The sequence below is a fragment of the Carassius carassius genome, chromosome 2 (genome assembly GCF_963082965.1).
Source record: "Carassius carassius chromosome 2, fCarCar2.1, whole genome shotgun sequence".
NCBI lineage: Eukaryota > Metazoa > Chordata > Actinopteri > Cypriniformes > Cyprinidae > Carassius > Carassius carassius.
The window spans coordinates 14022216-14092635 of NC_081756.1; the positions used below are offsets into that span (position 1 = coordinate 14022216).

Below are 70420 nucleotides of genomic sequence, written 5' to 3' on the forward strand. Positions count from 1 at the left end.
CTTCGTCAATAAACAAGCTACAGGTAGTCCAAAATGCAGCAGCTAGAGTCCTTACCAGGTCAAGAAAATATGATCATATTACCCCAATTTTACAGTCTCTGCACTGGCTACCTATTAAGTTCCGTATCAGTTACAAATTATCATTACTTACCTATAAGGCCCTAAATGGTTTAGCTCCTGCGTACCTAACTAGCCTTCTACCACGCTACAACCCATCACGCACCCTAAGGTCACAAAACGCTGGAATTTTGGTAGTTCCTAGGATAGCAAAGTCCACTAAAGGAGGTAGAGCTTTTTCACATTTGGCTCCCGAACTCTGGAATAGCCTTCCTGATAATGTTCGGGGTTCAGACACACTCTCTCTGTTTAAATCTAGATTAAAAACGCATCTCTTTCACCAAGCATTCGAATAATGTATCTCTTAAATTGCGAGTGTAGTTGCATCTACATTTTTATTCTTTAGCTTGGGTTAAACTAATTTTACTTTGTTGGATCAGCAGCTATGCTAATGATGTCTCTATTTTGTTTCTATGTTTTGCCACGGGATTATCATCCCGTGGTAACTAGGATTTACACACGCTCCAGTCTGGATCCAGAACACCTGAGAAGAGATGATGCTGACCCTCAGAGGACCCCAGATGATGCTAACCTTGAATCAACAAACAGAACTAACAATTATTGCTACATGTGTGACTGCATCATATAATTACTATTAATTAATAATATTGATAGTTCATCATCTAGCTGACTACGTCTTGTATTATTATTATTATTTTTCTTTTTCTAAAATCCTGTCAAACGTGCACAAACTACTAGCTACTACTAAATATTGTAGAAACATAATTTTCTGTAAAGTTGCTTTGTATCGATTTGTATTGTAAAAAGCGCTATACAAATAAACTTGAATTGAATTGAATTGAATGATCCTTCCAAAATCATTCTAATATTTTGATTTGCTGCTCAGGAAACATTTCTTATTATTATCAGTGTTGAAAACAGTTGTTCTGACGAATATTTTTGTGGAAACAATATCGGTTCTTTCAGAATTCTTTTATGAATAGTGAGTTCAAAAGAACAGCATTTTAACATTATAAATGTCTTTCCTGTCACTTTTGATAAATTTAAAGTGTCCTTGCTAAATAATGTACTGTTAGTACAATTGTGTATATTTTATATGCTGAACATCTCTATATTCATGTCAAATCTTTATAACACTATACACCAAATTAAATTAAATGATCAAGGATCCAAATTAAACAAAATGTGTTCAGTTAGACCATAGGCAGACAGACAAACAGACAGAGAGATAGATAGATAGAATTCACAAAAACAAAACAAAAAAAATGCTTTAGCAAATGAATGATCCAGTCTATACCTCATTTATTGAAAGGAGCCAGTTCTGTATAGCTGCACTATGGGCAGGAAAAACGAATGGTAAATGTGGCATTCCATGTATCATCTGAGAGAGCAAGAGCTCTTGAGAGCCAATCCATGTTCTGAATGCTGCTGTTCAAATAAAACACAGGGTAAATTGAGGGGAAGGTGAACACGGCTTTATTTTTGAAGGTTAACTGCTGAATGACATGTATGCATTTTAATCTTCTGTCAGTGAGAATCGGGTGAAATTTGCTTGTTCAGTATGTGGATCCAGACAGAAAAACCATATCAAAATGGAAAAGGGTGCAAAAAATGCTCATGACATACATAAGCAAATTTATTTTTCCAAAATAATATTGCTGAATAATATTAATTTCAAAGCCCTGCCTGCTTAATAAGGCAAAGAAGTTATCAAATGTGAGCATGCGGCCATGCAAATAAAAAAATATCATATACCGTAAAAGGCGTGTTTCTTGAGTTTTATCAAATAGATTCATGCTCTGAAAAAATGCAAAGAGAAATAGAGAGAAAGAAGACTTGCTACATTACAAGAAAGCTCTAGGGAAGGGTGGGGGGTTAGTGAAGTCTGAAGGCTTGGACAGGAACATGAGGGCAGCTACTGTAGACTAAAAACTATATTCAGTAATGAATATACATTGCCACCTTCAGTTCACTATCAGAACTACAATCAAGAACCACTTAAATACATTTGTGTACACCAGCAAAAATTATTTTACAAAATACCAGTACATCATATAAGACATATAATACCTTCTTAATGCAATGAAATGTAATACAGTTTGAAACCTTTATTGCTGCACATTACTTACAGGTTCACATAAAATAGGCAACACGGCCCATGCAATACAGAGTTAGCAGTATGCTAGTATTTCAGTCTGAACACAACCATGGTAAGGAAGTCAAAATACCTGAAGAGAGCTATCCGGTAGCATTCCTATTCATATTAATCTCAATGGCAGTTGCTCAGACAGCACATGCAGTCATGGAGAATGTGATGCTGTCATAGTCACTCACTGGCCACTCTGTTTCAGAGACAAACTAGTTTTAGCCGATCACCAGAGCCATGGATTTTGCTAGCATAATAGTGCAGTAGACCATAGCTCTACCAGCAGGGGTTAACTGCTGAAGCTAACCAGACAAACCTTAGTCCCCCTTCCTAAATGCCTGATCGGAAATTTAGTGTGTAATCACTTACATGTTTTGTTGATCATGATACTCTTCTCAAATGAGCACATCTTTTATGAATTTGAGGTCTAAATACAATCACAAGAAGTAAAAACTTAAACATAGGCTATAAACAAACTACACCATGGTCCCAGGGCTTCAAGATCACCACCATTAACTCTTTCGGTCTTTATTTTAAAACAATCCCTGAAAGATTGAGTAGGAATAGTTAGCAAAAGTGTAATTATAAAAGTCCAAGGCAACCTCTGTAGTCCCATTTAGACATTTGTTAGCAAAGTCTTTTTTTAGGGATATAAAAGCTTAAAAATGGTATAACTGATGTATTTTATGTCACAGAACATATGAAAAATAAATTCAGACCTTTTTTTCAGGCATTTAGCCAAAAACCCATTAAAAAAAAAAAGTACAATGAAGCAGGAAGTGCTAAAAGGCGAACTTGTTTCTGGGTTTGGGCTACAAAAATAACCAGATAGCACACGTACGTCAACAAGATCTGTTTAAGATCACTTAATCTGAAGATGGTCTACTATTTCAGGTCGATTTTGAAGTGTGGATCCATGCACACTCTGATGGCTAAAATTACCCACAATACATTGCGCTTTGACAAATGACTTGGTTCAGAACTACAAACTCGAAAAAAAAGATAAAAAAAAAAAATTAAAAAATAAAAAATTTTCGAACAACAATATAAAATGTGTGAAACTATTAATTGGTTACTCTACAATTAATTGTACTATGAATTATACACTACGATTGGAAAATACTGTAAATTGGTAAGCTGTTCGGCGTGATGGCATATAATGTATTTACTGTAGTCCCATTTAGCAACTTGTTAGCAACCGTCTTTTTTAAGAGACTTAACAGTTAAAAATATCATGAGTGGGGTGTAACTGGTGTGTTTTATGTTGTAGAATACAATGTGAAAGTATCTTGAGCTTGTATGAATCTGTTGAAAAAAAACAACATATACTGGTTAGGTATGTTTTGGAGCTGGGATGCTGGTTTATGCTGGTCCTTTGCTGGTTTATGCTGGTCCTTAGCTGGTCGGACCAGTTTAGGACCAGCACATGACCAGTTAAGGACCAACTTAAACCAGCATCCCAAACATACCATACCATAACATACCTAACCAGGATATGCAGTTCTTTTTACAACAGGGCACAAACATTATTTTAGGGGATTTAACCAAACTCCCATTCAAAAAACCCTGAGCACATCTCTTATTTATTGCAAGCAGTGAGTAATGCACAGACACAGGTCTTTTGTAGGGTTATTTTTTCTCTCTGCAGCCTTGCTTTCAGCTTACACAGACATCGCCTTGAGCAACCTGCTAGGAGTTATGAGTAGACACACACACTATATCTCTCTCGCTGTCTAGCACACCCTCTGGGTTTCATCTCTGTATTCGGACAGTTTTTGTTTGTTTCCCTCTCATCTGTGCAGGAGCGTCTCCCAGCAAGCAGTTGGGCTGCAACAGGCACTCTGATGCAGTTGCTCAGAGTGGAAAATCCTGAAAGAATACAGAATCCCTACTGAAAAAGTAACCTCACCAGAGCAGAAATTGTGCTCATACAAGCAATGGTCTGTGGGCAGTACGAATGCAACTGATGTATAGAGGTCTCATAAATTGTGTATATCAGAAATTACTAAAGCAGTGAAATTAATTTAATGTAAATGCTTACGGAACATAAACAAAAAGGAGACCAAGAATGAGAAAGGAAACTTTTATTGATGCTGTAAACACATTTTATTCCCTTATTACAAAAACTGCAGTTGTACTGTACCATAATCATTAAAAACATTAAATACAATCTATTTAACATTAAATATTAAAAAGCTGAGATCTTTCGATGTACATATTACTATTCCAACATGAAAACCTGCAAAAATAGTGAAAGTGCTCTAAAATGTATGAAAAGTAAAGCATTCAAAATCAAATGTCTTTTACCATAAACATACAAAAACTATAGCAAACAATCTCAAATTAATGAAATAGTCTCAAACAATAGCAAAGCAGATTTCATTTATTATGTTTCTTTTATGATTGCCATGGCAATTTAAAAAGGCTACTGGTTAAATATCAGAAGGCATATTGTTTAAATGTGTGGACAGACCTGCATACAATTGTGTGTGTGTGTGTGTGTGTGTGTGTGTGTAAGCTAGAGCTAACAGTAATTTAGCCTCTCAGAAGATTTGTCAGTATGTTTGAGAAAAAGAGAGTTCATTCCAAGAAAGAGCTATAAAAAGGCTTGCGAGATGCACCATGATTCATTAATCATATAGGAGGCCTAGTGAAGGTCCGGGCCCCTTCAGCCCACTGGAGGAGCTATTACATGACAATATTCAGGATTCTGATTTGTGAGTCTGTCCATAGCGTGAGTGTGTGTATTGAATACAAAAGAGAAATATTGTGCTTTTTGCTCCAGAAGTAGCTGCAACACAGACACTCTCAATAAAAAGAGCAAGTTTTATTATCCCCAAGAGCAGAGCCAAAGGTTTATGTGAACCAATAAAAGCTCCACATGCATGGTGCAGTAAGAAAGCAAACTGAATACTGATTAAATTCTCATTTTGTCCCTAATGTTTTGTCACAACTTCAGCTTTAGCCAGGAAGCCAAAAGACCAGTTTATACCAAGTCCAATGTGACTAAATGTCAGGAAATGATAAAATAATCACAGAAAATGCCTACAGACAATCTCTGATAGTCTACTCTCAGGGTAAACACATAGAGTATACCTACATTTCACTGAAGCCCCATCCTGTTGTCCAACGTCATCGTTTGTTTTGTAATATGTATTTTTAAAATTTTTACTGTGGCTTGTGCTATATAAATAAAATATTTATAAACAAAATATTTTAACACTAAAACAAATCAGTCCAAAGGCAATTTTATGTTATTCTCCTAAATGAAAATGCTTAAAGAGCCTTCTAAAATTGCAGATCATCATAGTAAAATATTTTTTTTATCTGATCTTGGATTTGATTTTGGCATGCAAATGCATTTCATTTTAAATTGTATTTTTACGAATAGAACTCTTCACCAGAGCCCGTCTATGGAGAGCCTTCCCACTCCCTATTAAGTCCTATTGTACCGAATTTTGGTTGCAGTTCCACCAGAGTTCCACTGGGGGCGATCGCCATGAGTGCAAAATGAATGGGAGTCTATGGGGCTAGACGGCTAAATTTGTCCCTTTCACCCGATTGCCGTTGAGAAATCTCAGATCTGATTGTAGGTTTTGCAAGTTCAACATGGGTTATAGGTCGAAAGTTGAATGAACGAGTACTTATGTCCTTTCGATTTCTGACAGGTTGAGTTGTTGTTGCCCATAACACGCTAGCATTCTGCTAATGAACGCTGATTGGTCAGTGAAGGACTGATTACGACCAGAGATACCGCTTGATGGCATCCGAATCAGAATCAGCGGGATCAGAATGTTAAGGCGGACTTTTTCGCCAAAGTTTTTCTTTTCAATGCAGCAACTTTTTTTTGGTTGCTGGCACTTTTATCTGCCTATTGTTATGTATGTACTGTGAAATTTAAACGGAAAATAAATTGAATTTGAGTACTTGTTGTGTTATTCTTGTGTTAAGAAATACCGGACACATATGGTATTGCCACCTTAAAAAAAAACACAAACAAATGTCACGCTCAATAGTGCTAAATATCAATAAAAATTGAAAAAGGAAAAAAATGCCTCGCAGGTGTGCAATGATAAATTGTTCTAATAGTGGGCAAGGGTTGTCCTATTTCTCATTTCCCAAGGATGCAAAAAGGTAACCCATGTGGACTGTGTTAATTGTCAAAGCCTACCTGTATTTATGGTGGTTCATGTGGGATGGAAAGTTGGCCAAATGCCAAGTTGGCTAATGTCCAAAATCGGCCAGGTTGCGCGGGCTACCACAGATCGTAACGATACGTGTTGTTGGGAGGGGGACTCTTCCCTTACTCGATTGCTACATACAAATTGTATGTATAATTAATTTTTCAACTGCTCTTGAAAGCACCATAGACATTCTCTGAAAGCACCAAAGTGACTGAAGGATTGCCATAAAGCAGTATCTCAGGTCGTACGATGTGTATGACATCATTGACATTTTAAAATACTTTTTAAAGCAAATAAGTGACTCTAAAAAATCTAACACCCAGCAATGTGTAATTTCTTTGCATCTCCTTTTGAATACAACATTCAAATTACTAGACAAAAAATTATATCCTGAGAAAAGTGGATTTTGAGGGGTATACCGTCATTGACCTCCATTCATTCTGCACTCGTCCTGTGAGCGCCCTCATATGGAACTGCAACCAGTTCAGAAGCCGGAAGTGTAGTGAGAGTGAAACTTCTCGCCATATTAGACATTCTCTGACTTCACCAAATCTGAGATGAGCTGAGATGGGAAATGATACAGCAAGGAGTATGGATAGTCCTATTCTTCATGAAAATACAGCAGCGCCCCCTTGGTGTTTGGAGGAGAATGTGCAATTCAAGCAATGTCAGGATTAGATGTTACTATTGCACCATTTTAAAAGTACTGTGGAATTGAATTGAATTGAATTAAATCTTTATTTCGAACAATTCATAAAATGATAATAAAAATAAAAATGACAGCAATTCGTAAGAAATATCGATATAAATAAACAAAAATAAATAACATAATAATCAACCTGTTCGAAAAGGGATAGGTAGAAGCCCTAGGCTTATCAAGACCTACCCCCAGTAACTACCCAAACCAATTCACAATCGAACAAGAAAAATCAACATAACATTTTAAATAATACAACAACAAAAAAATACTAAATTAAAATAATGCGTTATCTTAATATTAAGATGAAGAAAAAAGCATGTACAAAAACCATTATCAAGCATTCTTTCCCACCATAATTAATTATCATTCACCCTCTCCATTTCTATACTTATCAAGCATAAAACTTTTGGACCTTGTTTTAAATTGCAACATATTAACACTGTTTGATTGAACAGCTCAGACCATTCCACAGAAGCACCCCACAAAAAAAAAAAACACACATACTTTTGAGTTTTGTCTGAGTCCTATGTTGACTCAAATTTAAATCCCCTCTCAAGTTATAACCCCCAACCCTATCTGTAAATAACTGTTGTATGTTTCCAGGCAACTGTTTATTTATTGCTTTATAGATAAATTGAGCGGTCTTAAGTTTAACGAGATCTTTAAACTTTAAAGTGTGCAATTTTAAATATAGTAAATTAGTATGCTCATGATATCCTACCTTGTTTACTATTCTAATTGCTCTTTTTTGTAATGTGCTTTATGTTTGTGAGGTGGTTTTGTAGGTGTTACCCCATACTTCAACACAATAATTTAAATAAGGCAACACAAGTGAACAATACAAAATAAAAAGTGCTTTTTTACTCAATACATGCCTTGCTTTCCCCATTACTCCAATACTCTGCACTACTTTTGTTCTAACGTATTTGATATGTGGTTTCCAACAAATTTTATGATCAAGAATCACACCCAAAAATTTGTTTTCATAGACTCTTTCTATTTTAATATTATTAATCATAACTTTTACTTGTGTGTCGGTTTTACGATTACCAAACAGCATAAATTTGGTTTTATCTAGATTTAACGATAATTTATTTAAGTCAAACCATATTTTTAATTTATTAATTTCTGATGTGACCCCCTCCAAAAGCTGCCTCATATTTTCCCCTGAACAGAAAATATTAGTATCATCAGCAAAAATCACAAATTTTAAGCGGTTAGTCACCCTACATATGTCATTTATGTACATAATAAATAATTTTGGACCCAATATTGACCCCTGTGGTACTCCACAGGTGATACCCAAGCAATCCGATCTGTACTCCCCCATTTGAACAAATTGTAGTCTGTTACTTATGTAACTTTTCATCCAATCTAATGCAATTCCTCTGATACCATACTTTTCCAATTTATTGATTAACAAACTAAGATTTTTTTAAATCAATAAATACTCCCACTGCATATTGTTTGTTATCTATAGCACTGGTAATGTCTTCAATTAACTCCATATTTGCCATTGATGTAGATCTGTTTGACCTGAATCCATACTGCCTATCAACCAATAATTCATCAATAAAATTATCCAATCTAATTACATACAATTTTTCTAATATTTTGGAGAACTGAGAGAGTAAAGACAATGGCCTATAATTTGTGAATTTATTTCTCTCTCCAGATTTATATAGTGGAATGATTTTAGCAATTTTCATTTTGCTTGGGAATACACCTGTTTTGAAAGACAAATTATAAATATGAGTTAACAGTTTAACAATTGCACCAATGATATCCTTAATTAAAACCATATCAATATCGTTCACGTCTGTTGACTTTTTATTCTTACAATTATTAACAATTTCAATAATCTTAATTATTACACATATAATGTGTGTCTAAAGTGTGGCTGTGGTTTTAGCTTTAACGCTTCCCTTTGTTGCACTATGTCCACTTGCTCCATGGGGTGGGAAGGATATTTGTCCTTCATAGCAGGTCGCCGGTTGGCCTGACATTGTTTGGCAAAGGAGCAAACATCCAGAATACCCTCAGCTCACCCACATACACCCAGTTCATCCTCCAGAACCAAGCTGTACTCTGGGCACAAGCCAAGAAACACACCCAGACACCTGGAACACAAACATACACCAGAAAGAGGATGATATTTCTCATATACCTCAATGATTTTTCAGGACTGAGAAACATTAAGGCATTATGTTTTAATACAACCTCCTGTTTTTCTTGTATTTTCTTACAGAATGTGTTTTCCCTTTATATACAGGACCATTCAAAAGTTTGGGGTTGATACAATTTTTTAATGTTTTAGAAAGAAGTCTCTTATACTTTTATTTATTTATTTACACAAAAATATAGTTAAGCTGTAATATTGTGAATCTTTTTATATAAAAAAATTAATGTTATTTTAATATATTTTGAAATAAAATTTATTCCTGCTGAATGTTCAGCAGCCATTATTCCAGTCTTCAGTGTCACATAATTTTTTTTGTAATATTATGAATGTCTTTATTGTCACGTTATCTCACGTTACCTCCCTCCATAGTAACCTGTGCTTCAGATCATCTTTAGGACCATACAGATATGTGTGATATGAATTTCAATTTATTTATAAATAAAAGCAGTAGAACTGCATGCAATGCAATATTAAATTTTTGTTTAAATATTAAATAAAGATTATGAATACTGCACAAAATGTGCACTATTACCAATAAAAACTTTTAACTTGAACTTTCATGTCCCATGGGATGATTTTTTGTGTGATGATTTTGTGATATAAAGTTCACATTAAAACTGTCTTGAGAACTTCTTACCATGCTTTTATATTTTATTTCTGTGATTTTTTTAAAATGGTTTTAATGTTTTATTTTTGCCCTAGATAAAAATCAGTTTGCAATTTTCCCTTTAAAAATACAAAAAGTTATCATAATTGGCAACCAACATGTCAATGTGGAGTAAATTCCATAGTGTAAAACAGCAAATAAAAAGTTAAATGACAAAGAAGAAAATCTAAAATATTGATATTTTAAATATGCATATTTAGAATCAAGTTATACATTTTTCATACATACATATGTATACACACACACGTATATATATATATATATATATATATATATATATATATATATATATATATATATATATATATATATATATATATATACGTGTCTGTGTATACTTATGTATGTATGTATATATATATATATATATATATATATATATATATATATATATATATATATATATATATATGTGTGTGTGTGTGTGTGTGTGTGTGTGTGTGTGTGCATATGTATGATAATGTACAGTATAATGTAGATATAACCTGTTCTTTATTATTTATATTTAAAATTAATTTAATTAATTATTATTATTATTATTTATTCGTCTCTGTATGTGTGCAAATGTGTATGTTTATATACAGTTACTAGTGTTTGGTTAATGCAAAGCTATTTTACCATCGCAAAAACAGAAAAGAGAGCGGCTGTCAATGAACTTTTATTTTGAAGCCTCTCTGGCTTCACGCTGGGAGGATGCGACAAACCAAACCTCAAGGCTACTTTCTGGGCTACCGTGGTGCGACCCGAAGGCGAGTGCGATCAGCAGGGAATGACGCTTCTTTTAATTTCCTTATTTCTTAAGTAACTACATTAGAAAAACAATAAATAAACCGGTTTGCATTTGAGCTGCCTAATTATTATTTTTGTTTTATAGTTTTTATGCATCTGTGAAGGCAGCACCAAAGCTCCTGTGCTAGCTCGCTGGCTAGCCAGCCTTTGTTCCATATTCAGACCAGTGTGGCCATAAACTAGGATTCAGCCTTCAACTCTTGCATGTTGAGTCCGTGTACGATTGTTTTATTCAAAATAAAACAAGTTGCATCCTTGGGGGTATTGCACACCGACTTTGTTGCGGGAGGATTTTAGCTGTCTAGTGTGTGTTCGCTTGTATGAATTGCGTCTTGGCTCGCTCGTGCATAGGTTGCCATGGAGCATTGTGCAGCTCCGCAGCTCGAGAGCACAAGTACGCTATCTTCACCTCCAGACTCAGCGGAAAAGCCTGGAGGAGATGCCGGGGAGAAGACGGTTAAGGATGCATACGAGTGCCGGATTTGTAGTTATAAAGCGCGAGACGTGAAATGTCTCAGTCAGCACCTGCACGCAGCTCATCCGGTCACCAGTCTCTCTGACTCGGCGAGGAGCGCGTGCGGTGATGCGCCAGAGGATGATTTGGAATGCTTGAATGGTGACCTGGAAAAGAGCACTGTTAAGGATAAAGTAAGTAAAATGTTGTTTTCTTGTCAGTATTTAACGATGTGCATGAGTTTGGGTCGCCATGATTTTGCCATGTAAGACATGTTCCTGGATCAACATTACTGTCCAAAAATATAGACCTGACCCAGTTCCTTTTTTTTAAATGGAATGTTAGTGTTTATTATAAATTATTTATACTTGGTAAATGCAATAGCCCCATCTCTCCTATGGGTTTTAAGTTTACATATTAAAGTGCTAATGTGTATCGGATATTTAGGTAACCTTAACTATTGTACTGTGATTGATTATTGTTTCTGGCAAAAGAAAGGCATTTTTGAGCTGTTCAATTTATAGCTGTAAAACCTGGAACAGAATTAGCAGTTTATATATACATACAGTGGAGATGTTAGAACAAGATTTTTTATTTAAATCTTCGTCGCTCAAAATATGAAGGAATATTAGTGAAAGTGACCCATACTCAGAATTTGTGCTCTGCATTTAACCCATCCAAAGTGCACACACCCGGAGCAGTGGGCAGCCATTTATGCTGCGGTGCCGGGGGAGCAGTTGGGGTTCGGTGCCTTGCTCAAGGGCCCCAAACTCGCCCGATACCCGAACCCACAACCTTAGGGATAGGAGTCAAACTCTCCAACCACTTGGCCACGACTCCCCCGTAGCTGTAGGTATACCTCTGTTCCACTAACATGTTTGACATAACCAAGGCTGATCAGGAAAAAACTTTATTTTGTGGAAATTACAGAGATCAAAATTAGAAATCAGTAACCACTGATGTTTTGGAGGGTTACAGCTGTCAGAAAGTAGTAGGAAGTGTAGAGGCCCCTGCTTTGAGTGACCAAAACACATCTCAGGCAGCAGGACATCACTAGTTTCTCACACTACAGCTTTACCCATTTAGCAATGTGCCGGGTCATTGTCTTGCATGGAAATTTCAGGCTGATTGGGAGATGCTTACAGGGAAATAAATACATGTGGCTGAAGGACGTTCTGCTAAACATTTGCATTCACCCTGCCATGTAGCTTTATAAGAGGCCCAACTCCTGCTGCAGAAAACTTCCCCCAAACCATGACACTTTCTTCTGCCATAGTGAATAAATCTGAAAATAACTCCCTTGCATTTTCATGTGTACACCCAGGCCGTATATTATGTGAAACGATGATGTCATCACCCTACCTCTTGGTCTGCGGACTACATGCTTGTGTTCATGCTACAGAAACAACTGAGCCTATTCGCTTTACTTTAGCAAAAATGTTTGTATACAACGTGCAAGGTTTATGTGCATGCTCCAAATCTTCTTACCGTTTTAAGTGTATCTCTGTTGCATAATTATAGCGCCGCTCTGGCATGTATACTACATAGTTTTAAGTTGGTTTCATATGTACGGAAACATTTTTTGAGACGAGAACAAGGAAAAAAAAGATTGGATAGGGAAAGCTCTGGCTTCGTGTGGATGTGGCGTATGAGGTATCTGTAAGTGCACTCTAATTTTGATCATAGTTATTTTTCAAATATCTAATAAAAAAAAAATTATACTATGCTTTAGAAATGTGCTTAAAAAAACTGCCCTTCTACTCGTGTTAGGATAACTTCAACTAGGAATAAGCAGTGACCTTGAATTTTAGGAAATTTTATATATATATATATATTATATATATATATATATATATATATATATATATATATATATAATATAAACACACACACACAAATATATATATATATATATAATGTTCAATTTTAGCAGCTTACACACAACAGCATTTAAATTTTGACTGTTTGTGACTTTAACATGTTTTCAGTAACAGTAACATACCTTATTTGACTCAAATTGAAATGATTAAAACTCATAGGAAATTACCACACAAACTGCACATTGCCTGCTCTTTAGATGTCAATATTTATAATATAGCACACTCTCACATATCTTTGTCTAGTTTTAAAGTAGGCAGAAATCGCAATCGTCTTTCTCCCCTGTTATGCATATGTGATTAGGTCATTAATTGCTCACAAATAACCAGTTAACTTTTTGTACATTTGGAGGTTCTCCAAAAGTAACATTTGTATTCATATTTCTTGATCTCATTCCTTTCAGCCAGTCACCATTGAGGGAACAGAATCTGCTTCTCTTCAGACTCCCGAGGACTCAAATGAGACCTCATCCTCCATGGATCCCAAAGAACAGGAAGAGAAGATGGACGACTCACCTGCTCCTGAAGAATCACAGATCTCATCCCCCGAGTTACCCCAGGAGAAGTCACCCTGCTCTTCAGGGTCTAAGGAGTCCTGCCAAAAGAGGCAAACGGTCTCCTCTGGCACAGCGACCCACAACCAGACTAACCTGGTTTGTCTTCCATTGGTATCCGATGGGTTAAAGCTTATCTGGGTGCGCGCGGAGCAGGTCCACGAGCTGGATGCCATGTCAGATCTTGTAGAAGCATTTAATGCATTCCCTTACCCCACATCGCAGGAGGCAAGCGCTCTAGCTCGAAAGTGTGCATTACCGCCGGAGCGTGTTAAAGCCTGGTTCATGATGCAGCGGGTACGTTATGGGATCAGCTGGGCTGACGACGACATCCAAGAGACGCGGCGCAAGCTGTGGCACATTCAGAAAGGAGCGGTTGCCGAGGAGTGTGTGGAAATAAACGACGAGGAGGATTGTGTAAGACGTGATGAATCTAAACAGGTTTTTATACCACCGTCTGCGGCAAATGCCCATGTAGGTCAGAGAGACCAGATGCCTAAACCCAGCCGAACTGTTCCTCAGCACATAACCAATGACCAAAACCGCTTGCATTTTAGCCAGAATAATACTTCGCAATCCAATAACTTTGAGCAGCAGTTGCACAGTGCTAATGTTGTGTACAAAAACGGTCATGGACCTGCATCCCAAGTTCCTCAAGTTAATCTTCAATTCCAAAATGATAGTAGAAACCTAACGCCTCACAATACTGGAGTCCAACTGCGCGATTCCTATGGCCGTCCAACATCGAACGTCCAACACACTGCAATGTCGTACCCCGAGTTTCCTGAGCTTTCACAGTCTATACCCTGCTTACCAGGGAAAAAAACGAAAGCACAGCTGATGGCCCTGCGCCGCAGTTTTGTACAGAAGTCTTGGCCCTCTGACGGCGAAGTTCAGCGGCTCCAGAAAATGACTGGACTAAATCGGCGAGAAATTCGCAAATGGTTCGCAGACAGCCGTTACCAGCTTCGCAAGAACGGAAGGGCATGGCTAGTCAAGCTTGCAAGCCAAAATCGGTCTTCCCAGCTGGTGCAACAGAACTCTCACACTGAGCAGGAGAACGATGTTCTACCTAGTGCTGATTTTTACAACAACGACGAGGCTGACGACACAGGGGCAGGGTTTGAGGTTGATGTAGATTTGGCTGACGATGAGGGACCAGTAGGCCAATCAATTGAAACCAAGGAGGAAGTAAGTGATGAAGGTGAGTTTGATAACGGCAGTGCTTCCGTTCAACAATATTCTGCAGACGTCTCTCCCTCTCCTTCGCCTTCTCCATCATTCCTCCGTGGCCGGGTAGAACCGAACGTGCGACTTCGTAAGAAGACGAGGGAACAGTTGGAAATGTTGCGGCAGAACTTCCTACGCTGCCAGTGGCCCACAAGCGACGATTACCTGATACTCCAGAAGAAGACTGGTTTGACGCGGACAGAGATTATCCAGTGGTACGGAGACACGCGTTATCATATTAAACACAATCAGATGCGCTGGATGACCTCAGAGGAGAGGGAACGTATCATTGAAGTTATAATGGAACAGCAGAAAAGGGGTGGGAATTATTCAAGGGGGAAAGTCTCATTTGAGAAGGTAGGCTCTGGGTTGAGTTTGGGTGATTCTACATTAATTAACCAAGGTGGAGGGGGCAAAGCCGCAACATGGAATGAACTTTTTAGGGAAAGTACCCCAGTTTTGCCTGAGGGTGAACTCTGACCTCAGAAGCAAAGTCAGTTTGAGATGGCATTTGTAGCTGTGCAGATAAATGGAAACTGAATTCCACATCACTGCCAAAGATGTTACACAAAACCTTTTTTTCCCTCCTTTAACCTGTCTGGATATTTCCATTTCAGATTAATGCTATGATCCAGGGTCTTGTAGAACCTCTCACAACATTGTTATGCAATATGTAACTCCAAAACTAAGCATCTTACTTGAATCTAAAATATTTAGTATTAGAATATCTACCTTTTAAAGTAACTGAAACTAAATTGTATATGACAAGGCACTGAATGACTGTACAATGCATTTTGTTATGTCGCTTGTTTTATCAGAGGTCTGTTCAGTGTGACTCAACAGAGTGAATGCATGCGTGTTGCCATTTTCATGTTTAAGTTGCACTTCGAGCTTAGATATGTAGATTTTTGCTTTTACAAAAGTCAATTGTATTTAAGGTTATAAACATAACTGCAAACTTTTAGATCCAGTGTGCTACAGAAATGTTTCTTTGACAGAAACATAGTGCTGACATAATACTACATAATTTATGTGCTTTATTTCCTCCAACACAACCCCCATCAATTTCATTACTTGTGATTTTATTATTAATAATATAATTTGTAGACTAATTAAAATCTTGAGTAGTCACTATATGGAGTTTGTTAGTCTATGCATTGAGTAAGCTGGCTAGAGAGACTTACCTTTTTTGTGCTGAAGCTTTTTGTACCAGTTTGGTTTTACTTAATAAATTGATCTTAAAACATTTTAATATTTAATCTTTCCTTTTTCTAAACATTCACTATAATGACAATTTTGTATTTACATAATATTTACATTTAATCATTTAGCTTATGCTTTTATCCAAAGCGACTTACAAAATGAGGAAGATGAAATTATACAGTCTATAACATAAAAATATTGAATGGTAAAGTTGAAATAAACATTTATAAACAAGGTCAAACACAGAAGTAACACTGGGTGGTCCTAGACTAAGAATAAAAAAAAAATCACTCCTAAAGAGCAGTTTTCATAGAAACAAGCATTTTCCTGGAGCAATTTATCATTAAACCAACAAAGTACAATTTACAATAAAAATCATTAACAATTTAATGCATTAGGTATCAACTAACAAATAAATGCTGCTCTTCTGAACCTCCATTCGTGATTCCCATTAATAAGAAATATTGGGATCACTTGTGTCATATTGCAGACTGAATTCATGGCTGCTAAAAATTCAGCTTACCATCAGAGGAATAAATTACCACCAAGTGTGGTGTATAAATTAACATTTACCTAGATTAATTAATATTGCAAAATTGTTGTTCATTCATTATACCTAATGCATTAATGTTAAAATAAACCGTAGAGTTATCATATAAAATGATCTAGGAAATATTTTAGAAAAAACCCTCCAGAAAAAAATCATCCCTCAGTTACATTCGTGATCTCAGATTCATGTCCTATAAATTCCAAGTTTCTCCAGTTATTCCCAATACTTGATAGGTTTGTCATGCTGGGCTTGAAGAAGATCCGCCCCTTGGATGATACGGCGAATCACAGCAGCAGATGAGATCAGTAAGTGTCCAGCAGCATGGAGGAGAGTGGACATGACTCTGAGGGCCTCCCTGTGATACAACAGTAATGTAGGATACAATTCAGTATTTTTTTTTTTACAAATAAATGGTAAAACAAACCATTAAAGTGCTTACGAGTTTCCACCTTTAGTCTGTTTACCTCAGGACTTTCTTTGGCCCCATACATTGGAAATCTGCACTGACAGAGTAGAGCCCTTTGAATGTGGCTTTCACATTCAGCGAGCCGAATACATCTTTGGGGTGCGTACGGTAAAGATCAAAGGTGATCTGAGCAATGTCTTTTCCTGTCCTTGGTTTACTATCACCTGGATTGTTTCCACCCCTTTGACGTAACTAGGAGGGTTAGAAGAAATAAAGATAATGATGCAAATGAAACAACATTCATAAGTGACTGAAACCTTAAGAAAGTCTTTGATTTAGTAAAATTTTTGCCTCATAATAAGATGTGTGATAAGTATACATGTGATGCATACTACCACCTTTCTAATGTTAAAGAAGTCAGTCAGATAAGCGGTATAATCAAGATGGAAAAAAACATTCTGCATGAAAAAAAACAAATACACATACAGGGTGAGGTTTCCAGATTTCTCCAGTTGTCAAGGCCATGAAAACGATGTTGTCTGGCAGGGCTAAGAGGAACTCTTCTGAGTCAACCTCTGTCCCATCCTCTTCACACACCAAAGTCAGCTCAGTAGATATCAAGAGAGCCTGGGCTGCCTGTGGTAAGAATCACAGTACAAAATGCCCCACAATGTTTAAATGCACCAAAAATGTTTATGATCAATGTCTGTAAAAGTTCTCAGATATCCTGGACATTGTAGGATGTCTAGAAAACTGGTTGAGTTTCTGTTTAACATAGGGCAGGGGGCGCTACACACAGAAAAAACCACTGCAAAGCCCTAGAGGTGAGCTTAACCAATGTGTCTACATTAAAAAGCCCTTTTAGGTAAGCGACAAAACTTCCAGTTGAATGATGTTTATTTCCTACCTTCTCTTTGAGCTCCTCTAGAGTTCCAGCAGTGACTCCTTTTTTGACCTCTCTGTTCCAGGAACAGACTCTGAATGGACGCTGAGGGGGCGACCATACCCGCCGGGACACTGACCTGAGAGAAAGAGCCGAGGGCAATGAGGGGGGAGGCAAAACGTCAAAGACAAAATAGAGTACAAAAAATGGTGGTTTTGTCAAGAGTCAATGTAGAAAAGTCCACTTAAAGGAAAAGTTAGCACGATAATGCTTAATTATTTACTTACCCTCATGTTGTATGACTTTCTTCCTTGGAAGGATTTTGAAGAATTGTATTGTTGGTCTTGGTTCATATGGCTTACTGTATATACTAAATGTCAAGTCTTATGAAGCCATGTGAAAGCTTTGTATAGAAAAAAATCTAAATTTGATATTTACTGACATCCCTGTAAATCTTAATGTCCCCCTTAGCTCTTCTTGCCATTTTCAAGGGGAAAATAATTATGCCTAAATTGGTAAACAATTGGAAGCATCGCATAAAGTGACAAATCAGACTGATCTGATCACTGTTCACTAAAAGGAAAGATTACCACTAAAATATCACTTGAATAATGATATAAAATACATATTTGGCGTTTTTGTGTCTTTTTTGAAGTTTGAAAACAACAGTACCTGATATAAGTGACCAAGATGATTCTTCAAAATCTTTTTTTTTTTTTTTTTTTGTGAGTGTGTGTATTCCATGATAGAAAGAAACCCATGGAGGTTTGGAACAACATGAGGATGTGTAAATAATGATTTTCCTAGAATAATCAATGACTGCTTTAAAAGTGGGACAAGCACAGACAGCACATGGCTGTTATCAGACTCTGTCTTATCTAAAGAGCTGTTATTGAAATTAAACAAATGTCCTGAGAGAGACCAACAGTTAAAGTCCAATGTTAAAGCTAAGGACAAAGACTGATAAAACTAATTAAACTAAATATGTTTGTATTTTTGTATATTTACTAAGAACTTCGATCAAATGTAAATCTGACTGTCTTACTCAAAGCATACTTCAGAAGATAAATAGGCATATTGTAAATAACAGTATTGAATAAACAAAATAATATTTTCTAAACTCACTTGAACAGGGAGGCTGTTGTTTCCATGATCTGTGGTTGAGGTCTTCTGCCTGTCACCTCTGTTTGAGTTGTGTACAGTCCTTTTTGCCTCTGTTTGACCGTTTGAGGTAAACTAGTGATACTGAGTAACAGCTGTTGGAGAATATCTTTTTGACAATAATGTGTTGTGTGATGCTAGCCAAGTGGACTTTGACTTTGCTGGATGATTTATCCTGATTGCCTTTGTCATTGGGCAAGGTCTCTTCTCAGATTGCACTTGTGTGTTTAGGAGCCAAAGTTTGAATTATGTAGAATGATGTAGGTAGGGAGGCTGGTTAACGTTGTAAAAGTTATTTTTCCTTGGGATTCTACAGTACTTAAAATCGTCAAAACAAAAGCCAAAACATTTTTTTTGTCTACACCTCATAATAAAATGCAAAAGAAACCAGGCATTGTTTAAAAAAAAAAAGAAAGAAATTTGTCCCTAATGAGTTAAAAAAAAAGAAAGAAAAAAAGAAGAAAAAAAGCTCTCCTCTTTACATACTTCAGACCGGAAACAGCATTTCGTCATTTTGGCGCGAGAAATGTATTCCTACCGCGACCATTATTACGTTCTTATGAATCATCAGTTGTTTTTATAAACGTGGCGTATTGGATGTAAATATAGATCAAAGGACAGAAAGCTACACACCGTGTTGTTAAAATACATTTTGCGGATGACTTCTAGTTCGAGTTGTATCAAATAACGTTAAGCGATTCCCAGAACACCAGAGTTGTTTATTTTCTGGACGGAGAGGCAATGAAAACAGCGACTAACGCTATGAATGAAGGTGGGTCTGTGCAGTGTAACTTAGTTGGTAAAAATCTATTAAAAGAAGAATTATCGTATGTTATGCATTTCTCTGTAGTGCGTTTGTTTTTAGATGTGAGGGATTTTCTATGCAGATTTAGTCCAGCTAACATGTTAACTGAGAAGCGTACATCTAACGTTAGTTAAAGAAGTGAATATCAGAGCAGTTAATATCTAGAATTAATGTCTATATGGGTAGTTGACTTGACATTTTGAGCACTGACATGCTGAAATATAAAATAATTCTCTCTCTTTCTCTCTCTCTCTTTATATATATATATATATATATATATATATATATATATATATATATATATATATATATATATATATATATATACGATAACATGATGATAATAAATCAATGAGTTGCAGTACAGATTTCTTATTCTAATTGTTTCAGATTATTGGATCTTCAGATTATTACTTATTTTCTACAGACCCCCCTCTACCCCTGTCAGCACTGCGGCTCATCGCTCCATCTTTACGCCTGATGTCCGCAGCCATGTGGAAAGTGATGCTGCAGAGAGACACAGTGCATTATGGGAAACTGGAGGAGACCATAACATCACTTTGTGAGACTGTCCCGGGCCTGCTCTATTACAGACATCAGGCCAGGCTGACAATTGGTTTGCGGGCACTGGTGAGATTACTGAAAAGTACTGCCTGCATCACATATGAAAAAACACCAGTAGCATGTACTTTTTTTTACGCTGCCATCTTTGTTATTCTCAGTTATGTACACATGCACTGTACATTGTCCATTACTGTTTAAGCTACATGTGGTTCAGTGAAGTAGTCTCCGTCATATATTGAAACTTTGTTGTTTTCTAAGGTTTTTAGTCTGTGAATAGTAAAGATATTTCTTTGCTTTTTATCCTGCTAACCTAAGATGATCTTGGAAGAGCTTCGTCAGTCAGATCCTCCTGATGCTCAGCGTGTCCTCCAGGAGCTGCACAAGCTGCTAGAATCCTCCATTCCCATCGGAAAGGTGAGTTTGGCCCTGTCACTGGTGCAGTGTCTTGTTTGTCTCATCATGTTTTCCAGTTTTATTCTCATCTAGCTTCTTTAGAAGTTAAATAGTGTTCTTGGATATAATTTCACAAGAGTTACATGCGACAACAAGTACTGCACCTTTCTTTATCCTCAGGTGAAGGATCAAAAGGTGGAAGAAGCTAAACGCAATTTTCAGACCCTGGTGTACTCTCTCTTGAAGAATGCAGCAGCCAGAAAACTGTTTTTCAAGGTAAAACAAACACACACAAAAACTCTGAGAACTGCTCCACAAATACTCATTGACATCTTTCACCTGATATGTTTTCATGAGAGTGCTTTAAACTTTTTTTTTTCATTTATATCATTTTTTATAATTTGTCTGTCAGTGACAGAAGGCGTTTCTAAATTATCTGTCACTGGTTGGTAAAAGCCTAGAAATCTTCAATTAATGCAAACTTTTATTCATGTACACAAACATAGTTTTGTCTTTAACTCCAGGAGGAATTCCATCTTCACTATGGAGGAAACTATGTGGCCAATCTAGAGAAATTATTGTTGGAGTTTCTAATTCGACTGGATAAACTATTACCAATTCCAGATCTTGCTCAGGTATAATTCATTATAAGGTTCAGAACAAAACCCTTTTTTTTTGGTTTTATGTATATCAGAATTTTTTTTCTTCCATTGCTGTTAGAGTATGTTGTAGTTGTTGTTGTTTGTGTTTGTAATTTAAGATACTCTGTTCATGCCATGAAATTAACCTTTGGTGCTGTCATGGCATAATAGTAAGGGGGGGGGGGGGGTCACATGCGAATATTGTTTACTTTTTTCTTTTTTTTCTTTTTTAATTATACGTTTTATTGTTGGTAAAATTGTCTAAAATATTTAGAAAGTTTGAAACACTTTCTGGCACACTGCCTTAAAGGCAGGGTAGGTAAAAAATGTATAAAACTTTTTTTCCAAATTTGTTTAAACTTTATTTATATATCAATACATAATTAAAATGTAGGTACTCTGAAAAAGAAAGTATAAAAATCGAGTGTCTGTAGACCTCTCACGACTGTTTTAAAGACAGCTCATTATTTCCAATCACTCCACCCCCTCCTTTCTGGGCTGGATTATTTATCGTCTCTACTAAGGCTCGCTAAGTAATGTTATATTACGCAGCTACGTGTGCTAATGACACATGCTTCATGAAAAAATAAACAAAAAAATATGTATGATCAAAATACAAAAAGAAAGACTTACCTGTCCAGCAGAAATAAAGCCATCAAGGAGTCACTTTTCAGCCCCTTGAGTTCCCTCAGTTCTCGCCATCGCTGGAAAGCCACGCCGATATTAACTCACGTTTTATTTCTTTGTTTATCCAAAGACTTTTTGTTCATTGCCTTTTCTTGTACTGTTACTGTCTTCCTTTTTTTGCCTGGTTTGCCTTCACTAACTGCATAGGCCGGTATTGTGAATTTTGCTTGATGTTTCTCTGCCATTGTTTTGGTATTCCTAGGATCCGTGCCTCTTGAATTCCTCAAATCAAACGTGCGTGCGCAAGTGGGCAGGTCATGTGTGGCAAAAGGGTGGTTGCCATGGTTGCGAGAGAGTGACAGTCACCTAAGCCAATCCTATGTTTCGTCCCGAATGGAAATAATGAGCTGTGTTTAATACAGATTAAACGGTCTAGAGTCACTCGATTTTTATACTCTTTTTATCAGAGTACTTACATTTTAATTATGCATTGATATATATAGAAAGTTTAAACAAATTTGGAAGAAAGTTGTTTATACATTTTTTACCTACCCTGCCTTTAATATAATTTTTTTTTACTTGTGAACTTTTTATAAATTTTGTAATGCTTTATATATCATGTAATTAATGTTCAATAATAAAAAAGAGAGATTTTCGAGCGTGAGTTCCAAGTATGGTCCTTTACACATATTTGATTATAATTTTCTAAATTAAAGAAGTGAATTGCCTGATTAAAGTATTCAAGTGTGCACTTGCTGACTAGTGCCCCGCTTTGTCAAATGCTGATTGCGAGTGCTAATGCTGCTGCCACGGTTTTCTTTGTTCAATGCTCACCATTTTGTATTGTGATGTCTTATTCAGACAGTCTCGTGGCTCAGTAGTGCCCCTGCTGTTCTGGAGGAGTGTGCGCGCTCTGCATCGCAGCCCCAGCTCCTCAGGACGCTGCTGCAGCATGAAAGATGCCTTGGACACCTCGGCTCAGGTCTGTCTGGGAGATCATCAAGTCATTGCTTGTCTGGAAGCAAAAGCTTGAATTCTTTCCTTTTATGCCCGTAAGCATCTGTCTTGTCATCCTCTGTTTTTCTTTCCTTCTCTATGTTTCAGCATCTCTTCTGTCATCTACTGGGGATGTGATCCTGTCTTCCCTTTCCCTCCGTCTTTCTGGTAGAGTGTTGCAGACCATCCAATCGGAATCCACTTCCTTATGCAACAGGGTCACAAATCCTGCCCCGTCAACACCCAGAACCTCTCACAGAGCAGAGAAGAACGCCCAGTCACAGGTCGCACCAGTTATTGGGTCCATTTCCAATGACACTCTCCCCAAAAAAAGTGAGAGGGTAGCAAGTTTAGGACAAGAAGTTGAAACAGCTTCTTAAATGTCCAGAAATACAAGAAGCAAACAAAGATCATGTTCTAAAAAACAGGTTTTGAGAAGGATCCTGAAGAGGAGTATTTTGTCAGGAATATGCTGGTCACAAGTGATCAGTCATTCATCCGGAAGTGAAGTAGAAGAAGAAGAGGAGGAGGAGGGCAGCTAAGAATAAATAAACAGTAAGAAGGGGAATAGTGAGAGCCAACAAATTTCCCAAAAAAGACTGATGTGAGAAATGAAAAAAGAGGGAAAGATTTTACAAGGAAATATTTCACTAGGAGAAACTCTGAGGCCATTGAGTCACAGCAAGAAGCAGAAATGAGTGCTCTCCTCATTTCCTGCATGAAGCACCAACTGAGAGTCATCAATCCCAGATTAAACGACAACAATCTTCCTGTCTGTCCAAATCATCTGTCAGATGAAAAGTAAAATACAAAGTCTTCATCCCAGCTTGCTTCAAAAGACAAGAGTAAATGTATTGATTTGAGTTCAATGCCGGAGAACCACCTTACTTTATCAGTAAATAATCCATAAGAACATGACTTTATTTTAATTTTGAAGTTTATTTGAAATCATTATTATAATTAATTATTATTTTACAAATTTTTGTTGTTTGCGCAGTATTTTCTAATTCATTCTTATCCAAATTTCTTGTTCCCTAAGAACTTCTATTTGCTCTCCATATATTCCCCTCATTCTGCATCTTCCAGTCGGTAGTCCAGGTAACTAGTTTTATTTTCTTTCTTTTCTTTTTTTTTACCTTTTATATGGCAGAGGTGTAGGTTTTGGTTTTTAATCTATGTTAGAAACACCATCTCCCTCAGTTAAGTCATCAGATGACATCATTGGTGATTCTGATGATGAGAGCACAGATAATGTCGAGATCAAAATCTGTCTCTACACCTTCGTTGCTTCCACCAGCCCTGTGGTAGATTACAGGTAGATTTTTGTGTGATAAATGCCTCTAGTCACTAATATAACTTAATAACCAAACTAATATCACAGCTACAGCAAGTTCACAAACATTTTGTTCACACACACAAAATATAAATCATTTGTGGCCCTATATTATGTTAAAAACAAATTTGCATAGTCTATATTGCATTGAAAAATGCTATTTATATGCACTAGGTTATTAAATTAATTAACTCCTAAACAACATGAAAGTGATCATTTACAAAAAGGCTTTTTAAGATTAATCTTTTTGTGTTTGGATCTGACTACTTTTATTCAATCAGCAGTATTACAAAACAAAGAATGGTATATATGTGCCCACGCTGCTGGAGTTCTGGAATCCTGTGTTTTGTTCAACATTGCAGTTGTATTGGAACATCATTCTTGCTTAGACTTTGATGCAGTTTGCTTTTATAGATAATACTTGTATTAGTCATAAGTCTTAGATTTTATTTACAAATCTGAAGTTACTTGTCATGAAGTACAATTGTAACCAATGAAACCTACCTGCTTTTAGGAAGTGTGCATTAATAATCATTTGTTTTATTTTAATTCTATCTGTATCATGTAGAATGATGTTGTTGTTGTTATTGTTGTTGTTATATGTAATATATTTAAATAAAGAATTTAGTTTACTGCTAGATGTTTGTTAATTTTGAGGGAAATTAATAATTCTGAACAAGGTGCCCTCCATTAGAGAAAATTTGAAAATATCATCAGTCATGCTAGTTTCTATTTCTAATTCCTTTTTAAGCTAAGCTAAAAATTATTCTTAAAATAATAATGGCAGTAAACCCAAACGACCAGAAAATTCAATTTACTGGTTGAAAAATGTTGGAAACTATACATCAGAAAACTAAATGAATGTGACAAAATTAGCACAAAAAAACAAATCATTTTATTACATTTAAAAGTAAACATGAATTTCTGCATCAGCTGTTACAAATGTGGTGGGTCACTGAATTATAAGGTTTCATTCAGATGTACAAGTACATGATTATTGTTAATGCCTCTGTGCCACTCCTCTTAAAGTCTGCAGTTCATGCCTCCGGTTACAGTGATAGTCTCTCCGGTGATGAATGAGGCTTCGTCTGAGCACAGGAACGCAATCACACCACCTATATCTTCTGGCTGCCCAAGTCTAAGAGACAAACATTACAGAAGAATCAGGTTTCCTGCACCAGAAAGCAACAAACAAATGAAAGCTTATGAAAATGAAGGAATAGCTTGTAGACAATTACTTGAATGCTACCTTACAGATAATGGCATTGTTTTTTAAGACATTATTAATCATGCAGTCATACACTTTAGCTGTATAAAAAAACTACAATGGTGAATAATATTAAATATATAATATTTTTGTGGTACATAATGCTAGTGGCAAAATTCAGTTTCCTACTCTTGATAATGCAATTCTCAGACATAACATTCTAGCTGTGATTATGCCACGGTACTATTAGTTTTAAAGCAATTTCATTCATTGTCTTGACCGCAAACTGACAAACCTTCTTATGCTTGTCTGTTTAAAGACATCTTTAAGCACACTCTCATTTTCCCACAGCTACAGAAGAACAGAAGCAAAGGGTTATATAGATTAATATTGTAAAGACTAATTGATGTTATAAATTATAATTAGACAAAGACAAGTTTCGGTAGCACTTTGTTTTAAGGTGTCCTTGTTGCATGTGTTTACTATTAAAATAAGAATTATGCATAATTACATGCAAGTAACCCTAAGCCAAACCCTATCCATATAGTAAGTACATATTGTTAATTGTTTTATTAATCAGTACTTATATGTATAATTACACTGTAACAAGGACACCTTAAAATAAAGTGTAACCTGAGTTTCCAAAAAGCTTTGAAAGCGAAAGGTGCAGGAAATCCTTACAGCGGCACTAAAACGCATCTTGATGATGCCAGGGGCAACACAGTTGATCCGGATGTTACTGTGGGCGAGATCAGGAGCAAGTGCTTTGGTTAAACCGAGCAGGGCGGTCTTACTCACACTATAGGGGCCCAGACCCTAAGAGTCAAAGAGTGACAGCAAGGTGAGCTCACAACTAGTGCTGAATGGAAAAACAGCTGATAAAGTTTACAAACCCAATTAATGAAAACCACTTTAGTGCTATTAACTTTAGAGCAAGTAAACATCATACTTGCATTGGCTGGTACCCTGCGACTGAAGACACGATCACAACCGACCCACCCCTGAAAATGAAAAGGTCCTAAGTTAGACTCCGATTTAAAGTTTATTTTGAAATACTTATGTTTTCTATTCCCCCCTCACATTTTTCACTTGTCTCACCCTCTTTTCTCCATGTGAGGCACAACCTGTTTGGTCAGAAGGAAAGAAGCTTTCACATTTACTCCAAGTATCTGTGGACATAAAGCAAATGTCAATACTGACATTTATATTTATGTACATCCATGATGTGAATCTCCCGTTCCACCACTTCCCAAATCTGCTCTATTGGATTGAGATCTGGTGACTCTGGGGGCCATTTAAGTAAAGTGAACTCATTGTCATGTTCAAGAAACCAGACTGAGATGATTTGAGCTTTGTAACATGGTTCATTATCCTGCTGGAAGTAGCCATCAGAAGATGTAGTCATAAAGGGAAGGACATGGTCGGCAACAATACTCAGCTCGGTTGTGGTATTTAAACGATGCTCAATTGGTACTAAGGGTCCCAAAGTGTGCCAAGAAAATATCCCCCACACCATTACACCACCACCACAAGCCTGAACCACTGAGACAAGGCAGGATGGATCCATGCTTTCATGTTCTTTACACCAAATTCTGACCCTACCATCTGAATGTTGCAGCAGAAATCAAGACTCATCAGACCAGGCTACGTTTTTCCAATCTTCTATTGTCCAATTTTGGTGAGCCTGTGTGAATTGTAGCCTCTGTTTCCTATTCTTAGCTGACCGGTGCGGCACCCAATGTGGTCATCTGCTGCTGTAGCCCATCTGCTTCAGGGTTCAACGTGTTGTGTGTTCAGAGATGGTATTCTGCATACCTTTTGTTCTAACGAGTTATTATTTGAGTTACTGTTGCCTTTCTATCATCTCTAACCAGTCTGCCCATTCTTCTCTGACCTCTGACATCAACAAGGCATTTTCATCCACACAACTGCCGCTCAATTGATATTTTTTATTTTTTGGACCATTCTGTGTAAACCCTAGAAAGGGTTGTGCGTGTTAATCCCAGTAGATCAGCAGTTTTTAAAAAAAAACTCAGACCAGCCCGTCTGGCACCAACAGTTGCTGACATGTGATTGGCTGATTAGCAATTTGTGTTACCAAGTTATTGAACAGATGTACCTAATAAAGTGGCCGGTGAGTGTGTGTGTGTGTATATACATATTTTAGAAAAAAATTAATCAAGGATAATAACTTACTTTGTCCCAGACTTCTTCTGTGGATTCTAATATGTTCCCAAAAAATGGGTTCACAGCTGCATTAGACACCAGTATGTCCACACCACCACACTGTTCAACTGTCTGCAATAAAAAGTAACAGCATTTAAATAAAATTTATTCACAATATATGTGACCCTGGACCACAAAACCCACAAACCCAAAACTCAAAATTGAAATGTATACATCACATGAAAGCTGAATAAATAAGCTTTCCATTCATGTATGATTTGTTGGAATATGACAATATTTGGTCAAGATACAGCTATTTGAAAATCTGAGGGTGCAAAAAAAAAAAAAAATTATACAGTCGTGGCCAAAAGTTTTGAGAATTACATAAATATTGGAAATTGGAAAAGTTGCTGCTTAAGTTTTTATAATAGCAATTTGCATATACTCCAGAATGTTATGAAAAGTGATCAGATGAATTGCATAGTCCTTCTTTGCCATGAAAATTAACTTAATCCCAAAAAAACCTTTCCACTGCATTTCATTGCTGTCATTAAAGGACCTGCTGAGATCATTTCAGTAATCGTCTTGTTAACTCAGGTGAGAATGTTGACGAGCACAAGGCTGGAGATCATTATGTCAGGCTGATTGGGTTAGAATGGCAGACTTGACATGTTAAAAGGAGGGTGATGCTTGAAATCATTGTTCTTCCATTGTTAACCATGGTGACCTGCAAAGAAACGCATGCAGCCATCATTGCGTTGCATAAAAATGGCTTCACAGGCAAGGATATTGTGGCTACTAAGATTGCAACTAAATTGCAACTAAACTACTTAATTTATAGGATCATCAAGAACTTCAAGAAAAGAGGTTCAATTCTTGTAAAGAAGCCTTCAGGGCGTCCAAGAAAGTCCAGCAAGTGCCAGGATCGTCTCCTAAAGAGGATTCAGCTGCGGGATCGGAGTGCCACCAGTGCAGAGCTTGCTCAGGAATGGCAGCAGGCAGGTGTGAGCACATCTGCACGCACAGTGAGGTGAAGACTTTTGGAAGATGGCCTGGTGTCAAGAAGGGCAGCAAAGAAGCCACTTCTCTCCAAAAAAAAACATCAGGGACAGATTGATCCTTTGCAGAAAGTATAGTGAATGGACTGCTGAGGACTGGGGCAAAGTCATATTCTCCGATGAAGCCCCTTTCCGATTGTTTGGGGCATCTGGAAAAAGGCTTGTCCGGAGAAGAAAAGGTGAGCGCTACCATCAGTCCTGTGTCATGCCAACAGTAAAGCATCCTGACACCATTCATGTGTGTGGGGTTGCTTCTCATCCAAGGGAGTGGGCTCACTCACAATTCTGCCCAAAAACACAGCCATGAATAAAGAATGGTACCAAAACACCCTCCAACAGCAACTTCTTCCAACAATCCAACAACAGTTTGGTGAAGAACAATGCATTTTCCAGCACGATGGAGCACCGTGCCATAAGGCAAAAGTGATAACTAAGTGGCTCGGGGACCAGAATGTTGAAATTTTGGGTCCATGGCCTTGAAACTCCCCAGATCTTAATCCCATTGAGAACTTGTGGTCAATCCTCAAGAGGCGGGTGGACAAACAAAAACCCACTAATTCTGACAAACTCCAAGACGTGATTATAAAAGAATGGGTTGCTATCTGTCAGGATTTGGCCCAGAAGTTGATTGAGAGCATGCCCAGTCGAATTGCAGAGGTCCTGAAAAAGAAGGGCCAACACTGCAAATACTGACTTTTTGCATAAATGTCATGTAATTGTCGATAAAAGCCTTTGAAACGTATGAAGTGCTTGTAATTATATTTCAGTACATCACAGAAACAACTGAAACAAAGATCTAAAAGCAGTTTAGCAGCAAACTTTTTGAAAACTAATATTTATGTAATTCTCAAAACTTTTGGCCACGACTGTGTGTATATATATATATATATATATATATATATATATATACAGAAAATCGCCTTTAAAGTTATCCAAATGAAGTTCTTAGCAATGCATATTACTAATCATGTATATATTTTACATTTGCAAGTTTCCACAGTCTTTTGGGTTCATTATAACATTGGCAGATATTCCTATGTATGAAGTTTTAACTAAATATTTGCTAAAAAGAGCGATAAAGAAACTCCTCACCAAATTAATGAGCTTGTCTCTATCTTCTGCTTTGCCCACATTACATGTGGTTCCTATAACTTTTATATTTTTGCTGCGCAGGAGTAAAACAGCCTTGTCAACGTTGGCCTGACGTCGACTGCTCACGACCACATGTGCTCCCCTCTGACCCAAAGCCTCTGCAGCTGCGAGCCCAATCCTGACACGATCAGTGGGTACAAGGGTCTGTCAGCATGTTGTGTAAGTATTTAGGATGCATAATTTATATTTACATATGTTTTAGTAGTTGCATTGTCAGTTATTACCAGTTATTACTTTGCTGTGACAGCTACACACCCTTTTGTTTAAAGGATCTGAAACTCAAGAACAGTTGAATTAAGAATGGAAATAAAGCATCATACCCATCTGTGGATGCAGTTACTATAGCAACTCTTCCTGACAAATTAGGTGATATGTGATGGGACATCATTCTTCTGCCAGCAACAGGATTTGACCAAAGGCACCTGGTTACAGAATTCAACATTGCCTTGAGACAGACAGACAGAGAGAGTCTGAATAATAATTGCTACAGCACTACGAACGAAAGTGGGTTTAAAGGTCTATAAGGTCATCCTGTGAAAAAGCTATAGATGCACAGAACAGTTTTCCCGATAACATTAATTACGTTCAGTGACAGGCAGTTGAGGTGAGAAAGTGCTTAAGTGAAGTACTTCAGAAACCAGTTAAGTTATGCTGCTTAACGTTAACAGTACTTAAACAGAGCTGACTGCACAACATGGTTGGAGCGAATCAAGTTGTTTTAAATCTTCCTAAATTATGAATAATAATTGTGACATATAGGTTAGTAAGAAGAAATAGAGCTTTACCTGCGAGCTGAGAAGGTCTGTTGTACCGGCGACACTTCGCAAGTAATAAAAATTAACGCCTCTCTTACGTCAGTACCATAAAAATATTACAAACTGGTAGAATGGGCATTGTGACTCTGAGAAAGGGCGGTGATAAACAGTCCGGAAGTTGTCTCTTATTGGTCTGGAAAGATGCTTCTGAATAGTGATTATCCTATTTCATTCTTCAGCGTATGTGCAATTCGATGGCTATGGAAGCATATGGGTAGCGATATTCAATTTGGAATGTAATATGCAAAATGACAATGCAATATGTAAAATGGCAATGCATTTCTGTATTTACATTTACATTTTCCAATACATTGGGAAGTCGTGGCCTAATGGTTAGAGAGTCGGACTCCCAATCGAAAGGTTGTGAGTTCGAGTCCCGGGCTGGCAGGAATTGTGGGTGGGGGGAGTGCATGTACAGTGCTCTCTCCACCATCAATACCACGACTTAGGTGCCCTTGAGCAAGGCATCGAACCCCCAACTGCTCCCCGGGCGCCGCAGCATAAATGGCTGCCCACTGCTCTGGGTGTGTGCTCACAGTGTGTGTGTGTGTTCACTGCTCTGTGTGTGTGTGTCCATTTCGGATGGGTTAAATGCAGAGCACAAATTCTGAGTGTGGGTCACCATACTTGGCTGAATGTCACTTCACTCACACTTCACTTCACTTTGTGCAACGTTTGGTGCAAAATGAAAATGAAAATTAAATAACATAATTTCCATTTGCCATTTCATACACCAGTTTTAATGTGTAAAATGAAAGCTAATTTTAATGCTTTATAAGTTGCAAAATTAAAATGAAAATGTATTACAGTAATGATTAGATATGTATAACATGTTCAAGCAAAAACTGTGGCAAAATTATCATTTAAATGCTATTTTTCTTAAATGCATTAACACTCACAGTCAAGACACTTACAATTGCATTTTCATTCAATGTCCCGCAATGAATGTAGCAAAATTCAATGTGCACATTGAAAATGCATTCCGAGCCGATCACGTCTCCGCCCCCTCGCGCCATGTCAATCACTGCGTGAACAAGGCGGGGCTTGCAGAAGGTCTGTGACTCAAATCTCAAGAAGAGGATTCAAGTGAGAGAACATGGACAAGACCTATGGAAGGCATTTTCTGCCAAATTTAAATAAATAAATGAAATGATTAAAATTAAAATTAAAACCAGATTAACTATTTCATTACAGAAAACTGTACGCAAAATATGTGACAAAATTGAGAATGAAATTAAATGATTTTATTTTCACGGTGACATACCTGTCAAATTGAAAAATAAAATTCAATTGGTGATTTCACATTTCATTTTCAATACAGTCTCGAGGCAAGACTGCCAATATTAAAATGAAAAGCCAAACGTGAAAAAGAAACTACACATACAGTTTTTACAAAGCTCTTTATTAACGCTCACGCAATAATAGTGACACAATTCAAATTTAAATGTAAATTTTACTTTTCATTTTAATTCCTCTTTTATTTCTCTGTTTTCATTTTCGTTTTCATTTTCAAAGACAACCTGCATGCAAATTATATGTTAATGAGTGGGTGTGGCTTATTCTAGTAACGGCGCTAGAGACAGTCGTCGAAGTCTCGTGTGCACGAGTTGAATGGTGGTTGAAACAATGTGTGAAACGACATTAAAATGTGAATATATTGTAATCGAGACATAGCGAATCTGTTAGTGAGCTTTTGCGGGAAGCTGCTGCAGCATTAGAACGTGGAAGACACAACCGGCCTGACCAGCATGCGTCAAACCCTCGACCCACTGCAGTTCCTTGGCCTGAGCCTCCACGAGACTCCCCGGAAAATCTGCTGTCTGCTGAGTTTGTGACGGCTGCAAAATGTCCAAGTGTATCCAAGATTGATTCAACTCGTAGTAAAATGAAGTCATTATCATCTGAAATGTTTGCTAGCTGGTTTAATTCTGCTGCTATACTGGCCATAACCGCCATTATAGCTCCTCCACGTAACAACGTAATTGAGCCACACCCACTCATTAACATATAATTTGCATGCAGGTTGTCTTTGAAAATGAAAACGAAAATGAAAATAGTGAAATAAAAGAGGATTTAAAATGACAAGTAAAATTTACATTTCAATTTGAATTGTGTCACTATTATTGCGTGAGCGTTAATAAAGAGCTTTGTAAAAACTGTATGTGTAGTTTCTTTTTCACGTTTGGCTTTTCATTTTAATATTGGCAGTCTTGCCTCGAGACTGTATTGAAAATGAAATGTGAAATCCCCAATTGCATTTTATTTTTCAATTTGACAGGTATGTCACCGTGAAAATGAAATCATTTAATTTCATTCTCAATTTTGTCACATATTTTGCGTACAGTTTTCTGTAATGAAATCGTTAATCTGGTTTTAATTTTAATTTTAATCATTTCATTTATTTATTTAAATTTGGCAGAAAATGCCTTCCATAAAGACCGTTGGTCCGTGTACGTTTTAATCATTTCAGTTTATGGCTTTAATATTTCATTCGCACTGGTGGGCGGAGTTGAAACGCTGCTTTCATCTGATTGGTCGAATCGCTCCACCTTCAGCACAGTCTTTTCATTCTTTCAGGCAGAATAAGAGTCAGTGCGAGTGAAGCACTGTAATGTCTGAAACCACCGCTCACTGTTAATTAGCATAATATTTGAATCAGATGTAGCTGGGCACATAATTCGTGCTGCTGAGGCCTGCAAATTATTTCTAGGTTGTAGTATTGTATGAATATTGTCCCACTGATAAATACAGTGCAAATAGTTCTGTCTCTTTGGAAAAAAGTGAAGTGGAAATAAAAATCAATAATAGACTGAACAGTTCCATGTCTGTAACATTTATCACTCTCATCTTTTAAGTCATAAGGCACTAGGTATGTGTGTCTGTCATTTATAAATAATTGTAAAAATTAACATTGTTACATTTCTGAAATAAAAATAGTAAAATTAGCTCTACCCCAGAGCGCCCTCTCGCGGCTGTAGACGGTAACATTATTATTATTATTTATTATGAGAGTAATTGACACAGACTAGAACTTTAATGTTTCACCAAATTCAGCTCAGATCTTCAGACTCGTCTGACTCGTGTTGCTGAATAACTGGCCAGACTTAACTTCCCAAAAAATCCTATTTAATTTTATTTCATAAATTTAACTATATTTATTTCCACTTCACTGTTATCCAAGGAGACAGAACTATTTGCACTGTTTTTATCAGTGGGACAATATTTATACAATACTATAATCTAGAAATAATTTAACGGGGTCTCTTGCAAGTCGCAGCAGCACGAATTATGTGGCCAGCATCATCTGATTCAAATATTATGCTAATTAACAGTGAGCTGTGGTTTCAGACATTACAGTGCTTCACTCGCACTGACTCTTATTCTGCCTGAAAGAATGAAAAGACTGTGCTGAAGGTGGAGCGATTCGACCAATCAGATGAAAGGAGCGTTTCAGCGCCGCCCACAAGTGCGAATGTAATATTGAAGCCATAAACCGAAATGATCAAAACGTACACGGACCAGCTGTCTTGTCCATGTTCTCTCACTTGAATCCTCTTCTTGAGATTTGAGTCTCTGATCTTCTGCAAGCCCCGCCTTGTTCACGCAGTGATTGACATGGCGGGAGGGGGCGGACACTTGATCGGCTCGGAATGCATTTTCAATGTGCACATTGAATTTTGCTACATTCATTGCGGGACATTGAATGAAAATGCAATCGTAAGTGTCTTGACTGTGAGTGTTAATGCATTTAAGAAAAATAGCATTTAAATGATAATTTTGCCACAGTTTTTGCTTGAACATGTTATAGATATCTAATCATTTCTGTAATACATTTTCATTTTAATTTTGCAACTTATAAAGCGTTAAAATTACTATTCATTTTACATATTAAAACTGGTGTATGAAATGCCAAATTAAAATTATGTAATTTAATTTTCATTTTCATTTTGCACCAAACGTTGCACACATGTATTGGAAAATGTAAATGTAAATACAGAAATGCATTGCCATTTTACATATTGCATTGTCATTTTGCATATTACATTGCAAATTGAATATCGCTACCCATATGCTTCCATAGATGGCTACTAATGTTTCTCTGGTGTCATTAATCTGGTGTTATGTTACTATTGCACAGACCGCTGAAGGAGCTGCGTGTAGATCATAGACTGTATGTAGAGTCAATGCTTGCGTGGTGCCTGTAACTTTTTACACCGCTGGTCACAGATTAGTGTGATTACTGGATGGTTGACTGGATAATATATATATATTTGTATGTATATGTATGTATATATTTCAATTCAAGTAAACTTAAAATATCTGACTAAATGTAGATTGTAGATTACACTAGATTTATATGATCACAGTGTTTACTTCTAAAATTGTATGCACATATGCTGGTTTTGCACCTGCACCTGTCCTGTACAGTTTTTAAATTTATCACTGCAGTGGTCCTTTTAGTAAAAAATAAGATATGGTTGAAGCTGAACATAAATGTGCCTTCTTTCTTAATCAGTTGCACTTCATGAGGTCAACAAATATTTAAACAGCACTAAATACCTTGGCAACGACCCTGCCCATTTGTTCTGTAACAAAGCTTTGTGTTTGTTCAACATGCAGTTCCTGTTGTTAAATCCTGTTGGTCAAGGTATTTTAGACTTGTTTTATTATAAATTGTAAATCTAAGTAAGCAGCATAAAGAAATGTGGTTACAGCCCACGGGAACCCATCTCAGATTATGACATTTATTATGCTGAACATGTTCAGATTAGATCATCTAAATGGCTTTCTGGGTTTTGCGGTCATTTTTTTCTTTAGACACTAAAAACTTAAGTTCTTATTTAAATTCCTCTGATGTCCTCTTTGTTTTCTATCTAATGTTTTTGAACAGTTGCCCAGCACATTGAATCAGAGCATGTATACCACACAGCCAGTGAAAGTCAATTCACATAACATAATACATCTTTTAGAAATGTGAAAAAAAAGCTAGTGCAATTTTCACAAAGGCTTTCTTCATCATGGTTAGTAGGCCTATACAATTTCATATTCGCTTTATAATACATTTTCTGTTTTTATTTTATATGCAGGTAATTGAATACCAGCTTATGCACAACACGTCTTTACATTGCATTTTATTTTTTATTTTTTTTTACCTTATTATGGTGTGACAGAAGCATCATAAGGAGCCATCCTACAAGAGGACATTCCTAGGACATCCTAGTTAGAAAAATATTTATACTTGTTTGATGTAATTCTGGACAGAAGTTTACATTAGAGGCAGCTGTAACCTTCAGAAGCAGCACTTGGCGATGTTGGTAAAAACAAATAAAATTTACATTATGACAACTACCATAAGTGGACAAAAATAATAGATAGATAGATAGATAGATAGATAGATAGATAGATAGATAGATAGATAGATAGATAGATAGATAGATAGATAGATAGATAGATAGATAGATAGATAGATAGATAGATAGATATTCCTCCACTAGAGGGCGTGAAGCACCGCAGGAATCGTGCTGTGTTGCGCTCAACTGTAATTCAAAACCAAGAAGGCCAGGGTAGGGCGAAGCGAGACGCCAATCCCCAAAGAAAGAAAAGAACAACAACAGCCGTGCATTACAGTCTTTTGAGAAGATATGATTTGCTACGTTTGAATCTACTTTTGTATTTCCAGATGATATTTTCTAGACATGTGAACGGTAAGACGATCATTGTTTATTTAGTAAACATTTTACACTGGCTGTATGATCGCCGCTTGTTTGCGTCCTAGCGAATGAATTAAAATCCATGTCGTTTTTAGAAAGAACGTTTATTTATATGTCTAATGCATTTGGCACTGGTTAAGCCGGAGAATGGGGGCTTTTCTTGTTTTCTTTATCTTAGTCCTCTGTTTGTCTCATTGGGGTTGTCCTGCATAAAAGAAACATTGAGACGTCTTGAATGGAAAACGAAACGTGGCTCAGGACTTTGATTTATGTTTTTCTGTTGCAGCCTAGTGCAGCTTAATCTATTAAAATTACAAGTCCTCTTTTAAATAAAAAATATGTTTTTAAAACCAGCTGCTGAAGTGATTTTATTTAGGTTTCATTACTTAGATATATATATATATATATATATAAACAAACATTAATGACCAAATATGGTACACTATTTCCACTTATATTAACTAATAATTACTAAGTTATGATATCATATAGCCCCTTAATGCTCTGTCCAATCAGGGTGGGTACATTTAAATACCACATTACAGCTGTACTTAAAAGTTAACAGACAAATTCCCATGAAATAAGTTATTTTTTTCTGAACTCCATTGGTGGAGCCCCACAGCTGGTCTGACTAGTTTAGCTGCTTTAGCTGACTGTTTCTTAAAGTGAACTCTGTATTACTAACACACTACTGTGCTATTAAGATTGATCTAAAATGCATTTATTCTGATCCTCCAGGTTGAATGTGTGCGGCATCAATTGTCATATGTGATGAAAGTCACAAACTGCAAAGGACAACAGTCATGGTTTTGAGAAATTGATCTTCCTGGATAAAAAAGACCTATTTACCACCACTGCACGGTTCAGGTTAATGGAAAACCAGATCTACAAAACATGCAGATGAGTCACACAGTGCACATGTAAACGGGACACAGCCTCTGTGGAGAGCACATGTGGAGTTAACGCATCCTAAAACGGTGGAGAGCCAGCTTCAGTCATGTCTCTATCAGTAAGTTTGTTTTAAGTCACCACTGTAAAATGTTCAGTCCTTAAAGGGATAGTTCACCCAAAAAATAGGTCATTAATTACTCACCCTCATGTCGTTCCAAACCCATAAGACCTCCGTTCATCTTCAGAAAACAGTTTAAGATATTTTAGATTTAGTCCGGGAGCCCTAAGTCCCTCCATTGAAACTGTGTGTACGGTATACTGTCCATGTCCAGAAAGGTAAGAAAACATCATCAAAGTAGTCCATGTGACATCAGAGGGTCAGTTAGAATTTCTTGAAGCATCGAAAATACATTTTGCCCCAAAAATAACAAAAACTTCGACTTTATTCAGCATTGTCTTCTCTTCCGGGTATGTTGTGAGCGCGTTTACTGCAGTGTAGTGATATCAGGTTCGCAAACGAATCATTCGATGTAACCGGATCTTTTTGAACCAGTTCACCAAATCGAACTGAATCGTTTGAAACGGTTCGCGTCTCCAATAAGCATTAATCCACAAATGACTTAAGCTGTTAACTTTTTCTAATGTGGCTGACATTCCCTCTGAGGTAAAACAAACCAATACTCGTGAACGAGTCAGTCTATTGTTCGTTATCTGGCTCGGCTCTGTGTTCATCTTCAATTCTCTCTTCACAGCAGTTCAGTCAGTGTACTGTTTGAGTACATGAATTACTCTGGGATATTGGTTTGTTTTAACAAGAGGGAATGTCAGCCACATTAAAAAAGTTAACAGCTTAAGTCATTTGTCATTGATTTGGTTACACATGTTGATGAACCTGGTTGAAGTGGCCAGGTTAGATCCTCTACGTCAGAGGTCTTCAACCCTTATTCCCAATCTGCTTCAGCACACCTGAATGAGTATTTTCATGCAATCTTGAGGAGCTTGATTTGCTGCTCCTCGTGTGGTTAATGAGGGTCTTAGCTAAACTCTGCAGGACAGTGGGTCTACTGCTCTACGTTGTTTCCTGTTTTTGTCTTCCCTTATTAACACAATGCAGCTCAAATACTGTGGAAGTAGAGTCAGCTAAGGGCTCAGATATATTCAACCGAGTACATTGAATAAAACAATAATTGAATTATATTGTTTGCAGTCTAGTGAAATTAGCATTTCTCCTTCTGCTGTCCTTTCCCATTCCCATTGAAGGACTTGTTTAAAGCCTTTCTTCTGTCCGTCTCACTTTTTTATTTATGCAGGATTTTATTATGTTTTGCTGCCATGGTTTTATGTTTAAATTCATGCATTTAACAGACGCTTTAATCCAGAGCAATTTACAATAGAGGAACATGAGCAATTTGTCACAGAGCCAGCAATATTCATAGAGTACAATGCTATGATCATTAGAAACCTAGACTAAGAAGCTAGTCCAGAGGTGATTTATGTCTTGGTAGGATTTATTTAAAGTTTTGTCTTGGTTTCTTATTCTTATTCCTCCTCCTCCTTTTTTTTTTTTTTTTTTTTTGGTCTTGTAGACAGTGCTTGCAAAGGCACTTTTTGACAATGCCGCTGAAAGCCCAGAGGAGTTAGCGTTCCGCAAAGGTGATATCCTGATGGTTCTAGACCAGGAGCAGGATGGTGGACCAGGGTGGTGGCTTTGCTCCCTACATGGCCGTCAAGGAATTGCCCCTGCCAACCGATTATGCCTCCTCCGAACTGTACAGACTCCAGCATCAAGCACAGGTACAGATACCCGGCGAGCTCCTAGTGTGGACTCGGTCCATCTATCGACTAGCCAGCAGGGCAGGGAAAATGGACTGAGCACTGAAGATTCAGATGGGGTGTATCTCACACCACCCAGTTTAGCTGAAGGGGTGTACCAGAGCCCTGGGGCTGCTCCTGCCCCTGCCAGGTCTGGGGAGCTATGTCACCTTGATGGAGGAAGCCCACGATCACATTCTAGTTCCGGAACCAGGCCTTGTCCAGATTGGAGCGATGTGGGTGTTGCCGGACGACCCCATTCACCCTCACTTAGAGAACAGGGTGGCGAGTCAGGGACCCTCTACCAGACTCCTACCTCACCTGCGCCAGTGGCAGCACAACACAGATCACAAGGTGCACTGACATCCGATTCAGTGTACCTGACTCCAAGTGCTGTTCCCAGGTCTGCAGCTGAAACAGCAGTGGAGGCTAAGTATTTAAGTCCACGAGATGCAGGGGCCAGTACCTCTGATGGATGCTACTTGGTGCCTACAGCAGCTGTTGCTGCATTGGCTAGTGAGAATTTATATCAGAGTCCTACAAGTGGTGCCCCAGTGGCAGGACAGTGTGTGCCAAGAATGACTTCAAAACTTACGAATGGGATTGTACCCAAAAGCAGCCCATCTTATTCTACTAGTCCTTCTCAGAATAAGACTGGCCTGGATGCCCCAGGGATGTACCAAACCCCAACCCCACCTGGGGATGCTATATCAAGGACCCCTCAATCTGACCGCAAACATCCCACTGGAACTGTAGGAGTGTCTGGAGCTTCGACACCAGGCCAGTATCTTAAGCAGACACCTCCCTCTGCCCGAAGATCCCAAAAGGGTACTACTTCATCTCCTCCTGTTGGTCAAGGAAAACTGGCCCAGGGTGGCCTGAGAGAATCCCCTTTACTTACTGGGGCGGGAAAGTCTGGAGTATCAGGGTCCCCAAACTTTGGCCGCAAACCTCCTCCGCCAGCACCTCCTGTTAGAAGTGTGACCAGGAAGGATTTACCTCAGTCTAACTCGGTTCCAACTACCAAACCTGTTCTCCAGGCCAACCCTGCGCCCCCACAGACAAACGTACTGGAGGAAGAGAGACAGGGAAGTATAAATGGACACGTGCAAGTGGAGGAGATGAAGAAGAACAGTGAAATAGTGACCAAGAGGGAGAGTGCAAGTTCTCAGGATGAGAAACTCTGTGAGGAGGTGAGCTAAATTAGAACTTGATTGGAAAGAGGTTGTAGTTCTGTAGAATATGGAGTTTTCTTTAAAGAGATAGTAGAGATGATGAAATAGATGGTGAGATAAGATTTTAATGCTTATTTTTGTGTTCTTCAGGTATATGATACACCTCCAACAAATAAGTGGCAGCAATCAGTTCCTAAAGTGCCTTCTGAGGAGGATGATGGGATCTATAACACCCCTCGCGCTGTACCCCTACACACTGACCAAGCCTCAGAGGTTAGAAATCAAACACTGAAGGGAAAAATCTAGGAAGAATGTTGATCTTGCTCTGGTCTGCTCTGCATTTATTTGATAAAAATATACAATCAAAACATTAATATTGTGAAATTGTATTACAATTTAAATGCTTTTTAAAAAATATTTTAGGTTATATCAGGGTTTCCGCGGGTCTTAAAAAAGTCTTAAATTTAGTTGTATCAACGTTATGATTTTATGAAATAAACATGAGTGTTGCACGTTTGAAGTTCGGTGCTGTGCTACTTTGTGTTTGCTGTTACCAGGGAAACAGTTATATTCTACCAAATGCTCCACCTGCTGGCAGAATGATTGAGCATTTTCAATAAAACTTGTTTTGTTCAGAGTTCAGACCAATGCGACAATCGACCCATGTTTTCAAACTGCAAACACGCAGAGTTTCAACTCGGTCTTGAAAACTTCAAATTTTACAATTTCAAACGTCAGTTTTCAATGTTTTATGTTTAAAATATCAAAACATTATTTATGTATTAAAAGTTAAAGTATTCCATGTTCCTCAGAACTGCATTAAACAGTGTGCAAATACATCTAAATGACACTTGTAATGCCTCTTCAGTGTTTCCTCTGCATTGCAAAGATCAGTTTTGTTGATACTGATTTCATTTGCTTGGTAAAAGCCCAAATGCAAGAATTTGACTCAAAAGATGGTGCACACTTTTAGAAAAAAATGGCCAAAAAATAGATGGAAATGATTAATTTTTATTATTGCTGTGAACTTACCACACAGAAGATGAATAATATAAAAAAATTCAGGAGCACAATCAGAGATAAGATATCAGCACAATAACACACTCTATAGCAAAATATTATCTAATTACCGTTATCAATAAAATCCAGTGGGATCCCATGTAACACTTTTTCTCTTGTTCACACAATTTTCTTGTCGATATCGCATACCCCTAATTTATATTATTTAATTGATATAATATTTTATTGATAATAATTGTTAAAATGAATATAATAATTAATACTTTTGACTCATCCATTTTCTTAAAAACGGTTTAAAGGCTGAAATGTAAAGTTTAGCATTTTATACAACTTTTTGTGAAAACTTGTATCTAAACTGTAAATTATGCATTTTAGTTTAATATGGTACTATAGACATTGCCCAACCCCGCTCATATGGTATTAATTTTATTAGTGCAGGTCTTAAAAAGGTCTTACATTTGAGCTTAAAAATCCTGCAGAAACCTTGTATGCAAAGCTTAATTTTTAGCAACCAGTCAGTGACTACGTTTACATGCTGTTAAAATTCGGGTTATGGTCGGGTTAAGGTCACTATTCGGGTTTCTGAAACATTCGGGATAACCCGTTTACATGCGTGAGCAGAGAGAGTTACTCCTGTATGCATGGAATGTGTAATCAGTCGCCAATCCCGATGTAAACGGCAACGCACGGTTAGCGTCTGGATGTACGGACAACACGACGCAATATGCGTCATTTCCGATTCTTCTTCCTGTATCCAAAGACAACAACAACAACAGCAGCACCAGGCGGATAATGAATAGTTTGGGGCAGATAGCGATAGTCTTTGTTTGCGCTTTGGCGCTGGTACTGATCCACCAGCAGCACTTGACACTACTGTGCCTACTGAGAATCAATAAAAGTAAAGTAAATACATGTAGTGTCTGTTTAATTGTTTAACAAGGGATTTTTTACTCTTAATCAAAAAAAAAAAATATATATATATATATATATATATATATATATTAGGGGTGTAACGGTACGCAAAAATCACTGTTCGGTAAGTACCTCGGTTTTAAAGTCACGGTTCGGTTCATTTTCGGTGCAGTAAGGGAAAGAAATGCAAACATTAAACTGCAGGTTGTTTATTACTATAAACTTTTTTTAACAATTTGTTGTTAGAAATAAAATACTGCTGCAAAGTTCTCCACTAAATAAAATACTCTCAGTCTCAAACCAATATCATATAATAAAATATAAATAAACAACTATGATTACAGTGCAGCATTACCAATCCCAGCTTGTAGGCCTGCTCATATTTAAAAAAAAATATATATAACTTTTCCAAAGTGTAAAGTGCAGCATGAACAGTTTCAGTTTTTAGACCTGCTCAGATTTCGTTATTGTGTTGGACCGATCAGAATTAAGAGCAAAGGTCTGTTTAAATGCCGACGGGAGCTGCGTTTGAATTACAATCGTTTTTTTCCTAGTTGCCTTTTGAAAACATTAGGCCGGTGACACACTGGCATATTGCACCTGTCAAACATAATCTATTTTGCTGACAATACTGTTGACGGTGTCCTTTGTCAGTAGGCTTTATATTTATGCTCAACATGAAGTATAGATATTGTTGTCGTGAAGACAAGATCCTGGTCTGTCGGCGGTCTCCCTCTATGTCACCTACAGTAGCAGCAGCGCGTTAGCGCCGTGTCAGGCACGATTCTTGTGTGTAAAGACACAGAAAACGTGAAGCAGCCGTCACGCAACTGACAAACAACAGAAACGCCACGCAGCCAGTGTGTCACCGGCCTTAGAATCAGCTGCAGGGCGGGATTTGCGCTGAACGCGAAGACTTCCGCCACTTAATATGTTCGTCTGGAAACACGAAAATTTATATGTTCCGCAAACAAAATATTGCATTCGGTCATTCGGTACACACATGCACCGTACCGAAAGCCCTGTACCGAAACGGTCCGGTACGAATACACGTACCGTTACACCCCTAATATATATATATATATATATATATATATATATGTTTGTGAGTAATTCTGTATTGTTTGGATTTACTTGTAAGTCTAGTAGTGTGTGATCGTCAGTCTTTCAGTCAGTGTATGATGCCTAATTTTTCTCTGTAATCATTTCAAAATTCAGTAACTGTATAATGCCTAGTGTTTTCAATTCTTTTCAGCAGTTGTGCAGTGATTTCCAACCTTAAACTGAACAGTAATTGAGACTCCCACATAACAGTTAAAGAAACAGCATGATTTATGCTTTATGGCACAGTTTGCAGTTATAATTACTGTAGTTTGGAAATGAATGGAGTTCTGGATCCAAAATCTGTTTTAACTCTTTAAAATTTTGTAAATAGTGAGTAACTCTTTCATATTTTTTCAGATTTATGATGTTCCCTCTCTGGCCCTGAATTCCTCCTCTCTGGCTGGAGATGCAGAGGATGAGGATGTGTACAGTGTTCCCAGTCTTCCCGGTTTACCCTTGGAGGCAAGCGAGTTGCCAGGATTAACTGCAGAAACTGCTGGAAATGGATGTACCTATTCGATTTCCAGTCCAAGAAAGCCAGACTTAACTTCTGAAGATGTGTCAGAACCTGATGGAGGCATCTATGACATGCCTGCCCTCACTCTAGAAATCCCGACATGCCGTTTATCTGTGTCAAGCACAGACTCTGGTGACATCCAGTGGAAAGCGTCTCTCTCTGCTCTTGTCCAATCAGCCCTGACCTCTGCCTCTGTCACCACCACCCCATCACGAGACCTCGCCTCTGCATTGGCTGAGATCCTCTCTGTCTGGAAGGCTGGGCATGTTGGTGATATTCCTTTAGTTCTCCAGCAGGCATGGTCCCGTCTCTCTGACCTCCTTCCCGCCCTTTCGGTGTGTGGCACTGCCCCTCCAGGCGACGGTCTGCTCACGATGGTCCGCTGTGCCCTTGAAGACTCCGTCTCCCTTATACAGAGTCAAGTGCGACCTTGTTTACCTTCCCAGGAGTTTCTGTCCCGGAGACCTCTACCTGCTTTGCCGGTGGCAGAGGTCAAACCGATCACAGGGGACATGGGATCACGGAAGGGCAGCTGGATCCAGGAACGACCGCTGCCACCTCCACCACCCGCAGCCTTCCCTTTGCCCCTGACATCAGTTTCTTTAGCACCGACTGTGGGAAGAATGGAGGATGAGGAACAAGGGAATGTGTATGCAGGAATCGGCCTGACTCCTACACCCCTGCCTTCATATCCTGTAGGTGATAGTGTGGGATACGTCAAACTGCAGGTTAGACACCTGTCTTATGCATGGATATAATGCCAAAAAAAAGAGTAAATGTTCCCACTTTTTACATCAGTTTTTATTCAAGTATGAACACACGTGTTCATCAGGCAAAGGGCCGAAGCACTTTACTTGTCAGATACAAAAACATCGGTTAACAACAGTAACTTTAATGTCAAACATTTAACATTTTCTCAGGATTTATCATTCTGTCATATTCATTCATTTACTTCTGTTTTGACTATCTGTTCATGTTTTGGTGCCTGTATTCACCTTTGTTGAAACATTTCTGTGGTCTGCAGTTCTCTTTTTGTGGACATTTACATTTTTGTTGTTATTGTTGTTGTTGTTTTAGGGGAAGCCAGAGCCTCTACCAGACACCAATACAGAGCACAGTTCTTCACAGCTTATCACCACAACTGATAATAAAGTAAGTCTTTGATTGTTTGTTATACTCCCAAAACTCACACAAATTAATATTCATTTAATGACTGTATTTTTAACTCAATAAATACAGACTTATATAAATACAGTGATATAAAAAAAACCTATAAACCTGTGTAGTTACCAGATATCTTTTCTAAATTTTGAAGAATTCAACTTACAACAGAGCTCATTCTTTAAATCATAGTTGAACTACTCCAAGCCTAATGAAAAGAGTGTAATTCTCTAATTATGCATTTTTAGGTATTTTCAAGGAAGTAAGGGTCTATATCTTTATAGACAGTGTTTTGTATGTTTACATGAATTATGTTTTCTGTTTCTCTCCAGGTGAGTCCTGCCCCTTCAGTCTCTCTGTCTCTTGAAGATTCAGAGCTGCTCTCCTTCTACTCCAACCAAAGTCTCTCTCATCTTTCTTGCCTATCTGATGCCATCGATTCCCTGTTCACAAGTGTCCAAGGGAACCAACCACCCCGAGTCTTCGTTTCCAGGGGGAAAAGTCTCATTGTGACTGCGCACAAACTTGTCTTTATTGGGGATACACTTGCAAGGCTTCTCAGCGCTTCAGACCTCAGAGCAAAGGTTAGAACATAGATACTCTGATTAGAAAAGTTATTGAGCGTTTCTGTTCTGTTCAAAAGTGAATGTACTTAATGATTCACGCCAAAACCAATCAAATTGTGAGTCATAGTCGAGAACCCAAGGGCAGTAGAAAACATGAACAGTCTGGGAAGTGAACAAGCTTTTGGTAAACATGTTGACGAGTCAGTTTCCAGCAAAACAGATTATTTAAACACATTCACACACTGTTTGTGTCCTCAGGTCACCAGCTGCAGTGGACGCCTCTGCCAAGCTCTGAAGGCTGTTGTCATGGCAACTAAGGGTGCAGCCCAAAATTATCCTTCGGTCCCTGCTACGCAAGAAATGGTGGACAGAGTAGCCGATCTATCCCAGCATGCAGCTGGCTTCTCTGGGCTTTTGCAGCGATTAGCTGAGATATCTTGATGTTATTTGTGGGTGGGTGAACCTTTATTGTTTTCACAGTGGAATGCCTTAATATTTTTTTTTTTTGAGGATGCATCAAAAGCATGTCACTGCTTGTATTAGTTCAACAGTGATGAAATGATCAAAAACGGTCGGTGAGTATATGTTGGAGTGTATCTGCTTGCCTGTGTTGGGTTTAACACTTTTGACATGTCTGTCTTTTTTTCTTGTTTTTTGGTGCCAAGCACACTTATGCATTTTAATAACTTATTGATGGATGTTTTGTTGAATATGTTTGCAACCTCAGGCACATTTTAATAGCTTTATTTTGTCCCCTTAATCATATTGACAACAATGCGGTGACAACAAAGTGGTCTTCTATATTTAAGGGTGCTCTCGTAAACTGGTCTAATTTTTCAGTTTGTTAGTAAATGTGAAGTGGCCTTGATGTTATAGAGATTGAAGTGACTAATTTGACAGCCCAGGAGGTTTCAGTTGTGCTGCACATGTAACCAAAACAGATAAAACTTACCTAGTTTCAAACGTTTAACAAGAAGGAATACTTGATTATTTAAACAGACATGAAGAAAAACACTACTTTTTAAATGAGAGATTCAACAGTGTATTGAATTTCTGGGAGAGATATCTTTTTTTTTTCACAATGCTGATTTAAAGATAAACCTGTCTGTCAGGTCCACTCTGGACAGCCTCTTTCTTCACACTCTGTTTCACTCCCTTATTTTTTCTTCCCGTAATTCTCACACTCTCACTTTTCCTTCACATGCTCACATAGGCAGCTCAATGTTGAAGCAGTCTGGACAACAACTCTTGCACAATAAATATCAAAAGTTTTTTTTTTTTAAATGGGCTATGCAGCATTTCTGAAAATGGCAATATATATCTAGTAGCTTCCATAGTGGGCATTGAAATGCCAGTGCTTACAATATCTTGTACTCAAACAGGCTTGGTTCTAATTAGACTGAACCTTGTGTATCTTACCCATTGAACAGTGCTTAAACAGGTTGAAACATGCACCTGTTTCCCACCTGTCATGAAAAATCAAGTCGGTGTCATAAATGTACTGTCGTGTTTACAAGACGCCCTCATAGTCTGTATCTCAGAGCCCATTCCTGCATCTGTTAATTCCTCCATCTGCTCTCTTTTTCTGGCTCTTTCCCCTGTCTTTGTCTGGAAATACCCTCATCTCTTTTTATATTCACGATCGACATGCTGGCCACCAGTGCAGTGCTGTTATTGTGTTATTCTTGCTGTTCGACTTCGGTTCGGTTTGACTGGTTCCTTGCATATTTACAGTTACTGACTCTTGCGATTTAATAATTTAGCCATAAAAAGGTCATAGTTTACATCTCAAGTAGCCTTCCCTTTATTACTGCCTTTTTGAAAAATGTACCTTTTTAGTTTTGATATTTTTTTTGTCCTATTTCAATGGATGCAGTGAAATTTTGACTAAAAAGTCCAATTAAGTTAAATGGGACTTTTTCACATTTCCGGGCTTCTCAGAAGCGTAAGCCGTCATAGTTGGGTTAACCCTGAACAATGGGAGAATACCACAAATATTTTTTGCATTCACATTTTCTCAAATAGCAAAAGAAAAACTCCACAATAATGTTTTTATGACTTTCAATAAAAGAAAAAGTTTGAGACAAACTGATAACAGCAGTAAGAAGAGAGAACACCTTTGATGCAAAGGTGATATGACTCAAATAATAGTGTTATAAAATAACACATTTTTTTTAATACAAATGTGGAAAAACTTTCAAGGATTTACGATGCTGAAAAGCATACTGTCTTGTGAAATGGGTTTCTTTTGGTTTACTCTGGTGTTGGGGTGTTCGTTAACTCAAGGCGCCATCTGGAGGACTTCATCAGTATTGCTACACAAAGCTCTCCTGTCCGTGTGTACAAAATAACTACGTTACAAATATACAAGCAAGCGTTCCTATCAGAAGACTCACTTGTCTCAAGTTCTTCAATTAAGTGCTTATAGTAATGCTTAGAATTGATGGCCCTATATAATTATATTTGATTTTGTTAATCAAATGCCTGCATGGCTTTAAGCTGTTTATTACAGAAATAATATGCACACATAACAGGGATGTTTCATGCAGCTTTGCATTAATAATTCAAAGTTTGCTTTAAGAATGTGATTTTTCTTTTCATTTGGTACCAGAATGTATTTTTGACATGCATAGTTTGTGCTTATTTACCCTATGTCTATGTTCATTGAGAATTTGTTTGTAAGACACACTCCACAGGTACTTGGCATAGAGGGAGTCTTTGGTACTTGTCAAATGGTGAGATGATTCTTGAAAATAAATTTTTGTTACAGAACAAAGTTGTGGTTATTTCAGTTGAGTTGTCTTGTGTTAAATTGTGTTATTTTTCTTGTTTAAAATGTTTATGCTTTAGTATGTTTCGGTGATAATCAGCCTTTGCTGGTTTAGCTTCTTCAACAGTCGGGCCAAGTTGAGGTTAAGCTCTTCTACCGACTGGTTTTCCAGCCCACTAGTTAAAAAAAGGTCAGTAAAACCATTTAGGATGGTTTTAGAAACTGAATTAGGCGTGCTTCTTGGAATGACTTGTAAAGGACACAGGGGTCACAACATTAAAGGACTATATAGTGCAATTTTAAACTGTTTCTGTAAATAAAATGGATGCAGTTTGCAAGCAACCTAGCAGAAGGCTTCGTTCATGAAAGTGCTGCCACTTGTATTTGTTTTTGTGTATTCTACCGGCCCTTCCTTCCAGAGATCAGGACGCGGTGACGCGCTCGTGCACGACCCCAGAAGTTAAGGCTCGATGGTTTACAGCAGAAACTACTGGGCATGCGCACATCAATATAGAGTAATTTTTCTTACACTGTACAACAATAATTACTAATTTTGCATTATTTTAATGGGTAGGTTTAGGGTTGGGATTGGTGTAGACGTTAATAAAACACAATCTAATAAGTAGAAAATTAAATGTACTGTTGGCTTCCGGTCTGTGCGGTATCCCGTCTAGTAGCAGCAACCCCAGAAGTTCGAGCGCAGCAAAATGGCGGAGCTCGAGGATGTTACGTTAGACGGCAAACCGCTTCATTCGCTTCGTGTGGCGGATTTAAAAACCGCCCTGGAGCAGAGAGGGCTCGCCAAAAGTGGACAGAAAAATGCACTTATCAAACGGCTGAAAGGGGTAAGTTTGGTCAAAGGGTGCGCTTAAAATCGTGCGCTTGCTGTCAAGTTGACTAAGAGACGAGATCCGACAGACAGGCCAAGTATCGCCGCTTCGAGAGCGGGAATGTTTGTCGAGTCCATGCGGCTAGTTTGAATAGTTTACCGCGTCGCAAAGCAATTGTTTCCCACTACGTATGCAGTTATAACACGTCATTTAAACAATACAGCAATACGGATGCTTTTTTAACAGTCTGAGGGTCATGACAAGCCGAGAGTTGGCATCGTGCCCGCGCGTCCTGTGTTTGCATAGGGGGCGCGCGCTTGTCAGTGTCGTGTGACGCACGCGCGCCTGACACTCGCACAACGTTTATAAACATGGTAGAAATAACCATCTGTACAATTTACAAATGATACTCACGCTCGATAATCAAGTTTGGGCAATTCCTATGGGCTACTTTAACTAAATCACTCAACTAATTTGGTTTTAAATGCTGCGTTTTAGAGGGTCTGAGTCTTTCACACTTCTTTCACTCGTTCAAAATCAAATCAAGCAAGAGAGTGTTTTTCTTTCAGCTCCTATTTTCCATCGACGATTAGCATAACGACCGGTGAATTGTCAGATTAACGGAGTCATCTGCTAAGTATGTGCTAACGGAGTGAATAATTTGAAAGGCTAATGCCCCGCCCACTTCTGATATAAACACTTTATTCAGAGACGCTTCTTCACGCTGACTCTTGTATCGAGACGCAAGCAGTCATGTTGTGCTACTCGGGTATGTTAAGTGTGATTGTTTTCGACTCTTTCGCATGTTTTCTTTATACGAACAGTGTACTGAATAGGTTTGTATCGCAAGGAACATCCTTCATCAGATTTAAGAGTGTTTACGAAAATTACTGTTTACTGAGTTTGATGTGTCAGGCATATTTTCTGTAACGTAAGCTGTATTTTTGACGTGCATAATCTGCTTTGTTTGAAGGCTCTTATGTTGGAGAATCTCCAACGAACATCTACTCAACACATTGGTCTTCAGCCCAACTCTCAGGTAAGAAAAACATTTAAACCCTTTTTTTTCCATTTGTGTCTTTTATAGAGTTATCGTTTTTAGTCAAATATAGAACTGGACTACAATGTAAATTCAGTCCTCATAAAAAAAACTTACAGATTATCAACGTTGTCAAAACTTGTTGCACATAAGTTGTTGCCTGTATTATATTATTGATAGTGGATACTTTTTAGTACATAAAAGGCCTTTTAGTATGTTTTAAAAATGGCCATAAAATGTTAAAATACAAATTTGCATTATGGAATTAGTGGGGCTGGCATCTGATGAATTAGTGCTGTTTTTATCACATTATATTTCTTATTTTCGGTTGATACGAAACCGATATTCCGATAACGATATAACCACTACAAAAAAAAAGCCTAGTAAAAACTGCCAAGAACGCCCACAACAGATCTCTGTGCATACAAACTTATGAAACATTAATTTGCCAAGTCTGACACCTCATTTAAAACCATATAATAAAAAACAGCACAAATAAACGAATGTTCATTTGTATTTAGCTTTCATGCGAACAAGAAATGTGAAATCACTGTCAAATAATCGTCTCAGACTGCCCTGATTAATATTAATATCAATATCTTTAACTTCAAACTATAGGCTTATGTACCCTACCAGTCAAAAGTTTTTGATGTTTTTAAAGAATTTATTCTGATCACCAAGCCTGAATTTATTTGATCCAAAATACAGCAAAAACAATAACATGTTGAAATATTTTTACTATTTAAAATAACTGTTTTCTATTTGAAAATATAAAAAAATTTAATCCTGTGATTTTAAAGCTATATTTTTTGCATCATTAGTCCAGACATGTGATCCTTCAGAAATCATTCTAATATTATCATTTGCTGCTCAAAAATTATTTATTATTGTGTTGAATGTTGAAGTAGAATGTTTTCAGGTTTCTTTGATAAATAAAAGGTTCAGAAGAACAGCACTTATCTGAAATAGAAATCTTGTAACATTATACATGTCTTTATAATCACTGCGTCATTGATAAATAAAAGTATTAATTTCTATGATTTCTTTCCAAAAAGAAAAAAAAAATCATACTAACTCCAAGCTTTTAAATGTTATACTGTATAATGTTACAAAAGCTTTTTATTTCAGATAAATGCTGATCTTTGGATCTTTATATTCATCAAAGAATCCTGAAAAAAATTACTCAACTCTTTTAAATAATGATAATCAGCATATAAGAATGATTTCTGAATCATGTGACACTGAAGACTAATAATGCTGGAAATTCAGCTTTGATCACAGAAATAAATTACATTTTAAAATAAATTCAAATAGAAAGCAATTATTTTAAATAGTAAAAAATAATTGTTGTTTTTTTTTTTTACTGTTTTTGTTGTACTTTGGATAAAATAAATGAAGGCTGGATGAGCAGAAGATAATTCTTAAAACAACAACAAACATTAAAAATCTTACTGTTCAAAAACTTTTGTCAGGTAGTGTAGGCTGGTTATTCTTATAGATTGTAACAAATGTGCTTAAACCAGTATAAAGAATCTGGAAAGTGCTCTGAGTTGCTGCAGAAAGGAGGGGAAAAAGTGCATATGAAAATGCATACTGACTCTGTAAGCTGTAATCAAAGCAGCTCCGTTCATGAATGCTAGTTTATCAGATAAAATGAAACCGCCATCAAAACTTTTATGAAGACATTCCTTTCCCTTTATATCATAAATTAATCCCACAAATGTCACGTAGCCTCTGAACATCTATTACATGCTTACTGCAAGCTTGTCATGCTTATTGGCTTCAGGAATTGTAAATGAGATGACCTTGACTGGAGTGTGCTTCTGTGTGTGTATCAGATTGGAGAGGAGATGAGTCAGAACAGCTTTATAAAGCAGTACCTGGCCAAACAGCAGGAGCTCCTCCGACAGAGACTGGAGAGAGAAGCCAGAGAGGCCACCGACGCAGATGGTAAGCAGACTCGCATGTACATATACAGGTTATAACACTGACTTGACTACACCATCTGTGCTGGGATTCTTAACAAATTGTGATACAGCATAATGTTTGAAGTTGTTTACGCTAATTTAGTGTTTCCAGTGATGAGCCTGCCATGCTAATACCGATGCACCAGCCTGTCTGGGTGTACGTGAGTTAACTTATCTTCTCACACTTGCAGTGTGCTCTGAGGAAATACTAGGTGGTTTTCAATGGCTGTCAAACAGTCATGTTCTTTGTTAGATTAATTGACTTTACCTGTGCATTATTGTGGCTGTGCATTAAGGATGTTGGCTTTCTTGTGAGTGTATCCTTTCAATTTTTGGACACTTTAGATTGTAGGTGCACATTGTTTCACCTTCAAAAAACTCTGTGCATGACCATTTCAATATGCTGCTTTCAGAGACACAGAGTCCTGCTGGCCCTGAGACGGATGAACACATGACAACCAAAGATAGCACTTCTTTTATTCCAGAGAAAGTAAGCATAATTTGTATAAAACTGACTTAAATATTTGCACAAAGAATTGTTTTAGTTAGATAAGTACAGTTGTGCCCCCTATCAGATTTATTTGATCAGCAAATACACAGGCTGATTTTATTTGTGGAATGTAATGTACTTGAGAAGTATAGATCAGATGCCCAGAACAAACATTACCTGATATGACGACATTGGTTTTCTATGCAAGCAGTCAGAATTCAAACCACATATATGCAATCATGTAGAAACAGTAGATAGTATTATATGTTGTATTTCTAATGATGAGCTTTCCATGCTAATACTGATGCACCAGAATTTGGCTGTCACTCTGGGTGTCAGTCAGTTCAACTAAACTTCTCAACTAAACTTGCAGTGTATTATAAACAAATCTTAGGCAGTTTTCATGGACTGTTAAACTGTCATAATCAGATTGCTTGTTATATTACATTATAACTACTGAATAAATCATTGGAGATGGAATGTGTAGGAACATCAGCTCAGCTTTTATGTATGTTTTTGATCTTTCATTTACATTGTTTTCAGCATCACATCATACACTCTCATCTGTCTGCAACCCAGGCAGGTGGAGGAGGGTTGCCACAGGACCCTGGGTTAATGGGATCACACAGGTTGGATACAGGCCCTGTTCCAGTGTCTCAAGAGTCAGCTGACTCTAAAGCTGGAAGGATATGGCATCCTTCTTTCCCTCCTGGGCACGAGGAGGTCGCAACACCCTCTCCTCCACGTGCAGTCGCCTCCTTGTCTGTGCGCGTGGTTGGACAACCTGAGCGTCAAGGCCTGCCTCTCATGATGCCCCGTTCTCAAGAGAGAGAGGGAACGGCCCCGGTCGAAGCAGGTCCTGCCCATTCAGTGTTGCAGCTCAGCCGTTCCGCGAGGGCCGCAGCTTGTGCTCAAGTTGATAGTGATGACAGTGATGAGGATGATGATGACAGTGATGATGGTAATAATGAGTGGGGTCCTACCTCACATGCAAAAAAGAGCATCCGGACTCCTCCTGTTCACACTCCACCAGCTGCAGCCCCCCAACGATCCCGCAGAAAGCTTCAGCCACCACAGCACATCCCTCCCCAGCCTCAACCGGTCCACCAGCCACCTCTGCAGCTCCGTCAGCCTACTCCTCCCCCATCCCCACCTCCAGAGCTCTCTTTCCCACTCCCCGACACTCCCAAACAGAGCCCAAATGACCAAGATGAGCCAGCAGGCCTAGCAGAAGGTGCTGCCCCAGGGGCAGGCGTGGTCTCTCCTCCGTCCCTCAAGAGACAGGAGTCCAGCTCCAGTTCTAGATCCAGCAGCCCAGAACCCCCATCCACACGCAGACCTGGACCACTTAGCCTGCTGGTCCGCAAAATGGAATCTGAAGGAGTGTTTGGCGCACAGAGGGTAGAGATAGAGGAAGAAGAAGAGATGGAAGTTGAAAAGCAGCAAGATGGTGAAGCAGAAGTGCAAGACTCAGCTCAGCAGCTTGTCGGGCCAGGGGTGTCTGTGTCAGCACCCAAAATGCCCCCTGCTCAACAAGATGCTCAAGACTCTGGACTCTTGGTGCAGAGGAGAGGTAAGCAAAAAAGTGAGGAAAAGGAGAAAGTGGATGAGACCTCTTCACCATTCCATTTGACGTCACCCACCACTTTCCCACCTAGAAGTCCACACATTTTCTCAGAGGTTCCACCACCTGATTCACTTGCATCATCCTCCAAACCTGAGCAGATGTCAGTCCTCACATCAGGGCCGAAGTCCTCTGAAGATACTGGTATGGAGACAGAAGCCTCTGCAACGACGTCTGATTCAAAAAAACATGAGGAAGACACAAAAGTGAAAGTTGTAGAGAAAAAGCCACCTAAACCAGCAGAGGAAAGTGGAAAGGCCCTAAAATCTCCTCACTCTACATCTGCAGAAAGAGAAACGGATGAAACAAGGGACCGTTTGCGGAGAGAAAAAGTTAGTGAACGACGCTCCTCAATGCCAAAGCAGGCATCATCATCTGACTCTGATTCAGAATCATCATCCTCTCGTTCTTCAAGCTGTCCTTCTCAGAATAAATCCAGCCCACCCAGCAAAAAAAAGGTGTGTAACTGGCTAATCAAACCCATGTATTTTAATTCTGTTGGTTACTTCTGCCTTTGCTGTGTTCTGATGATGAGCCTGCCATGCTAATACTGATGCACCAGTCTAACTGGGTGTACATGAGTTCGGCACAACTTCTCACACTGGAAGTGTGATCTGAGGACAAACAGAGAGAGTTCATAGAAACAAAGTACTTAATGGAATGAAGTCACTGTTAATATGAATTTTGATTAAATTGTCTTTCTTTACTCCAACCAGGACGAGGAAGAGAACAGAAGAGAAGATATTCAAGAAGAAAAAAAGGCTCAATCTTCAAGGTCAGTAAAAGTCTTTCATACACAGTTACATTTCGAGGTCGACCTATGTATCGGTTTTGCAGATTAATCTGCACCCATAGGTGATTGGTGCAGCTATCAGCAAAAATTCATGCCGATAGTTTTTCTGAGTTGCATCTGTGGCTGGAGTGTCTGAGACGGTCTCTTGTCATTATTCAGTACGGAAGCGAGAGCGGCCTTTAGAGGTGGAATCACTGACACCATGTGCTGTTTGATTTGACACGTCACACTGCACACTGCAGAGACCAAAACACTTCAGACACCAGATTTAAATCTTAAGATTTAGACAACGAAACAGTGTGTATAAAGTATGCTATAGTACATGTTTTCACAACATTGCTAAGTAATTAATTTGTTGACTAGATATTGTATTAGTGGAAAAAGAACAGCAGTATGTTTGTTATCAAGGCTGAGAAGATGCAAACATTAGCAGCACCTCAAATGGTCAAAACAATGTGACCAAAACACACACAAGTCTGACGCAAAAGCTTAATGTCACAATGCTTACAATCTGTCTGCATTAGTTAATATCGAGCTGGTCTCATTAATGCATTATCTAGCGAAAATGCAGATTCGATAGTATCGTCTATCAATAGAGATATCGAAGATAACAGATGTCACAAACGTGCGGTCCTAATAGTGATGTATGACTGTTGTATTCAAATATATTTGAACTAGCAGTTTTAAATATTTTTATATTTCACATGTTAGCTTAGCATCACATATATTAAAGTATATTTCCATTATTGTTGCTTACATAGGCTCTCTCTGCCTTATGTACGCACGGTTTAAAACATCAAATAGTTATGAAATATCCTTTGACAAGTACAGAGTCTTTCTCTTGCCCCACACACCCGTGCATGATAATATTGTGTATCGGCATTCTCACGGGCTGGTGATGTGTTGATTAGAATAATGAATGTATCACCCAACACTACTGTGACGTGAGAAAGCAAACTGATATCTTCATTCAGCCAACAGAAGTCACGCCACAGAGCACCATTCACACAGTTTTCTATTAAATTACATTTTATTAGTCCCAAATCGTTGTTAATGTACATAATGACTTCACCCAAGGGAGTAAAATTGTGTATAATGCGTTTTTAAGCTAAACGTTTGTCTCTCTGTGGCTCTAATAAAACTTGTATGATTCATATAGAGAGTTTTAATATAGATTGCACCTCCTCTTTCCGGTTTTTTTTTAAACACTGGACTTCAAACTCCTGTGCTGCTTTTTTGATCATTTTTCAAGTTAACTCTTAGTCATATGCATGTCATTTCAATGCAATGGCCTTTGTGTATAGATTTAAAGATTGACATCTAGTTAGTGTTAATTTCAAACCATCTACTAATACATTTTTACATGTTAACGGCTGTTAACATTAGTTAATGAACTATAAACCATAATGATCACTATATGATTAATATTTAATATTCATATTTTTATTAATTTACAACATATGTTTTTTTGTGTGTGTTTAATAGTAAAGCACTATTATAGTTTTCATTCAGTATCCATTTTAAAAAGTTGATTAATAAAATCAGTTGATTAATCTGTATCTGCCAGTGTGGTCCAATTTAACCTGTTTGATATTGGTAAATCCCACTATCGATTGAACTCTAGTTACATTGCATTGTACAGGTACAAAAACACAACACTTTCAGTGTGTTTCAACTCAAACGTGCAGCTTATTTATAAATAAGCTGTGAATAAAATAAAATACAGTTAAAATGATTTCTCAGACAGAATATATTTTCTCTTTTTATCATTTTTGACTCTCTTCGTTCTGGTCATCTGTGATTAGGAAAATAATTTAATGTCTTTCTGTTCCTACTACATATGTATTTTGAAGTATTTATGTAATGTAATGCATAAAACAGAACAAAAACTATGCTTTCAATGATCATGCAAAAAAACGAAAAATGTTTTATGAAAAATGTTTATGTATGTGTATGCGCTGTAGATATTTAATCTGTGTAATGTTTTTTAAATTAATTTCCATTAAGCTCAAATAACTGGAACAGTCACAGAAGTTCATTGGTCAATGTGTGGGATGCTTGCCATTCAATTCACACACATTTCTGTCTTTCACACCTCACTTATTTTCATAACCATTGTCTCCCATTTACCATCGTTGGATTCACAGTCTAAAATACAATACCGCCCAGCATGTGCAAGCTCAGAAATGCATGAGCTAAAACTGCCGTCTGTTGTCATGCATAGTTTAGTGAAATTGCCCATTTGGCCTCATTCAGGCCTTCTCACCAGGACATCCAGCAGATGGAAGTCCCTCTTGGTCGACTTCTCTTTATTCTATAGGGGAAATAATGTTATATTGGTTAATGTTTTCAGTAATGTTAAAAATGCAGTGTGAAGAGCCATTAGATTTTATGACGCACTTAATGACCTTCTTTTTCTTTATACCTGTGACCCTGACTAGGGCATTGGTCACCAATTCTGATGAATAATTAGAAATAAAAACCAACAACATCCTAATAAATTTCTCCTTATTTTATGTACTAGTGATGTTTATAGATCCCAGGGTTTATATAACATGATTTCTGAAGTGATTCACACATTGTGATCAGTTCTTGAAGACATGTGACCAAATAAAGAGAACCTGATAAAACAAAAATTTATATATAATGTATTAAGCAAAATGTTCCAACAGTGGGAAAAGTATTTGAACCATTGCTTTTCGGTACCTGGTGTATCACTCCCTTTTAGCAGCAGAACAAACAACTAAATGTTTCCAGTAAGTGTGGATCAGTTATCAGTGTGGAGAAAAAAAAAGAAGCTGATCATAAGTAATGTAAATGTATGCAGAAATGTCACCCACAAAATTGATATAGTCTCATTTACTCACTCGCATGTCATTCCAAACCTGTATGGTTTTCTTTCTTCAGTAGATCATAAAAAATATGTATTTTAAGAAATGTCTCTGTGCATTTTTATTTTTGCCCATGCAATAGACAGAACGGTTTGGTTACCAATATTTCTTGCAGAAGAAATAAAAATTTTCCTTTTCAAAAAAAAAAAAAAAAAAAAAAAAATATATATATATATATATATATATATATATATTTTTTTTTTATAATAATAATGTGTATAGGTTTGGAACCACACGAAGGTGAGAAAATGATAAATGACGGAGTATATAAAAATAATGCCAATTTTAGTTTTTGCTTAAAAACTAAACCAAATTGGATGTTTATTTTAAACGTAAGAAACCTTCATGAGTTAGAAAATTATTATTATATCTGTAATTTAACACACTTTAAAACCCATCATCGTAATAGTTAATTTGACTTTTCGAAATATGGAATATGTGGGCGGTTGTATTTTTACTCAGGCGTTCTATACGACAGCCTGTACACACCGGCGTGGCCTTGGAGGGGGTCCTCCTGTTCGTACTTCTCATACTTCCCCTAGTGCTGCTCAATATGGCTGCTCTGTGAGCGACGCCGTGACTGTGCCGACGCATTGCACAAGAGAGAGAGGGAGAGAGAGAAAAAAACACTGCGTGTCCGCTTCTCACATTTCTTGCTACGCATCTTTGACAGGTAGAACCGGTATAAACAGCAGTCGCGGTCCCGGTTAAAGCCTGACATAATGCTGTCGGACGGCAACAAAAACGGGTAAGGGTTGAGAGAAGGAGAGGCGGTTTCTAGAAATACCCTCAAGCGCTGGCTCGGCACATCGTTTAGGTGATAGACATTTCTAATATGACCTTAATCGATCGAGCGATTGTGTTTGTACGGTGGTCCCTGTATTGTCTTTAGTTAAATGTGAAACGAAATATAGTTTTATTTCATTTTAGATGGTGTTGCTAAAGCGCTCTACGCTGTTTAAGGCCCAGTGAGCTGCCTAACGCTGAATTTTTGCCGTTAAAATGATCGAATTTTATCAGACGGCCCATATGATGCGCAAAAAAATGCTATTGTATGTAATATTGTATCTCGGTAGATTTTGAAACGCAGGCGTTTTCGTCATGATGTTGGGGGCAGGGGATAGTGTTCAGGCTCTTAGGTTCATTAAAGATGTGGGCGATTCTCGGGCGTTTTTAGTCATGAGAGATGTATGTATTGTTAAGTCTTAAACTAGTATTAGAGATACCGTGTCCACGATGGCCTGTTTGAGACAGATTGCAACATCTCAAATTATGAATAAAACAATGTTAATTCCGGTTGCATTTCAACTAAGCCGATTCAACGGTGTAAAAATGTATGCAAGCTGTTAGGCGTAGTAAACCTGTCACTTAATGCTGAAATTAATAGTGTGGGAAGGTAAGTTTCGTGATCTGCATAGAGCTTTGTATTAACTTTAAACCATTTTCTCTTGAAGGAAAGCAAATCGTATGGTATTTATATGCTAGGCATTGAAAGTCCTCAAGGGGAAAAAGGGGATGTGACCAATGACATAAGTGATGGAAAATAACAGAAATGTGTTTTAAGCTCGAGATCACGCTTTGAAAATGCCAGTCTGACAAAGTCGGTCCGAATACAGTATTCTTCATTAACTGTTACAACGCGTTTTAATGCATGGAAAATGAACTCTTGAGCCTACTGTAGTTCAGCTTGAGGCTGTCTTTCAGGTTTTCCTCTTGGTGCTTGCCAGCTTTGCATTCATGTGTAAATGCTAAGTATTGTAAGCGCTTGGCTTTTCTGTCCGCGGGGATCTGGCTACCCGTCCCCCTTTCCCTCAGCATGTGTTGACTGCTTTTGTACAAAGGGAAAGCCTTGTGCTCTGAGAACCCAGAGGCAGTTTTTCCCTCCTCAGAGCAAATGGCACCATGGCTGATGTCTCCGTAGAGACCACGGTGCCTAGGTGTGCTGTACAGCTGTGTGTTTATGTGTGAGAGAGATTGGTTATCTATAGAACTGTAGGTACGGGAATGTCATGAGCCAGAGAAACCTTTCCCCTGTCAGCGCTTTGTTTGCCATGGTTTAAAATTGTTAAATCAAAAGTGTTGCATACAATTCAGATAAGTCTGTTATGTGTTTAAACACTTTTATTATTTTGAGAGCTGGTGAAGGTCATCGGATGTACACTATTTTTTCACAGGTTTGGCGTTGACAAGGTTGTTTATTTTTTTTAAAGTTTAAATAACTTGGGTAATTATATTAATATATATTAAAGTCATTTATTCCTATGACGGAACAGCTGAATTTTCAGCAGTCATTTCTCCAGTCTTCACTGTCACATGATCCTTAAGAAATTATTCTGATCCTTTAATGCTCAAACTTTTCTTATGTTGAAAATGGTGCAAGTTTTTTTTAAAAAGGATTTTTAAACAAAATTAAAAAAGAACAGCTTTTATTTGAAATGGAAATCTTTTGTAACCTTTGTTAATGTCTTTACTGTCAATTCTGATCAATTTAATGCATCTTTGCTGAATAAAAGTCTTAATTTCTTAAATCTTGTTGATCCCAAACTGAACTGTAGTGTATTAAGACTGTGATGGTCCTCAGTCATGGAAGTTTATTTGGTGAAAAGCTCAAGGGCTGCAAAGCAGAACCTCTGTAATATCAAGGGGCCATTTGGTTGATTTTTATCATTTAACATATGTATTAAAGACTGTGCATTGAATACATTATTAACATGCTGTGATTTTACTGTATATATTGTACTACATATTGGTGGTATTGTGATTCATAAATGCACCTCATTTATATTCTGGTCTTTTAATGAATCTTTTTGCAGTTATGTGTTACTAGTGTTGGGCAATATGCTCCATTCACTGATACACAATATTATCATGCTAATTAAATTATTTACTTAGTTTCATAGCGTGAGAGTGAAACAACTCCAGGGTAAGGCTAAAAGCAGCCTAATGTTAGGATGTGATGTCATAAAATGTTTTTAATATGACTGAATTTCTATTTAACATAACATATACTACTAATAATGCTTACATTTCCTCAGTTAAAATGAGCAAAGAACATTAACATCAGAAAAAAAACATTACAGACTTCAGTCTAGCGCCAGTCTATGTACAAAAACACTCCTGTTATAATCAGTGAAGCTATCAAAACTGTATGATGAATGGATCTCTTATACTTACATCGAACATACATTTGCATGAGAGAGCAGAATTCAATCAGCGAGTGCACACACTGAACAACAAAACTGGTTTCAGCGATAACTCATCTGAACACTTCTGATTGGCCACAGCATTCATGAACTCAACGGAATCATGTGTGATTGGTAATAACACACAACACTGTAAAAACACTGAAATAGATCTATGGAGCTAATAAGCTCTGATATTAATTAGATGGTATTACTAGCCTGATGATAATAAGGATACAAGATATGTGCCTTCTCGTCAAAGGCATCAGCCATGCTCAGACCAAACAAGGTCCAACGCCCAACACAAAATTATTTGCTGTATGCATAAATTATATTTGTCACGTCAACCGTCACAGCCTTAATACTCGGCTCCTGCAGAGTCTAGTATCAAACACACCAGACCAAGCTAATATTCAGGACTATTTAAAAATGATGAACAGGTGTGTTGGATAAGGGTTGGAAGTAAACTATGCAGATCACTGGCCCTCCAGGACTGGAGTTGACTAGCCCTGGTGTGTACAGACCTTGGTTACAAATTTAAAAAGATACATATGTATTTGATTTTTTTTCTCAATGTTTTTAAGTTTTATTACCATGGCATATATCATCTTATGTATGTGTGCGTTATGCTGGCAGTGAGAGTCATTTAACCCGGCAGTTATTTATAGAGTGACCCAAATCCCCCAGCCTCAGCCACCTCACCCCTCACTCTCTTTCTGTCTCTTTCTCTTGTTCGCTGACTTTCTCTAGGGAGGTAAAGCAGGAAGCTCTCTCTAAGCCTGCAGGCCAAGTTGCGATGGAACTGGAGGGCCGCTCTCATTCAGAGAGTGCTATACAGCAGTCTGACCACCAGGGGACAGATACCAGCAACACCCGCCCAGAGGAGGTAAGAAGGCCCACAGAACAAAGAACCAGTAGAAACTATAACCCTGAAATATGGGCAGGGGTAACTGAAGTCTGTAAGGCAGTTCTAGCTGAAGTGATTTTTCAAATGTATTGTCTGTCTTTAGATTTAATTCAGGATTGGATAGAAGACTTCTGTTGCTATTATCCTCTTCTCTTTTTCCTTTTACTCCATAGCAGCAGTGTCTGGGGGATGTGTATACTTAATAATGTGTGAAATTAGACACTGTTGAGGTCATCGTGCGTGAACGAGGATGAATCACTGCTAAATTTTAAAGTGCTGTTTAACACATTCAGATTTTAAGCCTTTTTGTACGTAAATCCTGCTGAGATGAGTTAAAATGGCCAACTAGTCATCCATCAACCACCTAAGTGATTGAGACTAACAAATTTTATTTCAACAAATATTTTTAACTGTGGTGCTTAATAAAAGTTTAGAGAGACAACTGCTTTTCGGGACATTCTCAGACTAATAACCCTTCTTTGAGAAGTTGCATATCTAAAGTCACCCCTTTATAAAACAATTCCTTATCATATATTTTGCCATAAGTGTTTAGTTAAACAGTGCAGTGTGTATTTGAGTTATAGTGAGCTGAATGATAGAGCCTGGCAACATGTAGTTTGAGATGTAGGCTTTAGACTCTCTAGAGTCTCTCTCTTTTTTTCCATCTCTCTCTCTCTCTCTCTCTCTCTCTCTCTCTCTCTCTCTCTCTCTCTCCCTCTCTCTCTCTCTCTCTCTCTCTCTCTCTCTCTCTCTCTCTCTCTCTCTCTGCCTGTGTCTCTCACTCTTGTTCCCTTTCTCTTTTTATCTCTGGATCTGGTAGTATGACTGTTTTGTGGTTTATTGCTTTGTTGTGAAGGTGCCCTCCCCTCTTCCATTGCTCATACTGGTACCTGCATACTGCCACCACCTCTTCTCCTCTACCACCTCCATCACCTGCCCCGCTATGCCCAAGCATCTCAGCTGTACCTGAACTAGGCCCCCAGAGTCGCCACTGCACACTTAGCCTGAAGGAACCTGCAGGATCATTGGCTACTGCCTCGTCATACAAAACTGATGTGGCCTCCTGATGGGACTGCTTAAGAGAAGCTGAAATAGCTGGTGAGACGCGGGGGGTGTCAGTCGTAGTCGTGCCAGAGAAAGAGTAATGCTCACCAACAGAGACATTTTTCAGAGCGTTTAGAGCACTGGCCAGAGGCAAGCATCAGATGGACTTCTCCTGCCAGAATGATGGGAACACAGCTGTCTTGATGCCTCCTGCTGTTTTTGCTCACACTTCAGTACTCGATTGAACTGATTACACAGACATCTGCTGTTTCTCACATGCCTGTAGGCTGGTCTCAGTGAGTCAAACGATCTGAGATAATGAAGCGAGGCTTATGGATTCATTTACTACAAACAATTTTTCCTTTCGTTTTGGGTCTCATTTGTTTGTCAACATCCTTTTTTTTATTTTTAAATGACTTCTCTTGACACTTTAAATACAAATGGACTTCATTGGATATTTCAGAGAACTTTATGCTCCGGGCTAATTGAAAACAAACAAAAACAGCCTTCCTGTTTCTGCTGTTACTCAGATGAACTTGTGGATGGCACACTGTGTGTACAAAGGACTTGATGCGGATGATAAAATGCTATGACAGATTATTACCAGAATTTTGGCTCGTCAAACTTCATGTGTTTCTTATTGGTTCATAGTGTGGATGCTGTCTCCCCAGCGAGCATGGACACTGGGAGTTTTTTTATTTTTGCCACAGACTTCCGTTGTTTCCTGAACATTCAACAAAAACTTTAAAGACTTTTTCAAAGACCATTTGAAACACAATTCCAACCACAAGAGCCAGAAACAACTATTGAAACAAAAAGTGCAGTTCCAGTCAGCCGGCCAATCAGCATGCTCAATTGTGATCGTATCTCGCCCTCACTCCGCAGACTCCTCTGATTGGACCTTTGTTGCCTAGATACAGTGCACACTGCTGTGCGGTTGGGCCATAGCCAAGCCAGAGAGGAATCAGGTGTCAATGGTACCAGGAAAACCCTTTTTCCCAAGATGTATTTGTTTTTAAATAACTTAAAATGGAAAGAAGGTTTATTGCTTTATTAACCGTGAGTTTAGAGGGTGTTAGTTATCATATATTTTACAGCATATATGGGAAAGTAGGGAATTTGGTCAAGCATGTGTAAGTTGAAGTCATGTTAAAGTAAAAACTAAAGCAATAGCAAATATAAGGGATTTTAAAATTCAGAAACAGTTTATAATAATGATGGGATTCTCAAAGCGTCTGTTTGTCAAAGCATCTGTACATTATTGGTGTAACTGATAGCTGTGCATCTGTTCTTCCCCCTCTCCTTTCTCTCATTCCCCTCCTTTTCCCAATGTCTCTTTGTATGTGTGCGTCTCTTCCTCCACACATCCACTGGGATCTTGTTTCTCCTTCTTTCTATTTCATTTCAGAGCTCCGCCGTAAAATCATTTGCTGCCCGCAAGATCTCCCTGAGCAGTAAGTTTTTTTACTTTTTAAAAATTATTTAAACATGTTGATTTAGAACATTAACCAGTAAATTGGGCACGATGCTGTCTTCAAGTAGTTTACAAAGTGTTAAATAAAGTGAAAATAAATTAAATTCCACCTAAATCTGTCCATCACTTCATGTGGCTTCATTGAAACCAGTCTATTGCAACGTCATGTGATGTGCATAATGCATAACGCTTGCTCAAGTATGCTTGAAGCTGAATTAATTTGTAAGACCATTCCACTGAAAAAAGTGCTTACGGGGTCAGTTAGGAATTATATGCTTTGTTATGCTCCTTTACCAGTCATTTACAGCTGGATCTGTTTCTAGGTTGTGCGATTTTGTTATTAATTTTCCTTGGCACTAGGTAAAACAGAAATAGCGTCGTCTGAGGCAGAGCCAGTGGGTGGAGCCAGCAGGAAAAGAAGATGGGGTTCTAGTACAGCAGTCACTGCCAAGAAGCCGTCAATCAGCATCACCACTGAATCGCTGAAGGTAAATTATCCAAGACCGCTCCCACATTACCTTAACAGATACATGATGAATCACTACCTGTTTATGACAGCCTAAAATTCAGTGTTTCAGGTTCAGTGTTGCAGTATTCTCAAGTTTAATTGAGCGGAAATCTTAAATGTATGGACTTTGTATAGTATGGACTAGGGATGGGACGATAACCGGTTTTATCGATAACCGTGATAAAATGTGCTGAAGGTTAGTAATATCGTTTAAAAATGAATTATCATTAAAACCGTGTTTGATTATCGCGGTTTTAATAACTCGCTATTAAATCATGTCCAGCCAGCAACAGTCTGACGCAAGCGCAGCGCACAATGTTTTTTTTGTTTTGTTTTTTCGAGAAGGAATGGCGAAAGTCAGTGACTTTTCTATGCTTTTCTATGCTTCTACACTTTTCATTGTAAGGAAGGAAATGCCACAGAATTTAATCTTTCTTTAAATTAAGTGCATAGAGTTGCTTGTTTTATTAGTTGTTTGTTGATTATTAAATATAAAACTTGCTGAAATGTTTTCAGTGTGAGCATCAACTATTTTTGAACACTTTCATTTCGTTTCAACAAAACCGTGATAATATTGATAATCGTGATAATTTTAGTCACTATAATCGTGATATTAAATTTTCATACCATCCCATCCCTAGTATGGACATAATTGATTACTGAATTTAATATTCAGTTTTATGTTTAATAGTACTGCATAAGAGTATTTTTACATAACTTTGCTCTGTTACTTAAATACAAAACTCTCTTACAGACTCTAATTCCAGACATCAAGCCCCTACAGGAGTTGGTGGTCGAACTGCACCCAGATGAGGGGCGTCTCTCTGTGGATGAGGACTCATCCGGGCCTCGTGAGCGAGAGGAACCAGAGGAGGATCAGGGCCTCAAGATCAGACGCACAGTGACACAGGTGAGCATGACAAACGTTTGTAGCTGACAAAACAAATATTAAACGGATAGTTCATCCAATAATGAACATTTTGTCACTTATCAGTTTCAGACCTATATGAATGTATTTCTTCTCCTTAAAACAAAAGATAATTTGCTAGGCCTGGTTTATTTCAATAGTATTTATAAAAAAATTTACAAAAAATCCATACTGTGAAAGTCAGTGGAAACCTTCAACTGGTTTGGTTATCTGCGTCCTTCAAAATATCATCTTTTATGTTTAACAAAAGAAAGAAACTTACTGGTTTGGAATAACTAATGGCTGAATAAATGATGACAGAATGTTCATTGTTGGGTGAACTATCCCTTTAAGGTTTGTCTTAAGGCTTAAGGTTTGTCTTTGGTACTATGAACAACAGTGCAGACTGCTGCACAGTACAAATACCTTAAACATGCTTTTAATCGTTTTAAAAAGTTAAATGGCTTATTAATTGAAGAGTGAATATTTTTGTAGGAAAGCACTCTGCTATTCAGTGAACGTTTTTGTATCACTAAACTTTGGTCCAGATTGTTCCATCTGATGGACAGGAGAATGGGCAGAAAGAAATGGAGGAGGAGGATGATGAAGAAGAGCCGAAGTGGACTAAAGGAGAGACAGAAAAACAAAGGAAACAGGAGAGTTCCCCTGATGCTCCCATGGAAATACAGGACGGCGAGTCTAAGAAAGGTGACCGTCCATGATTTGCTAGTTTCATTTAAAGTAATCTTAACATGTTTTAAAAATCTTCCGGTTTTTTTTTTTCAAGCAGGATTATAATTGTTTTTTTCTCTCTCAGTCACTCCCAGTGATTCTTTGGTTCGCCGCTCCATCAGTCAGCAGAAATCAGGCGTGTCCATAACTATTGATGATCCCATACGGACGGGCCAGCTCTCTCCTCCTCGTGGAAAAACTTCCAACATCATACACGTCTACAACCTGGTAAGCACTAGATCAGGTTGCTCATTTCACTGTTCACTGTCTTACTATAATGTTGGGATGTAATTTGTATATAAAATAATATGACCATATGAATGGCAGCACTTGAATGAACCAAATGTGTGGCAGCACTTCCCCTGGAGGAAATGTAAGTGTATATAATGTAATTATAAAACAGCAGACTGGCTGATTAAAAATGCAGAGTCACTCTCTGCCTGCAGGAGGCACTTTAGGAGCAGCGGAAATAGCAGCTTCCTGTAACGGCTGTAAACAAATGCGATTTATCACATACTCTTTACTCTTTAAGAGTATTGTCTAAATACTCTTTAGACAATCGGTTCCCTTCGAAGATACATTCATATAAAAACACCCATGTCGCATTTTGACTTTGAAACGTACAGCGCTCATTTATTCAATTTAGTCGATGCCTTTTGGAAAATCTTTTTGTGGCAGGCGTTGAGATCTACTTGAGATCAGATATGTTTTGTTTTGAGATTGAGTCTAGAGGATTTACTACTCTTTTGACCCCTGATCTGAACTTTTCCTCTTTAGGTGCGACCTTTCACCTTAGGGCAGTTGAAGGAGTTGTTAAATCGGACAGGTAAATTGGTGGAGGAGGGTTTCTGGATCGATAAGATCAAGTCTCATTGCTGTGTCACAGTAAGTTATAATTGTTATTATTATCATTATTATTATTTCTATGATTCAAAAGTTTGGAGTCTGTAAAATTTTGTTTTTGAAATACTTTTTTTTTGTAATAGCAGAAAATTGTGAAAAATATTTAAATAGATAGATATAAAAATATTTCATTATTTTTGTTTTCTTCTGTATGTTTGTTTGAATGCAGCATTGGCGAGCATGTAAGACTTGTATAAAAAAAATCCTACTGACCCCAAACTTTTGACCAGTAGTGAATTTTATTCATTTTGTATTGCTTATCCTCTTCTGATATAATCTCATTGTTCATTAGAGATATTATATTGTGCCTTTAGTTTTCTTTTAACCTCCATTCTGTCATGTTCTCTCTCTCAGTACTCCACTGTAGAGGAAGCTGTGGCCACTCGAGAAGCACTGCATGGCGTGAAATGGCCTACAAGTAATCCCAAAGTACTACGTGTGGATTTTTGCGAGCAGGATGAGGTCTGAAAAATGTGCACAAATCTACCTCATTTGCTTTCTTTGCTGTCTGGCATTCTCATGTTCCCGTATTGTAATTAAACTCTGCACCCTTGTCAATTTGTATTTTGTTCCATCTTCAGTTGGACTTCCATAAAGGTATCGTGTCCAGTGACCGTGCAGTTGAAGGTCATGACCCTCACGCCTCAGGAGCTTCTGCTCGCCCTGCCGCCCATCACCCACTTCCACCTGCAAATCATGAAAAAGAGAAGGAACGAGAAAGAGAGCGAGACGGAGGAGCTTTAGCTGTGAGAGACCAGTGGGCAGAGAGGGAAAGAGCGATGGAGAGGAGAGAGAGGACCCGTTCTGAGCGGGAGTGGGACCGGGATAAAATCAAGGACTTCGGGAAGGAAGACCGAGACAGAATGAGAAGGTCACGGTCGCGAGAGCGAAGACGCAGAGAGAGAGGCAAGAGCAAAGAGAAGAGAACAGAGAAGAAGGGTGAGGAAAACTAAATCTTTCGGAGTGTTTAATGTCATTTTTTCTTCTGTTTTGACTTTATTTGACATTGTCTCCCACTTTGTTTTACAGATAAACCAGAAGAGCCTCCTGTAAAGCTTCTTGATGACCTGTTCCACAAAACTAAAGCAGCTCCCTGTATATACTGGTTACCCCTCTCAGACGAACAGGTTAGGATGACTTCCTCTAGTCTAAATCACACAGAATCCTCTTTTTTCTCTTAATTTAAGCCCTTGCTTTTTTCCCAGGCGACACAAAGAGCTCTAGAGCGTGCTGAGCGCATAAAGGAGCGAGAGAAGAGGAGGAAGGAACTCCAGGAGGAAGAAGACAAAAAACAAGAAGAACAGAAAGAGCGAGCAAAAGGTCGTGACAGAGAGGGTGGTAATGCAGGTGTTGTGAGACGTTCAACTGAGGGAGAGCGAGACAGAGGGAAGGAAAGAGAGAGAGAAAGGGGCAGAGAGGCAGAAAAGAGGAGAGACGGCCACAGAGGCCACGGTAGCGACTCCAAACCTGTAGTGGGGAGCAGACCCTCACAGAGCCGTAGCAACACCTCCAGAGACCGACGACACTGAGTGCATGAGCGTGGATGAGTGTGAGATGGGTTTGTAAGATCAGAGTCGTCAGCATGGTGACAGCTCCATGGATGATGAATGCATGATGGATTGGTCACCCTAAAAATTAACGTTTTGTCATCTATTCACCCATGTTTTTTATGGAAAATAAGGTATTTAAAATATATATATATATATGATTCAGCTTTTTTGTCCATACAATGAAGTCGGAATAACACTTTATTTGTATTGCCAAAAATAAAAAGTAAGTTTTGCTGAAAAAAGAAAAATAAATAATTACCTGTTTCATAGAAGAAATAGGTTTGGAACAAAATGAGGGTGAATGACAACCTTTTTTAAAATTATTATTATCCCTTTAACATTTCTTTTTCCTAATAATGTCATCAGTGTTCACAGATGTGCACACCTGTACACGTCTCAGTCACTCAGTTTTAAACTTATTTTTTTGGTCTTTCCATAAATCTCAAATGAAGCAGGACTAATCCCAATGGAGGGACTGCTGAATGTTATGTTCAAAGTAAAAAATAATCTTATGGATGTGTGTGTTTTAGTGTGCTGTCTTAAGCTCACAAAGTCAAAAGAAACTATGAGACTATATGAGTCATATTTTCCCTCTCTCCAGCCCGGAGTCTCTTTTATTCATAGTTTAACTAGTGCCACTTAAGCCAATTGGGTCATTAATTCATTGTGTAATTATGGTTTTTCTTTTTAGCCACTGTATTCAGATTGAATTAATATATTTCCAAATATATTAAATTAATTCTAAATTAAAAGTCCCCTATTCAGATGTTTGGGCCACTGTTGTGAGTTAATGGAGTCAGTCCTGCTGTTGACGCTGATCTCACTGAAGGTTTTTTTCATAAGGTCTGAGTTTATTAAAATGACTACTGAATTTCCAATGTTATGAACCACATTGCTGATTCATTTGTTAGATTCTCTTCTCCACCCTCGTCTGTTCTTTTCCCTGGTCTTATGAAGTTTACTGTTCAACTCTGAATCAGACAAGGTATAAAATTAACCTTTATAGAGAAGATGGCAAGAGGCCTTTTAATATTATTTTAATGTTGTAGTTTTGAAGGTCTATTTCAAAAGATTCTCTTTTTGGATTATTTTCTTTATGAATGTGCAGAATGTACAAAG

At 37.9% G+C, this 70420-nt stretch overlaps 6 protein-coding genes, 1 long non-coding RNA gene and 3 other non-coding genes across 10 annotated transcripts in view; 8 read left to right on the plus strand and 2 right to left on the minus strand.

The window, feature by feature from the left end:
* Positions 1-10659: 10659 nt before the first annotated feature.
* LOC132103549 (zinc fingers and homeoboxes protein 1-like) lies at positions 10660-16107 on the plus strand. The gene is made up of 2 exons (XM_059508665.1): positions 10660-11394; positions 13482-16107. Exons 1-2 carry the CDS (start codon positions 11104-11106, stop codon positions 15339-15341), a joined length of 2151 nt encoding a protein of 716 aa, XP_059364648.1. The 5' UTR covers positions 10660-11103; the 3' UTR covers positions 15342-16107.
* A 238-nt stretch (positions 16108-16345) lies between these two features.
* On the minus strand, positions 16346-19253 carry LOC132103560 (lipid transferase CIDEB-like). Its single transcript, XM_059508672.1, has 5 exons — positions 19029-19253; positions 17928-18042; positions 17507-17656; positions 17079-17272; positions 16346-16969 (listed from the first exon to the last, which is right to left on the minus strand). The coding sequence occupies exons 1-5, from the start codon at positions 19052-19054 to the stop codon at positions 16828-16830; spliced, it is 627 nt and encodes a 208-aa protein (XP_059364655.1). The 5' UTR covers positions 19055-19253; the 3' UTR covers positions 16346-16827.
* A 305-nt stretch (positions 19254-19558) lies between these two features.
* On the plus strand, positions 19559-23745 carry LOC132103572 (TERF1-interacting nuclear factor 2-like). Its single transcript, XM_059508679.1, has 7 exons — positions 19559-19836; positions 20297-20499; positions 20749-20847; positions 21007-21102; positions 21351-21461; positions 22956-23076; positions 23199-23745. Exons 1-7 carry the CDS (start codon positions 19806-19808, stop codon positions 23468-23470), a joined length of 933 nt encoding a protein of 310 aa, XP_059364662.1. The 5' UTR covers positions 19559-19805; the 3' UTR covers positions 23471-23745.
* Positions 23746-25288: 1543 nt separating this feature from the next.
* LOC132103581 (dehydrogenase/reductase SDR family member 4-like) lies at positions 25289-31002 on the minus strand. The gene is made up of 9 exons (XM_059508687.1): positions 30792-31002; positions 30327-30451; positions 29947-30124; positions 27827-27928; positions 26729-26799; positions 26580-26631; positions 26312-26446; positions 25926-25981; positions 25289-25561 (listed from the first exon to the last, which is right to left on the minus strand). The coding sequence occupies exons 2-9, from the start codon at positions 30446-30448 to the stop codon at positions 25447-25449; spliced, it is 831 nt and encodes a 276-aa protein (XP_059364670.1). The 5' UTR covers positions 30449-30451; positions 30792-31002; the 3' UTR covers positions 25289-25446.
* Positions 31003-36378: 5376 nt separating this feature from the next.
* On the plus strand, positions 36379-47526 carry LOC132103591 (embryonal Fyn-associated substrate-like). The gene is made up of 8 exons (XM_059508699.1): positions 36379-36526; positions 37271-37541; positions 39010-40428; positions 40561-40683; positions 43804-44691; positions 45041-45115; positions 45457-45708; positions 45949-47526. Exons 2-8 carry the CDS (start codon positions 37530-37532, stop codon positions 46129-46131), a joined length of 2952 nt encoding a protein of 983 aa, XP_059364682.1. The 5' UTR covers positions 36379-36526; positions 37271-37529; the 3' UTR covers positions 46132-47526.
* Positions 47527-49141: 1615 nt separating this feature from the next.
* The window catches only part of LOC132103601 (apoptotic chromatin condensation inducer in the nucleus-like), a 21303-nt gene continuing 24 nt past the window's right edge, over positions 49142-70420 (plus strand). The window contains exons 1-17 of the mRNA XM_059508705.1: positions 49142-49305; positions 50264-50329; positions 52168-52279; positions 52710-52786; positions 53330-54868; positions 55127-55185; positions 62027-62162; positions 64636-64681; positions 65062-65189; positions 65964-66119; positions 66665-66824; positions 66934-67076; positions 67626-67733; positions 68106-68213; positions 68333-68690; positions 68781-68878; positions 68957-70420. The exon at positions 68957-70420 is cut by the window's right edge and continues 24 nt beyond it. Of these exons, the coding sequence (XP_059364688.1) occupies positions 49168-49305; positions 50264-50329; positions 52168-52279; positions 52710-52786; positions 53330-54868; positions 55127-55185; positions 62027-62162; positions 64636-64681; positions 65062-65189; positions 65964-66119; positions 66665-66824; positions 66934-67076; positions 67626-67733; positions 68106-68213; positions 68333-68690; positions 68781-68878; positions 68957-69280 (3756 nt within the window). The 5' untranslated portion in view covers positions 49142-49167 and the 3' untranslated portion in view covers positions 69281-70420. The remainder of the gene's footprint in view (positions 49306-50263; positions 50330-52167; positions 52280-52709; positions 52787-53329; positions 54869-55126; positions 55186-62026; positions 62163-64635; positions 64682-65061; positions 65190-65963; positions 66120-66664; positions 66825-66933; positions 67077-67625; positions 67734-68105; positions 68214-68332; positions 68691-68780; positions 68879-68956) is intronic.
* On the plus strand, positions 52403-52502 carry LOC132112549 (small nucleolar RNA U6-53/MBII-28). Its single transcript, XR_009424982.1, has one exon. It is a non-coding gene; the product is annotated as a small nucleolar RNA U6-53/MBII-28 (small nucleolar RNA).
* LOC132112555 (small nucleolar RNA U6-53/MBII-28) lies at positions 53060-53162 on the plus strand. The gene has a single exon (XR_009424983.1). It is a non-coding gene; the product is annotated as a small nucleolar RNA U6-53/MBII-28 (small nucleolar RNA).
* On the plus strand, positions 54933-55033 carry LOC132112559 (small nucleolar RNA U6-53/MBII-28). The gene has a single exon (XR_009424985.1). It is a non-coding gene; the product is annotated as a small nucleolar RNA U6-53/MBII-28 (small nucleolar RNA).
* Positions 56044-56372, plus strand: LOC132103610 (uncharacterized). The gene is made up of 2 exons (XR_009423413.1): positions 56044-56124; positions 56185-56372. It is a non-coding gene; the product is annotated as an uncharacterized LOC132103610 (long non-coding RNA).

Coding starts and splice junctions, on each gene's coding strand:
- LOC132103549 (XM_059508665.1), top strand. CDS start 11,104: ATGGAGCATTGTGCAGCTCCGCAGCTCGAGAGCACAAGTACGCTATCT. Junction 11,395..13,481: donor AGAGCACTGTTAAGGATAAA/GTAAGTAAAATG, acceptor CATTCCTTTCAG/CCAGTCACCATTGAGGGAAC.
- LOC132103560 (XM_059508672.1), bottom strand. CDS start 19,054: ATGGAAACAACAGCCTCCCTGTTCAA. Junction 18,043..19,028: donor ACAACAGCCTCCCTGTTCAA/GTGAGTTTAGAA, acceptor TCTTTCTCTCAG/GTCAGTGTCCCGGCGGGTAT. Junction 17,273..17,506: donor AAATCTGGAAACCTCACCCT/GTATGTGTATTT, acceptor TAACCCTCCTAG/TTACGTCAAAGGGGTGGAAA.
- LOC132103572 (XM_059508679.1), top strand. CDS start 19,806: ATGAAAACAGCGACTAACGCTATGAATGAAG. Junction 19,837..20,296: donor GACTAACGCTATGAATGAAG/GTGGGTCTGTGC, acceptor TATTTTCTACAG/ACCCCCCTCTACCCCTGTCA. Junction 20,500..20,748: donor CAATTGGTTTGCGGGCACTG/GTGAGATTACTG, acceptor TGCTAACCTAAG/ATGATCTTGGAAGAGCTTCG.
- LOC132103581 (XM_059508687.1), bottom strand. CDS start 30,448: ATGTTGAATTCTGTAACCAGGTGCCTTTGGTCAAATCCTGTTGCTGGC. Junction 25,982..26,311: donor AGATGCGTTTTAGTGCCGCT/GTAAGGATTTCC, acceptor GTTCTTCTGTAG/CTGTGGGAAAATGAGAGTGT. Junction 25,562..25,925: donor AAACAGACAAGCATAAGAAG/GTTTGTCAGTTT, acceptor TTTGTCTCTTAG/ACTTGGGCAGCCAGAAGATA.
- LOC132103591 (XM_059508699.1), top strand. Junction 44,692..45,040: donor TGGGATACGTCAAACTGCAG/GTTAGACACCTG, acceptor TTGTTGTTTTAG/GGGAAGCCAGAGCCTCTACC. Junction 45,709..45,948: donor CTTCAGACCTCAGAGCAAAG/GTTAGAACATAG, acceptor TTGTGTCCTCAG/GTCACCAGCTGCAGTGGACG.